General features: G+C 37.4%; 4 protein-coding genes across 6 annotated transcripts in view; 2 read left to right on the top strand and 2 right to left on the bottom strand.

Annotated features, from left to right (window-relative positions):
• si:ch211-14c7.2 overlaps window positions 1-3508 on the top strand; it is a 17233-nt gene extending 13725 nt beyond the window's left edge. Inside the window, exons 5-6 of the mRNA XM_038305294.1 lie at window positions 1621-1735; window positions 2665-3508. Of these exons, the coding sequence (XP_038161222.1) occupies window positions 1621-1735; window positions 2665-2787 (238 nt within the window). The 3' untranslated portion in view covers window positions 2788-3508. The remainder of the gene's footprint in view (window positions 1-1620; window positions 1736-2664) is intronic.
• A 9002-nt stretch (window positions 3509-12510) lies between these two features.
• On the top strand, window positions 12511-33387 carry kcnk6 (potassium channel, subfamily K, member 6). Its single transcript, XM_038305262.1, has 3 exons — window positions 12511-12902; window positions 24293-24685; window positions 32228-33387. The coding sequence occupies exons 1-3, from the start codon at window positions 12587-12589 to the stop codon at window positions 32464-32466; spliced, it is 948 nt and encodes a 315-aa protein (XP_038161190.1). The 5' UTR covers window positions 12511-12586; the 3' UTR covers window positions 32467-33387.
• A 1960-nt stretch (window positions 33388-35347) lies between these two features.
• On the bottom strand, window positions 35348-41957 carry sertad3 (SERTA domain containing 3). Of its 3 annotated transcripts, none has more exons than XM_038305292.1 (2): window positions 41803-41957; window positions 35348-37820 (listed from the first exon to the last, which is right to left on the bottom strand). In XM_038305292.1, the coding sequence occupies exon 2, from the start codon at window positions 37811-37813 to the stop codon at window positions 36818-36820; it is 996 nt and encodes a 331-aa protein (XP_038161220.1). In that variant the 5' UTR covers window positions 37814-37820; window positions 41803-41957; the 3' UTR covers window positions 35348-36817. The 3 variants fall into 3 exon arrangements, with proteins under 3 accessions (XP_038161220.1, XP_038161218.1, XP_038161219.1); XM_038305290.1 differs by lacking the exon at window positions 41803-41957 and adding an exon at window positions 41608-41769; XM_038305291.1 differs by lacking the exon at window positions 41803-41957 and adding an exon at window positions 41093-41470.
• A 1407-nt stretch (window positions 41958-43364) lies between these two features.
• blvrb (biliverdin reductase B) lies at window positions 43365-46946 on the bottom strand. Its single transcript, XM_038305269.1, has 5 exons — window positions 46772-46946; window positions 45072-45233; window positions 44113-44202; window positions 43702-43833; window positions 43365-43567 (listed from the first exon to the last, which is right to left on the bottom strand). Exons 1-5 carry the CDS (start codon window positions 46854-46856, stop codon window positions 43413-43415), a joined length of 624 nt encoding a protein of 207 aa, XP_038161197.1. The 5' UTR covers window positions 46857-46946; the 3' UTR covers window positions 43365-43412.
• Window positions 46947-54899: the final 7953 nt, after the last annotated feature.

Consider the following 54899-nt stretch of genomic DNA (forward strand, 5'->3'; position numbering starts at 1 on the left):
GCTGTTACTCTCCAGTATACTTATTCAGCAACGTCCCTGACGTTTCACAGGTAATGATTCAGTAATTTTCTGTAAAATAATTTTCTGGATATATACCTCGGTTACTTCTCTCCGGCTCCTTTGGAGATCTTCAAGCCTTTCCTCCTCTGCTCTCACCCCGCTGGCTCCCCTCTCTCGCCTGGCCCCAGCTGCACGCTCACCCCGGCCTCTCTGCCCTCTTCCTTTCCCTCTTCCTTGCCTTGTAACCCCCGTGCCACAAACAAGACTTGGACTCTGTAAACGGGGAATATATATTCTTCCAGCGAACACAATCTCGCTGTTAAACTAATGACTACAATTACTTCGTCTGTTTATATCACCATGCAAAGCAGCTCACCAAAACGTCACAACGACGTAGAAAAAATAACGGGTATATTTATTATCTTAAGTCTACATGAAATCTATACCCTACACAGACTAATGAAATACTATCTGTAAAATTATCTATGTAAACAAACCTCATCACTTGAGAAGGTAGGTGATGCGGACGTCGTGGAAGACATTTTGTCCCGTAACGCTCGCCGTACTGTTGGGGGGGAGAAGCGGTGGGGGGGAGACGTTCATGTTGCTGCAGTCTGCAGTCTGACCACTAGATGTCGCTGAAAATTACACACTGTAGCTTTAAAGTTGTTGGAAAGGAGGCAGAATGTAGCCCCCGTGTGGTGAATTAGGTGAACTGCAGGATTCTTTAGAAATGGTTAAGATCTTTTAGGCCACATTCACACTGCTCTTTGCAGGGACCCAAATCAGTTCCTTTTTTTTTTTTTTTTTTTTTTTATACGCTCCAGGCCACTTGGCTATGTGGTCCTCAATCTGAGACCTATCTGATCTTTTCAAATGCAGCCTGTGTGAACGCCCAGGTCACATTCATCCGTCCTGAGCATCAGCAGCACTCAGCAAAGGTCCCTTTTCTGCATCTTGATATGCAGAATCAAGAAGAAAAACAACCAATCCAGACAATAATGCAGAGAGCAGTCTTTCTTTTTATTCTTCTTGATTGTGAAAGATTGTGTTGTTAATCTACTGCCTCAGTTTGGAAATTGAAATTAAAGATTGCTAGTTGGGCTTCAGCACTACCATCCATGTTTACTTCCGTAAACAGAGAGCACGCTCGCTGCTAGTTGCGTCATTATGTCCTCTAATACATGCGGGACAGTAAAGCTGTTAGTTAGGCTAACATGAACGACCACGCAAAACAATCGATTTCACACAAAAAAATCTGAATTGATCATTAAGGCCTGCAGCATGAATGTAGCTTTAGTTTCCATCAGACAAAGTAACCTGATGCCATTAATAAACCCCTAATCTTGAAATAAATTGGCTGATAGATGTTTAATATGACCAATGGAGTGTTTTAAATATTACTTTTGGAGGTAAAATATTAATCTTTATTATTATTTGCATGCTATCCTAACAGAACTTTGTTCATTAAACAGTAATTATATTAAATCCAAAAGTACATTATTAATCCCTAAGGGATATTAAATAAACTTTTACAAGATAAATTTTAAAAAGTAAACTTTGTAGGTCTCTTCATCACTGTTCATTCTGTCGATTTCATCTGTGTGTTTTTCTCTGAAGGCTTTTGGACTCTTTCCATGACTTGAACAAAATGATTGGCCAAAGCAACAGGAGATCCAACAGTGCGTCTCAGAACCTGCTTCTCAAAACTTTGCAGCTGCAGCAGCCACTTCCTGTGAGTAAAGAGCTGCCACTGCTCACACCAGATATCTGTGAGATATCAAAACAACACAATGAGTTCTGCCTGCATGTTGCAGTGCTTACCCTGCATCAGCTGTTTTTCTGCCTTTGCTCCTTGTGAAAAAAATGAAATATGTACTTTTTTCTGAACAAACTGGGTATGGGGCTGCATGGATTCTATGAAACCTGCAGCACATTTAAAACACCAACACTGTAGATTAATTATTACAGAACAAATCAGAGGCTACAGCAGATCAGGCCATAAAGCCGAAGGCTTGCATTGAAATAAATGCTCTACAGTCCAAAATTACATTTTCTTTTTTTTTTTCAAAAAAAATTTTTTTGTGCGTTTGTTTTTGGCAATTCATTTTCTTATTTAAATTATTGTTTAAGTTTTCGTTAAGCTGACTTATTATTGTTTTTATTTATTTGATTTTTTTTTCTCTCATTTTTGCATTGGTATAAATATAATAATACCAATGCTTATTTATCATATGTTTATACATATCTATTAAATATATGTATTCAGAATTTTTTTTTTGTCAAACATCTACAGTTAATTGCTTAGAGGACATGCTGTGCATTTTTATTAAGTGTATTAAGGTTTTTTTTAAAGACTGAAATAAATTGATAACCAGACACCACCATAGCAGTTGGGAAACAGAAGTTTTATTTTCCTTTTAGATGGTGCCTCAATTACATTTTTGTTTATAATTTTGTTTTTCTTATTAAATGTTAAGGACTATGTAAATGGTTGCATTTTGCTAACGGTTAAGTGACCAGTAAAGAAAGGTTGCTTAGTATATAAAAAAAAAAATCTTTCCGTTTTTCAAATGAATTTAGTTTATTTTTTTCTATAAATGTGAAAAGAAGGATGGTCGCCCCTTTTGGTCGCCTTATTTCTTCTTGTCCCTGTCTTCACAGGAAAGCAGACCTACTTCCTGGACGAGCAGCCGGCGTCTGTCCCCTGGCCTATCCTCGGCCAATCAGCACTCTGCTGCAAAGCGACGACTCTCCTACGACTACAACAGAAACGTCGTGGAGTGAGGCGGCCTCTTGTGCTGAGGATGGACCGCTGGTTTCTGTGCTTAACCTGAAGGACGGCAGGTTCCTGTGGAGCGTTTGTTTGATCTATTATCTTCCTTTACTCTGGTTTATTCAAGCCCAGCAGATAAGGAAGACAGTGAATATAAAATGGAGCGGCTGGTGTCGCCTGTGTTTCGGGAAAGTCGATGTCGACAGGAGGCATGTTCTTGTTTCTCACCTCTCCCACCTTTTCCTTCATCACCTCCCATCCTGAACTGAACACAGCAGATCCAAGGTCCTCGCCACCATGTTGAAAATGACAAGCAGGAATAGTAGTCATTCTCTGCAGAAGAAAATCATATTAAAGCAAAGCTGCTTTTTACTGTAGTCAACTTCTTTCTTCATGTGATATTAAAGCATTGTTAACAAAACCACTTCCTAGCTGCTATTTCCACTAATTGTGTTTTTAGTTGTTTTTCCACCGTTTTGGGAGCCCTGCATGCTTTCTAATCTGCTAAACTCTGAAAAATGGATTTAATCTGTTATGGCTCAGCCAGACCTGTTATGGATCTTAAAATTTTTGGTTATAAGAAGTGATTAAAGATGGAACTCGGTTTTCAATTTATGTTCTGATCAATCTGTTTAGATTCATTCAGTTTGGGTCTCTAATCAGCATACGGTCAAAGCTCTTTGTATATCTGATCCTGACCACTGGCTTTTTGTAGCCTTCGGCTAGAAGTGGATATTTGTCCCCTATTAATCTTATTTTGGGAAATGTTCTTGTTTTTTTTGTTGTTTTTTTTTTTATAGATGAAATTATTTTTATGGATCCAGTTTGCAGAATATAACCTGCCACTGTTTAATGCTTTGGAGGTTAGAGCCACTCCAGCAGCTTCATGCTGGCTTCTTTGATCCCGTTTTGATGTTTGCCTTTAAAAAAAAACCCAACTGACCAGAAACTATTTTCAATCCATTAAAAAAATATATTTTATACTACAAATAGAAACAATCAGCTTCACATAAAAACTAACTAAAAGTTGACTGAAGACTTAGAAGCTTTAATATCATTCATCAGAGGATTCAGGTCAAAGAATGTTCTATTTTCACCCTCTGTTGATTCGACACAATCCACTTTTGATTAAAAGCAGTTAATTAGATTTCATCTCATTTTGAAAAGAGATTAAAGTTTTAATAAAACATTAAAATCATGAAGAGTGAAAGCAAACATCTTACTGCATTTCAACCCTGACAGAGTTTTTGAACATAAAAAAACACATACTACATCCCCACCGCCTAGGTCAACAAATTTTTACAACATTTCTTTAGGACTAATCGAAGGTTTCTGGGGCCTAAAGCATAATCTTATTTAATTATAAGGAAATTTTATGTTAATTAATATATCTGAAGCTGTCTATTCAATTTTAATAAAAGAAATGTATAATTCTCTGCGAACAAATTTTAAATCTATAGTTTGTGTTTATTTGAGGCGTTTGATGGTTTTTCACCTGCAGTGGAACGTAACCCTGCTCAAGCAGTAGCTTAGTTTTTTTATGATGGGCTTGGTTCTTTTCAAAGCAGGGAATATTCCAATACCACTAATGGGACCGAAAGGATTCAGTCTGTGTTGTTTTTGTTTACTTATATGGAAAGAAGTAGCTCCATACGGTTTAGTGTTTTTTTTTACAGTCTCTGTATTAACATGGTGGCTTGAGCCTTTCTGGAGGCTGGTATAACTTATGCAAAAATCCACTCCTTGGATTGTTAATCCCCCCCCCCCCCCCCCCCCCCTGTTCTTTATAGTTCTTTTAATGGAGCAGGAACCTGCAGGGGAACGTAACCCTGCTCATCTCCAACATCCTCTGCATTCGTGCACATGGAAGAGTCAAGTTTAGCATCATTTTGTGGCATTCAATGCTGTGTATGAAAACAATTCAGAAACTTTTTAAAGTCTTTTACCTGCAGATAATGATATCAAGGAATCTGGGGATGATTCTTGAAAGGAACAGGCTTGTCTTCCAGTTAGTGCCATCTGGACCACTAGTGAAAAGTGCCAATATTCACTAGGTTACACGGGCAAAGCAGACCCTTTCAGGAGGAGATGTTGGTTTTCTCTATAGCCCTGAAAGTGGCTCAAAAACAGCATGTTTCTCTGTCCTGTTGCCTTTTATTCTCCTTTCAGTTTATCACAGCTGAGTCCACATCCCATTTAAAGCTACAAACTACCTGCCAGTGGAAACTGAAACATCCACCTTGTTAATGACTCTTCATGAGTTTTTCAGTTTTGACATGCAGATCCTTTCTTCTCTCTGTTGTATACTCTTTAACAGCTCATTCATTTGTGATGAAACCTATGAACAATCATGCTTGTGTGTGCCATTTGTACAGCTTTGAAAGTTCTGAAAAAGACTTATTTTCAGATCTGTTTCAGTCAGGATGACTGATGTAATAAAAGGTCAGTAACACCCGAGGAGTAAGAAATCTGAGTCCTTTGTTCTAAGATTTCTTTTCAATAGAATGTAAACTAGATTTTGTCAAAATCAAGATCAAAATGCAACTTCAAACTTTTTTTATAACATCTCAAATGAAACAAATTGCATATTTCCTTTTAAAAACCTACTTACAGCATATTCCATGTTTACTGACACGGACCGATAACTTTTGTGTAAAATTCATTAAGTTGATGATTCTATGCACTCTAAATAGGTCCCTGAGCCATTTGGGGGTGGAAAGAAGCCCACAGTATCATGCAGCATTTACCATACCTAGCACAAATAAGTTTAAACTAGAACAACTTGCATTGTTTGCCAGGAAAAGGCTCAATCTTGCTGTGATCTTTGTCACCTAAACAAATAGTTGACACTTAAATGGTGCCCAGCCCGTGTTCTCTAACGCTGAGCTTTCCAACCTCCTCAATATTTGGGAATAGGATTAACATTGGTCCTGATTCAGCCTTGTTTGTCAAACTTTCAGCGGTTTCCAGCTGTTTCTTGCTGTTATGGGCTATTTTAGATGTTTCCTTGTAGCCGTTTCTTGACTAGAAGGATCAAAACATGTCTTCTTTAATCCCTCTAGTTTTTTTTATCATCTTTCCCATTTTGAACAGTGGGTTGAATACGTCAGAAACCACTGATTCAGAATTCCATACTAGGTAGATCAACCTGATGAAAATAAAGCATAAATTAAAATGCCCTCAGGTATCACGTGGCTATACATTTAAAAACACAGATTTTCTTAAAACTAAAAATAATTTTACTTTTTATTCCCTGGGGCAGTGGTTCCCAACCTTTTTTGACCTGTGTACCCCTTTGGGCATTTTGTCTTACCATGAGTAGCTCTCAGTCAAAAGTCTTGATGACTGTTCACAAGTGCAATGTACAATAGAATAGAAACAGAATAGAAAATTCCTTTATTGACTCACAATGGGGAAATTCTGGGGAAATAACCAATTATAAAATAAAAAGTATTTTATTTAATCTTTTTAACTTGAGCTTTTAATTCTTAGGTATTTTATTCTTTCCATATCATAAAAAAACAACATAAATATGTTGCCTGGAAGCTATTAAGCAGTCAAAATAAATCCAAATTAAACTCATACTATAAGTCTGCCTTTATAAAACTGGAGCACCTCTGAGTAAGTCTCCTATGATCAAATTTAAACTTGAGGAAAAGGGAACAAAAATTATAATCAGACTGACTCTATTTATTTTACATTGTTTTCATCATTTATCGTGACACTTGAACTTGCTTTGATGAGCTCAGGTGTGGGAAAACAGCTGATTCCAGGCTGTTCCTTTGATTGGTTTTGATGTGTGTCAAAGCTAATGGTGAACTCAAACATGTAAGAATAACTTACATTTTGGTTGAAAAAAGCTTGTTTTTCTTTTTCAGATGTGTCCTCAAAGAAAAACAAATCCCCACCCTTTTTTGTTAAAAATCAAGATTTAAAAAGTAAACATGTGGAAAACAGTTCATATTTAAGATTCATCTATCCATTTTCCGTCACGCTTTATCCCAGCTGAGGCTCTGAGGGGTTCTGGTGTCTATCTCCAGCTGTCTATGGGCGAGAGGTGGGGTACACCCTGGACAGGCCACCAGTCTATCTCAAGGCAACACAGAGACAAACAACCATTCATGCACACACTGACACCTAAGGACAATTTAAAGAAGCCAATTAACCTAAAAGTCTTGTTTTGGACTGTGGGAGGAAGCCAGAGTACCCGAAGAAAACCCACGCATGCGCAGGGAGAAGATGCAAACTCCATGCAGAAAGACCCCAGGTTAAAAATCGAACTACAAACCTTCTTGCTGTAAGGCAGCAGTGCTACTCATTGCTCCACTGAGCAGCAGTTTAATTTGGGTTCATAACCTATTTAAAAACGCTGTGCTTTAGGTGCACTATATAACACAAATCCCATATGGTTATTTTTACTTTATTCAAATAAATAACTAGTAACACTCTCCATTTTTAAACTAATTTAAGTTGAGTGAGAATTCAAATACCTACCCCAGCTGTAATGCATAATTTACTACCAGATCAAACAGGTTTGTGGATCAATGCACTAGACTATTCTGTCTGTGCATGGCAACTTTTAGCAAAGCACAGTCGGAACAAGGGAGAGCAATATAAAGATGGTGACAGCAGCTAGATTTAATCACATATGATTGTAGGTTTAGTTCGACCCAGATGGATGGAGTCACTGTGATCAAATAAAAGGGAACTTGAAAGGGAAATTGCATGGAGAGCTGGTCATGGAACAGGAAATCAAGCAAATAAAAAAAAAATGGTGCTTCTGACAATCTCACAGAACAATCCAGCAAAAAAAAAAGAAGAAATTAGCACTATAGGGAAGAATAGAGAATGAAAAGAAATTCACATGAGATATAGTAGGATTGTGAGGAGCAGCAGGGAATCTGAGGGAGGACCTAATTGAGACAACTGCTATTAAATTTGATTCAGTTCAGAAATACTTTATCAATCTCAAAGTCGAATTAAACAATGAAGCAACTCACCTGCCTTTTCTTCAGTGAGTTGCTGTGGATGCTGATAGCTGTCGGCAGCAAGGATCTTCTGTAGCGTCTTCTTGCACCAGATGTGGAGAAGCCTCTAATTGAAGTTATAAAGCTTTTTAAGTCATTTGCTCTGATGCTTTTACCCCAGCAGAAGATGGCAGAAGAGATCAAACTCTCCACAACCGATTTATAGAACATACGTATCATCTGCAAACGCCAAAGACGCTGCATATGGACTGTGAGGCCGTCCTTCTTCCTTTGGCGTCAATCATCATTGTTGTCCAGGTGAACACCAAAGTACTCCTCCACCACTTCCACTTCTTCTCCCATGATATCAATAGGGTTCAACTTGTTCCCTTTTCTACTGAAATCTACAAACATCAACCTTGTTTTGTTCATATTAAAGGTCAGATGATTGTTTACACATCATGTCACAAAGTAATAATAATAATACATTTAATTTATACTGCACTTTCAATCAAAAGATCTCAAAGTACTACAGGTAAAAAAAGAGGAAAGCATGAAATTACTATTCTTAGAAGATAGAAAAACATCTAAAGGGGACCTAAAGCTTTGCTAAAAAGAAATATTTTAAGGCCTTTTTTTTTTTTAAACAGTCAGTGGATTGAGGTGCCCTGAAGGTGTCAGGGAGGGCATCCCACAGATGTGGGGCAGCAATGTATTTCACCAGCTCACTGTACTCAGTCTCACCCAACGAGAGCAGATTCTTTGGAGCATTTCTGCAGATGAAAGGCGTCCGTCTTATACTGGAAGTCAGAGCTGTACAGAGTAAAAAGAAATGGTGAGAACCCTGTCCCCTGGTGCTCTTGTGCTGCCACTGTCCCAATTTGTCCCAATAAGGCCCTGGATCCTTGCTAGGGCTTGGAGTTCCTCTAACTTCTTTCTCACATTGCCTTTAACGATCGATGGAAGAGATGGCTTAAAATTACTGCTCCTCTTTCTGCTCCGTTTCCACTCAAACTATATACTATACTAAACTATTATTTCAAATTTAGAGATGTTAGTGAGCTACTCCGGGGTGTAAAAACACAACTTGCTGCGGTTGTTATAATATGCATCAGAAAAGATGTACAAAAAGGAAAAAAATATTAGCTAAACTATAAAATGGAGTTGCAAAGCATTCAACACCAGATGCAAAGAACATTGAATTAAATAAACTCTGATCCACAAACAGAGGGGCTAAACTTATCCCTCAAAAAAGCATCAGAATCAGCCTAAAAGAGACAAACCAACCTGCTGCCATCTTAAGAAGAGAAATTGGAACTGAACGCAAGGATACACTTAACTTAGAGGAAAAAAAGACTTACATTGATGGAATTAACTAAAATAAACAGAGAACAGAAAATTGTATATAGGAGCTACACTGAAAAAATTTAAATCTAGATAAGTCATTTTTTTCTTAAAATAAATGCATTTGTTCTTTCATTTAGGAGATAAACAGACACTTTGCCGATAGAACAGGTGAATTTTCATTTAAAATAAGGAAACACAATTGAATTCTCTTATTTTTAGTGCATATTAGCTAATTATCTTATTTTAAGAGTAAAAATACTCATTCCATTGGTAAACTATATGATTTATCCTACTTAAATTTAGGGTAAATACACTTAATTTAAGAGTTTTTTACTTACTTCTAGATCGTTTTTCCAGTGTATTTGTATGATCAATGTGCTAAAATCGCCTGAATACTGTAAACCTATTTTCCCATTGCAAATATACTGAAAATGAAATGTTTTTGGAAATTTGGAGTTTTCCTCTCTTAAAAAAAAATTGTTAAAATAGTCCCTGCTCTAGAAACTCCCTGGTCACAAGATTGCAGTTTAATCTTGCTAACAAACACCAGCCTGATTTTAAAAACCCTGGAGGTTAATAAATAAATGAAAAATATATAGTTGAGCACAGTGTGACATTTTTAACTGGGTCATCTTAGCTCTCCTAATATGTTGACACGGTTTTCACTTAAATCAGTTCCTGATTTTTTTTGTGCAGTCTGCAGTCAGACTAAAGCGACTCAAACTGATATATGCATCTGCAGTGTTTTGTCAGTAACATCTCTGAGTGCTGAGATCAATGAAGCGCTTTGTGTTCCGAGGGGAAGTTACAAAGTTGATGTGCTGAGTCAGAGCTGCCATCATGATAAAAGAGTCTTTGCATGCCTTGTAGAGAACAAGCCAACGGGCAGCAGACTGGCCTGACCTGACTATTTACACCACGAGTCATTCCACCTTTTGCACACGCACCAACCAACAGCAGAGTGATTTCTGGTAAAGAGTGGGATGGGAACATTATGTTTCGCTTAGCAACCTCTGTGCGAGAAAACAAGCTCATTTAGAGAACTGAGAATCTGTTTGAGAGGCCTATTTTTGATAGGTGAGTTTATTTTCAGTTAGCTAGATAGAGAAAATGTTCCTTCCGCTTGAATGCATACCTTCTTTCATTTTCAACTAATCTCAAAGGTCACAGGAAAGATGGAGGACAGCAGTGGGACAAAACTGATATTATGCTCCATAAAATTTCAAAATTCCCCAGAAAGGTATTGATATTCAAAGAAAATGTCATAGTGAAGCTGTACTTAATGAAAACGTTTTGTAATTCATTTGTAATTCAACTTTTTCAAACTAATTTCAGAATTTGGGTCCAGAGATTAAAAGCACAGAGATGCTTGGTGCTGGGAACAAAAAAGGTAGAGGTCTCTAAGGACAGTAAAGATTTATAGGGTTCATATTTGTCCAGCATCTTCAAGAGGTCCAAGCTTACTCAGTGCTTTAAAGAGCCAGTTGCTTAAAGGAATAGTACACCCAAAACATGATTAGCCTTCATTTTCTACTCACCCCCATGCTGAACAACACTCTGGAGTACTTTTTTGATATCTCAAATGCATCTGGAGATCTGGAAGGCTTGTTGCTGTCTGCTGACATTCAAATAATGGAGGTCTATGGCGCCCGAGGCAGAAAGGTCCATAAAAGTCCATAAAAAACGTGTCAATATTCCTCCATACTGCTCGTCCAATGTATTCCAAGTGTCCTGAGTGGGTAGCATCCAGAATTTACTCGAAACAAAGTCATTTAGAATGTTTTTAGAGCATAAACAGTAGTGTATAGGATTTCCTGAAAGCGCGCACATGCGCGTTCACGACGCTACGGAAGCCGGCAGACCAAACCAGCGCATTCAGCTCGGCAAAGAACTCATGCTCTTCCTCAACACTGAAGTCCTCAGACATTTTTCTTTCGTTGTTTCTTTCTTTGCACAGGTAAACAGCACATTTCTTCTTCTACGCTTGCATTATTGGCAGAGCAGACGATGAATGCGCACTTTCATCTGTTTTGGTCTGCCGGCTTCCGTAGCGTCGTGAACGTGCATGTGCGCGCTTTCAGGAAATCCTATACACTACTGTTTATGCTCTAAAAACATTCTAAATGACTTAGTTTCGAGTAAATTCTGAATGCTACCCACTCAGGACACTTGGAATACATTGGACGAGCAGTATGGAGGAATATTGACACGTTTTTTGTGGACTTTTATGGACCTTTCTGTCTCGGGCACCATAGACCTCCATTATTTGAATGTCAGCAGACAGCAAGAAGCCTCCCAGATCTCCAGATGCATTTGAGATATCAAAAAAGTACTCCAGAGTGTTGTTCAGCATGGGGGTGAGTAGAAAATGAAGGCTAATCATGTTTTGGGTGTACTATTCCTTTAATATTTATTCCTTTGACCAAGTGGGAGATTAAAGCAGAGATGTGATCCATTTTACATCTGCCGAGGCCGAATCAAGGAGACAGAAGCAGAGATACAAAAAGCGACTGTAAAAGGCGGCTCCGTCCAGGAAACAAAAAGCCAGGCAGACGAGCTCTAAGCCAGCTCCAATGACAGAGGATGAAGGGAGCACATTCAGTCAGTCACAGTCAGAGAAACAGGACTACACTGGAAAACAGGCTGATCTTCAACATCTATAAAGAAAGGTGTAGATGGCAGCAGCACAGCAGATATTTCTCTACAGGATGGAGTCACAGCCAAACAGGAACAGATGAGGCGAAGCTACTATGAAAAAAAGCAGAGAGAGCATAACTTTAGAGATTTAACTAACAGATTCTGCAGAGTCGGAGTGATGAATGGCGAAAAAGGGGTCTCCAGCAGTCTAAGCCTATAGCAGTATAACTTTAGAGATAGCTCAGGATAACCTGAGCCACTCTAACTATATGCTTAATCAAAAAGGAAAGTTTTAAGTCTACCCATAAAAGTAGACAGGGTAGTTGGATTTCACTCCACGGGAGAGGAGCCTTATAACTAAAAGATCTGCCTCCCATTCTACTTTTAGAAATACTAGCAACCATTAGTAAAGCTGCAGATTGAGAGAGAAGGTCTCTGTTAGGAACATAAGGAGCAATCAGATATCTGATATAAGATGAAGTTTGGCCATTTAAGACTTTATATGTGAGAAGGAGGATTTTAAATTCTATTTTTTATAATCAGAAGAAGCACCAGTTTATATATAAAGTCTTTTAACATCATCCACAGCTGTCTCAAAGTGCTGAACACCAAAAGTATTGAACATTTTCACAAGCTGAAAGGTAAAATAAAGGCTCTGAAAGTTATATTCCGCCAGAAGCAGCCGCCCTCCATCAGGAAGCAGGATGCACCTGCGCGCGTGACATCTGGACACACCCTCCTATTTCCACAGTGGGAGGAGGATGCAGGAGGAGGTGTTCAAGTTCCGTTAGCACAGCCCTTAGATGTTCTCCCTCACAGAGAGGAGCAGGAGGAGACAGACGCCGCCGGCTGGGCCGCCATGCATTCCGTCGGCAGGTCGTGGCTGCTGCTCACCGGGTTCATCCTCTTCTACATCATCTACCTGCTGTTCGGAGCGCTGGCGTTCTCCAGCATCGAGCGGCCGATGGAGGACAAACTGCGCCACGACATAGAGAGGCTGAAAGAAGAGTTTCTGAACCAGAGCTGCGTCAGCGCCGCTTCCCTCGAACTGTTCCTGAACAAAGTTTTGACGGCCAACAAGTACGGCGTTTCTGTGCTCCACAACTCCTCAGCGAGGTCCAACTGGGACCTGGCCTCCTCCATGTTCTTCGCAAACACTCTGGTCACGACTGTGGGTGAGTTTAACAGCTGCGCAAAACACAATAAACAAGGCTTTTTGTTGGCGCTTTTTGCGCACGACGCAAACCAAAAAACAGAAAGGAAGCTTGCAAAGTAAAACATATGGAAAGGTTTTAATTGAAGAACTACCTCATAAACGGTCTATTTATCTGAATTAAAATGTTTTTAATTGTATTCAGGCAGTAACATCACTTTTTCTTTCTGTTTTTGCAACGTGTCTTTATTTCTGAGGAAATAACAGCTGTTTAATTTCCAGGGGCGTAGCTAAAACTGTTTCTAAGGGCTGGCCTGATTGGGGGCTTTGACAATTATGATTCAAGACCAGTGTTGGGCACGTTATAGTTAGTAGTTACTTCTCCCAAAAAGTAACTGAGTTACTGAGTTGCTCCACAATAAAAGTAACTAGTTACTATTAAAAGTAACTATTGCGTTACTTTTGCGTTTCTCGCCCTCGTAACCCTCACCACCCAGCCCCCACCTTCTCGCCGTGTGTTTCAAAAGCCAGCTTAATAGAATGGACGACAAAGACAAGAACCTGCAGAGAGTTTTGCTTTTATTGCAACTCAACGTAAATGACATTGGGGGAACACTATCTAATGGGCTTTTAAACCCCATCAGATAGTTTTCCCCTCTTCTTAACATGGGGGGAACGGAATCTGATGCAGGGTAAATATCATCAGGCTGCATTATCTCTACTCATGTATGTGAAGTTTTTTAACAGGGCGTTCAGATCTGGTGAGTGTATGAAATTAATAACCTGGGATGTCTAATCTCACTATACCTCAACCAATCTCATCCTTCCCTCTCTCGTGACAAGGTGCGCACGAGTCCTATCATGAAAAAAAAGGTTAATTGTGCGACCTGAGTAATGTGCAGTAACGGGGTGTCGGCAATGGTAACTGCGTTATAGTTACAGTCAAAATAATTAGTTAGATTACTTGTTACTAAAAAAAAGGTAGCGCGATAGTAATGCTGTTACTTTTAACGCCGTTACTCTCATCACTGCTCAAGTTACAGGCGTAAATTTCTGAAGGACTGGTGGGGACATGTCCCCAACAATAATTTCCACATTTTTCCCTTTCTGCTTATTTACTTTAGCCAAGGGTAACAAAGTTGGGTGCATCTAAAGGCTGATTTATACTTCAAAACCAGGTCCTCTGCGTAGGTGTGGCAGTGAACAATAAGGCGTCCCCTCCGCAGACACTCTGCCGCACCTCTCCCAAACTGTAACTGACCGCAGACAGGAGGCCGACTTATTTTGTTTTTATGACCCAAATGGCGGAAAACAACTCGTGAAGTTGGACCAGCTAGGAGAGTGAGGTGCGCTGGGACCCTTTTTGCACCTGGATCCCCGCTATTTTTTGCCGTCATGTCCCTCTGTTGTCGGACAAAGTCGCACACACTTCCTCACCGCCTCAGCCTTATCTAGATCCATAGCGTATTTTGCAGACCACGCTTCAATGTTGAGCATAAATCAAAAATGCCTGCGTCAAGCTCACTGCAACACACTGCTGCAGGAGGATAACCAGCCCTTAACTGTGTTAGGAGCATTTTTAGTCTCTGTGTGACATCATTGGATCTGTCACTTTGAGACATCTGATTTGCGGTCGCATTTCACTGCATACAAAGTTGGTTGGTGGAGAGGTACACAGCAGCACTCAGAGAATATTAACCAGCAGCTACTTTGATCTTTAAGTAAAAGTTAGGAGATGGGTTGGTTAAAAAATTAGAGATCATACCACTGAAAAATCTCTTTGTTTGACATACAGTGCTTTTTCAGCTAAAAATGGCAACAAGTTGGAAGTTTATGCAAGTTAGTATTATAATGCAAGAAGCTTGAGAAAAGAGTTTGTTCTACTTTACTAGTTATAAAAAGCTGGGCTTCTCGGAGGACCATGACTATGACTCCCAGTTACAGGTTGAAATGAACATGTTTTCTTATTGTAAAGACAGAATCAGACTGCAGAGCTTCTACATCTCTTGAAATGTTGTTTCTGGCATCTTTATATTAGTAAAGAGGTTCATACTTTTTTTTTTTTAAACGGCACAGAGAGAAGTAGGGAGAGCTGCAGATTTAAAGGGGAAACAGATTTACTAGGATATGCAACACCCAATAAAATGTATCTCCAAGTTTACCAGAAAGTTTACAAGAAAAAAATATGCTATGCTATATTTAAAATGCATATTCATATTTTTCTGGATGGATAGAATTGAAAATGTACTTCTAGGATGCATGGTATGTCGATTTGGCTTCAGAATCGGCTGTTCTGTTATTTTTTTTTTAATACATTGTTTTTGGGCCCTATATATGTAATACACTAAAAGACATCCCTCTAACTATCTTTAAATATAAGTGTATTATAGTTATCTTGTGTTCTCAACAATAGGAAAGCATTCAATAAATATATGTTTGAGCTCATTTTTGGAAAATACAGAAACCTAATGAAAGCATTCGAGTTGAGTAGCTGTAGGTCCACCAGCTCCCCACCCCAGCGTCCCCACCAACTTTCATCACAAAGTTCCTTCTCTCAAGACACCAGACCTAAGGAGGACCACCTCTACCGTATTTAAAAATATATGCAGAAATGACTAAATGCTCAATATATAAGCATACAATTAATTGCCCCCAAAAATACAATAAACAAATAAAATACAAAGGAACAATAAAAGACAAAATATTAGAATTTTATATAAAATGCACATAAATAAATAGTTAAATAAAGAATGAATTAATAAATTTGAAGATTATGATGACAATGAATAAATAAGGTTAATATTACAAATACGAGTAAAGAAGCAAATTTTTATATATGTCTCACTGTATCATTTAATTTCTACCTACATTAATTCGTTTTTTCGGGGGGGCAATTTATTGTCTATTTATTTATTGAGCATTTTTTTTTTTTTCTGTATTTTTAAATATGGTAGAGCTGGTCCTCCATACAGAACCACAATCTTTAACTAAAAAAGTAATAGTCAGGGTATGGGTGATTTATGGTGCTTTACCAACTTAAAATTCTGCACATGTCTGCATTTATTGGTGCCCACAGCACCTGGTGGTTTGGTCATTGTATGGTTACCCAGGACGAGCCCAAATCGGATCATCTCTGTGGGCTGAGGGAAAATTAAGGAATAGTGCTCTTTATCAGACGATATTGTCCCAAAATTTACAAAAATTCTATTTAAAAAAAAACTCCTGTCCTAAAATCTGTTTGTTTGTTTTTTTCGTTATCTTATGCAGGCCGGTTAGTTATGTCAGCTTGTACGCCTAAATTCAGCCAATCATATATCAACGGTCATCTGTCAATCAAACCTACTGGCACTAAGTTGCTAACTTTTTAGCAACGATGCTTCCGACAAACTGGCCACAATCAAACTTGCTTGTAAACCTTCCGCCACAAAAATTCTTGATAAACGACCAATCAAATTCACTCTATTCACTCGTGTAAAGTCGTGCACCACTCGGGAGAATTCGGAAATGTAAAAGTTGGATCAGCCGCTTCCCTACGACCTTAAGAGGAAGTATAAAATTTTACATTTTATAAATTAGCTGGTTAACAAGAGTTCTGTCTGGATGAAATGGTCTGAACTTCTCTATAAATTGTAGTTCCTTTAACACCTAACTTTGTGTGAACATTAATTTTACAATGATTTTAACCAGTTTATAAATGATAAACCTAAAATCAATTATAATCTCAGGAAATTTCTATTCAAAGAGTTCGATTTTTACATCGAGCTTTCTGTTTAAAAGCGTAATGAAAACACATTTACATGCAACCAGTGTCCTATGCTTTAGGTTCTTATGTTGCAGTACTATTTTATTCACCTGATACTGACTGCAGTGCAGTGCTAGGCTCGGTGTATGAGCTGGAGGAAAAAGCAGAGCAACAGGAGGGTTCCCGACAGTTTATATCCTCGGCATTGTTTACTGAACCTCAGTTCCACTGCAATAGACTTGCAAGTAGTGATGTTTTAATTTTGTGATCAGAAGAACCGGTCAGAGGACCTAACCACGAAGTGAACTCAACGTAGCAGGTTTGCTCTCAGTCTGTCCAGTTAAAACAATCTACAACAAAGGTGTCAAACTGGTTCCAGAAAGGGCAGTGTGGCTGCAGGTTTCCTTTCCAACCAAACGATAGCATACCAGACTCCATATCATCAAGTCATCATGTTCACTTTGGACTCCCTTGATGAGATTAGTTGGAAAGTAAACCTGCAGCCACATGGCCCTTTCTGAAACCAGTTTGACACCCCTGATCTACAACAATTACAATCTGGATTAGCAGTACAATTAAGCTGGTTATCAATTCGCTAACTAAATCCAGCTGGAATTGATCATGAATCTGTGAATGAGCACGTATAAATAGGCAGGTACAAGGCAGCAGACCATTCACGATCGTGAGCACAGAAGACGACAGATTTTTTTCAAATCTGACGCAGGCCACTTGGCTATGCTGTCCTGAATCTGATACAAATCTGATCTTTTCAAATGCGACCTGTGTCTGAACAGCCAGGTCACATTCATCCGACCTGAATGCTATTAATACCCAACAAGACACTATTCTACGTCTTGATATGAAGAAGCCGCAAGAAAAACAACCATGGCGGACAATGATTCGGAAAGCAGTATTTGTGTTTAACAACATTGAAAAGATAGTGTTTATAAGGTTGGGAAAGATTGCTAGATGCACCCCAGCACTACCATCCATTAGAGATGTCCCGTTCCAGGTTTTTGCACTTCCAATCCGATACCGATATTGTTTTTGGACTTCCGATCCGATACCGATACTGTCTGATACCAGCCTATCCGAGCATCTATTTAAGTTTAAGTTAAAGTATTTAGCCTTAGTTGTAAGACTCATGTTGAAAAGGGTTTTAGTACTCTTGATAACATCTAGCCAGCTAAATTAGGTGAGATTGAATAAAACACAATGATTGGTAACAACAAACTTACCTGTTTATTAAGAGATAAACACAAACTGGACAAAATTACGAATAGCAATCTGAAATTGCACAGTGAGCAGTAAAACCGTAAACCGTTAAAGGTGCAAGTATTTCTGTAAGTTTTAATAAAAATGCAAAACAGGGGAACACTGGCGCAAAATAGTGGAATGGATCGTTTCAATCGGCGAAACTGGAAAATACGGACCGGATTTTTTTTAAAAACCTGGATTGGCAGTCTGGATCGGCATTTTACATGCTTTGCCGATACGCATTTTTTTGCCAATATCGGCGTCCCGATCCGATCCACGTATCGGCCTACCATCCATGTTTACTTCACGAAGCATGCTTGCTTGTGATGTCACTGCGTCCTCTAATACGCACATAGGACACTTAAGCTGTATGAATGCAGTTCTCACAGGAGATCACATCCAAGTCGCATATATTTGAAAATGTGAACGACAACGCAAAAAAAATCGTATTTCACAAAAAATCAGAATTAAGCATCAAGGCCTGCAGTGTGAATGAGCCAAAAACTAATCTTTCATAAATACTAAGAGGATAAGATTGTCTCCATGAAAAACATGGTGGCTGTGTAGGTACTGCTCGGGCGTTGAGCATGCCAGTGATGTTGCACTATATGATTTGCTGAACGTTGCAACATGACGTAAAACATAGTGGTTGCCCAGAAAACTATAATGATGCAGCGTCTAATCACTGAAGTTTTACCTGATGAATAACAAAGCTGAAAAAATTCTGTTTATGGTGAATAAAGTAACTGCAAGACCATGATATAAAAATGACCTGGATGACTCTATATAACAATTATACAAGAAACCTGTGGATGCCAGCATTATGAGGTTACTATGCATGGAAAAAATCAATGCAGAATAGTAAAAGTTTGGTATTTCAAAAAGGAGGTTAAAGAATATTAAATTCTGAAATTGAAAACTTTTCAATGTGTTAAGAACATACTTTGTTTGAATTGCTTTTTAGTTTTCAAGTTTCTTTATTGTGATGTTTCTAAGTTATTTTCCCCTCTCAATTAATTCCTGTTCCCAATGTAAGGGGACGTCATTGTTTCCTGAAGCCGATTGGCTGTTGGGCGAAGCGTTTCCTAGGAGTCGGATCAATCCTGAAAGCTAGCCTGCCCTGGAGCAGATTTACCGTTCAGAGTATGTTACCATGGTGACTAGCCTCGAATGAATCCAGCTTTATAGTACGAGAAAGTTAGGGTTAAAGCTGAAGTTGTCTGGTTAACCTAGTGTTCCTTTATTGTGGTACAGGTATCAGATCTCATGCTCCATTGTTCAATTAGTTGGTTTTATCAAAATAAACTGATACGGACCGCACTAAAATTAACAATGGATAAAGTTATGCTTAAAACTATTTACATGTGAGGTAGATCGAGATCAAGGTGCTTTTCATTCTATCCAGAATGTGTAGGTAGCTGTTAAAGAAATAAAGTAAGGGTAAGGATACTATAGAAAAGGCTCTGCCTGCAGAAGGTGCGCTATGGACTACAGAACAAATTCCCTTTACAACACCAGTGCAGCAGGTCAAAGGGGTAGTGTTAAATATTTCTTCTCTACGCTGTCCTTTGCATATTATAATGCTATTGTCCATGTCGTAGATAGCCAACTAGTTATTTCTTTAACTTTAAACCACGATCTCGAATGCTGCATCATAAATGGATAGTTGCATGCACACACACTGCTTCCCTATGCTGAAGGAATTAACACTTTTAAAGGTTTTTAAATTGGTCAACAGAACACTATCATTCGTAGGAAAGTAACTCCAGACTGCTGTGTTGAATCAGCCTTAGCCTTATAGACATTAATGGAATTGAAACGCACATGGATGATGCTTGTCCAAACTGAGACTACAGTCTTCTAAAAAATTAACTGCAAAAAAAAAGTTACACCAATGTAGCAAAACGCTGACGCTCTCTGTTACAAAACCACAAAACATGCAAAGGTGTGGACATTTGTACGTGTCACACAGAGTTCATGAGAGGAAATAATGCATTTCTGTTCAATTCAGTGAGCTGTGCTCTGCCTGTATGTTTTAGAGAAGCACACTCCATAGCAACTACTGACATACTCTTCAGTGCGTGTCAAATGTGTCATTTTGAAGAAGAATAAGGTATTTGGATGACAAATGCATTTACTTTGTTATATTTATCTTACGAGGCATACAGATTATTAATCAATCATTGAGTTGCGTTGCTCAAAACATCTCATCACAGCTTACAAAACCCTTAACTATAATTGTCAATCTGCTTTTTGGTTGTAAGTAGCTTTGATTATCCAATATTAAGATGAAATGGTTTTTTTGGGGAGGCAAAAGTGTAAAACTTTTAAGTAAGTTTTCAATAAGTTGACAATTTTAAATTCTGTTTTCTATTTTATTATGAGTAGATGTAACTGATTGGATGGATTAGAGAGTAATACAGCTGGAAAATGGCCAATGGTTTTGATGTTTTCAAAATGCAGTACTTTAGATTTTAAAGAATAAATTACTTTGCAGCTCCTTTGTTAGAAAATCAAATTTACCAGATGTACTTGAATGCACCATATTAGAGCATCAGTTAGGAAATCCCCTCTGGTCTGGATGTTTGTATTGTCCTATCAGATCTTAGGACTGGCTGAAACCTGCAGGCTGCTGGATTTGAACATCCTCCAAAATCAGTGATGTTTTCATTTGGATTTACCTTCTTCTAGGTGTTTTTAATTAACCTGCAGAAAAATGTATTGCTGTTGAAAAAAGCTGACAAATTCTGGTTCTGTCCATCTTTCTTCCTCCGTTTAGGTGCATGACAAACTGATTCCTAATAGTAGAGTTTAGTGAAAGCAGGGTGGCCTTTCTTTGTTGTGTTCTTAGTTCTGCACGAAACATGCTGAATGTGTTCAGCTGTGAAACAGGGAAGTATTTTGATGTTTCCTACTGATGGGGCTATGCTGTCCCAACCCTAGTAAAAATAACTAAAGTCTAGCTGGGTCAAAAAGATTCATTGTTTTTTTTTTTTTTTTTCTAATTGGAGCTACTAGGGGTTAACATAAAAACAGTTTAATGGAATAGTCCAACAGCCGAATATCTCATCCTGGACCTAAAGTTAATCTTTTTTTTTTTTTTTTTTTTATCTAGACTTTGGGTCCTGCAGTTTGACCCTATTTTAACATGTAGACAGATTTATCTCACGTTTTGCCGACTGCATATGTGATGTGACCTTCTCACAGATTTAAAGTTTGTTCATGAAGGTTCAAGTGTGCAAATTAAACTTCCTATTTGACTTTTGAATATCTGTGAAAGTTTCCTGAGCAGACATGGATTTAGAGACATGGGTTTTTTTTTTTTTTTATTGCATTGTTCCACCGGAGCACTAAACTTAATGTCAGACCTTCCTTTTTGCTTCATAAACCAGTCATTAAATACATTAAGATTTAGAAAATTTGCCTGTTTTTGTTTAATTTTTTTTATACATTTTTTTGCAGGAAATTGAGGCAGAACTGGTGCTGCTGATAAGATGGGCTGCAAAAATAGTCTGTATTGTAACTTAAGAATGAGCTGCTCAGTGCCTGCCAACTGTAGAAACATTGGAAATGGGAAAGGAATCGACTCCAAATATTTAAGGGTTCAGCTTTGTACTAAACTGAAGGTATAAACCTTAAACTAAATATATAGAGTTAAGTGGCTGTATTATCTATAGATCTGGAAAAATAAATGCATACGAGTAGATTTTTTTTGCTTTGAGGATAATTTAAAGATCCACAACCTGACAGAAACTTTTCAAATATTCCTGGGGAACTGATGGGCCTCCATAACCAGTATCCATATTTTTATTTTCCTTCCATTTTTGACAAACTGTTTTAGTAAGTCTTATTAGAAGAAAATAAACACTATCTCTCAATATTGTTACTTTTTCAAGATTTTTCCTTTGATTATAAGTTGCTGTGGATTTATTTATTTGTCTTTTTTGCATGATTAATGTCTTGTGACATTAATGGTCGAAACAGTTTTAAAACTACTTATGGTCTCAACTTGGCATAACATTTGTATTTTACACATAGCCCTTTACTATAATTTTAGCTGATTTATTGAGTAGCTTCTTTTCTTGACACACAACATAAGCAGAAGTTAAAACCTTCTGTCCGGATTCTAAACTGAAAATCACTGTTTTTGAAACTTTAAAGAAAGCTACTCTAACAGATGTATTTCTATCTTCTTTGCAAGCTTCTCTTGATCAGCTGCTGCTAAGATAGACCCTGTCTGAGACGTGCTGTAAAACATCCACGTCCCATTGGGGAAATGCAAATTCCGGCATGAAACAGAACAAAGATAATCTGTGTTTCTGCGATACTTTGCTGCCCAGTTTGGAGCATCCATTTTATTTTGTCTTTGAAAGGAAAGTAGCAAAAAAAAACAGTCTGTCTTGGTTATAGAGATCCAAAAGGATTACACAGACAGCAGCGCGTGACTAGGTCTTTTAGTTTGGATTCTTGTACATCTACGGGTTTGTTTTTAGCGCTTTGAAGACAAATATCTGTAGGAGAAAGTATGCAACCTCTTTGCATTAATGTGCGAGACTCATCTCATAATGCTTTGGCCTTCTGATCAACCAAACAGCTGACAACCAAAGTATGAGGGGAATACCCTTTAGTAGTCGCCTCAGTGACCTGCAGAGCAGTCAGATGTTGGGTCAGTGAAACTAATTATTGTCTAAATGACTCCGCTGAATTCATATGCTTGGAATTTCACACAAATGGGTAGAAGAGAGGAGGGTTTTTAACATGCAGTCCTAATAAAAAATCATATCCTACCACTCTTCCTTGCATCTTGATATCCTATAGCTGTAGGGACCGTTGACTTTAGTCTGGAAGCCAACCTATGTCTACAATAGTTAGAGGTTTGCAACTTTCAATAGTGAAAACGATTGCAGAGGATTGTCTTCCTGTTTTGTCTATGCAATAGTCTACTGAATAAATTGCATATTTATTTTTGCTAGGGCTGCACCAACTGTTTGGACAGAGTTGGTGAGACATTAGAATTGGTGCCAAGTCTTCACAATCTACGTAGCAGTAATGTATTTGGCTAGGTTGGTAGATTATAAAAGCTCTTAATGCCAATGTCCAATATGTTTTCAGTGGCTGAAACACTAAATCTCTTGTATGGTCAGTTGTTCTGTGATTAATGGCACAATGCATATTTTTGCATGCTGCACCCCTAATCTTTGCATATCAATCAGCAGCACTATGAAGCATGCAGAAATTGGGTGCCTGCAAACCTTTTTTTTTTTCTTTTCTTTTTTTTCTTTCCTTCCTGTTGACGGCCTCACAATGGCTTCAACGGTTTGAGTGGTCTGTCAGTGTGTCATGTTTTAACATGGCCACCCATTTGTTTGTGATATAAAAAAAAACAGAGCAGTGGAGTAACATCTGAAAGCATTTTTTTTTCTTTTGACATTAGCACCTGTATGACTGAACAGAACCACAATACCCACATGTGTGGCGAAATGTTACACAAGTTGGAAGAATTTCTTGTAAGTAGGGTTTAAAAGGCCAATCAGGTTGGTTTTAGGTTGTATGTCAGAATATTGCTTCACTTTGATTCCTGTATGTTAGCAGATTAGTCTTTGTTATATTATTCATCAGAAGAAAGCGCTTGGATGAGATATGATTGGATCTCTGGGTTCTGAAACATTTCACCACCTTAACCTTCTGTATTTACCTGTCATTGATTGGTTTACAGACTTTAATTCAATAGTTGTAAAATAACATTAAGGCCTTCCAAAACAACCCTTGCATCGGTTTAAGCAATCATCCTGTATGTCATATCAAAAACTCTAAAGTAATTTCACTAGAAATGCAAATGTGAATTAAGAGGGAGAAGATTCTGGTAAGAATATGCAGCATGATGTCTCAGATTGTGCAGAATTCATCTGGAAATGGAAGAGCTGATGACATTTAAAAGGCAAAAGTCAACCATGAATGCTGTTTATATTGATGCAATCATAGTGAATAGGGAATCTGTCTGGTATTTTTATTTAAACTTCTGTGTTGAATTTGAATTGATAAAATGATCGCTAGGCTCAGTTTGTTTTTTTGTAGAAGCCAGTGTTACCTGTGCACTGTGGTACCATTGTTTCAGGTTTTGTGGGTTTGCTTAAATTGTGTATTTTAGGAATATTCAATAGTAGATGGTTTTTTTATTTTGTTTTTTTGGAAATACTAGACCCCCTAATGTTGCTCCTATTGCTTCTTAAAGCAATAGAGGATTTGCTGTTAGCATCATAACATGTTACACTTTATAGAATGCATATCCCTTAAGTTGCAAAACGTAGACGGCCAATATAAACTTGGATGCAAAGAAAATCACTGGTTAGAAGGTACCAACAGCAATGGATGAAGTATTTTAATTCTAAATCCCATATTTTGTGTTCTTGCAGGCTATGGTCACCCCACTCCTCTATCTGATGCTGGGAAAGCCTTCTCCATCGTCTATGCTCTGATAGGAGTTCCCTTCACCATGCTGGTGCTCACCGCCTGTGTGCAGAGGTGCATGCAACCTTTGGTCCTCGCTCCCGTCAACCTCCTGCAGCGCTCGGGCTTGAAGCCCCGCCCAGCTACCGTCTTGCATTTCATCCTTCTCCTGATCGTAGTGGTTCTGTGCTTCTTCTTGGCGCCTGCAGCTGTTTTCAACGTGGTGGAGGCGTCATGGTCGTTTTTAGATGGCGTCTACTTCTGCTTCATCTCCCTGTGCACCATCGGACTCGGGGATTTCGTTCCAGCCGCCCAACCTGGGCAGCAGTACAGAGCGCTGTACCAGCTTGCTGTCATGGGTGAGTAACTCTTACATTACTTACTTTTCTTTTATGCAATTAATAATTTTTTATAAAGTCTTTGTATCAGCTGTACGGTTTTTATATAAATCTACATTATTGGCTGAACTCTTATCAACTTCGACAGCTACATTCTTCCCTATTCCGACTGCATTTTATATTTAATAAAAAGGTGTCTTACTTTCATCTAAAAGGAGTCACTCATATGAACAGCACTTACTGAGCTCAAGTCTGACAAATTTACAAGTTCTGGTGTCGGCCTGCTGCTGAATGCAAACAGAAATGGTGAAAAACCCTTTAGAAATGCATTCAAATGTTTTACTTTTGTGTCTCCATTATTTTTAAATCCTGGTGCGCCCTGCTGGCTCTATTTTATGGGGATTTAAGTAATTTTTAAGGTATTGATTGTAGAAAGTTTGACATCTCAGCATTGGGAAGCTCAACCAAGTAAACTGATCTGACATGCTTCCTAAGAAATGCTTGTGACTGTAGCTGCGTCTCCATTACAAATGTGTTCAAAATGATCTGCTGTTTTCAAAATACAAAGTTTTGCAACCGCAGTATTTCAATTAAATAACAAATACCGTTAAAACTGCACATGACTGTTTGTTTAAGAGATGACTGAAAACATGCCAGCAACAGATGTATTCAGATTTCAGCCTCTAGTGGGCTCCATGGTCCTCCAGTTGCAAGTCAATTGCACTTTTTTTTTACACAATTACAATGTCATGATAACTGGAAACTTACTTAACTGTCTATGTGGAAGGAAAACCAAATGGGAAGAGAAAATGCAGCATAAATGTTATTAAAATTGAGGAAACTGAGCAAACCACTGCGGTTATAAGGTTGGAGACCTTTCTCTCTGTTTACTTCCCTCTTGGCTAACTGTAAGCTAATAACATATTGGCACTAAACCCATCCATGACATAAAAATAAAGGGAAGTACATTAGATTAAAGCTCCTGGTCTTTAGGAGCTCATAAAGGTTGTTATTTCTATTAACTCAGCTAGGATGCGGTACTGAGACAGAATGAGTTCAGTGCAGGAACCAGTTTGGTGGAAAATCCCCAGAGGAAAAAGGTGCTGGGATTGTAAAGATTCAACTTTGGGACAGAGAAGCTATGTTTAGCAGGTTTTTATTGTTTTGTGTGTCAGTGTAAAACTGATCTGCATTCTTACCTGAGCTGTGAGAAGTAGCACCTCACTGGTTTCCCTTTTTAAATCAGATAAACATCAGGGCTCATAGGACAGTGTTCAATTAAACAATGTTCACTCTTCCTACAAATGCTGAATATAGATTGTTTGAAGAGTAGTTAGAGACAATAAAAAGGATGTGATGCCACAATGAAAACTTTTCAGATCAGAATTTTGGGTTAGATGATTCTATCCAATTAATTTTCAAATGTCAAAAAATGCTAGTAGCCCAATAATCACAATTTATTCCTGTATTTAAAATATCTACTTGGTGTGATTGTGATTAACTTGTTCTTGTAAGTCCTTTATTTTTCTTTGTCCTGATAAATATTCATAGTCCAATGTTCATCACACAACTCACATAGATTCCTTAGATATTACAATGTTTTAAGTCTTTATTTCTTGTCATGTTATCTTTGACTTATAGATGAATAAACCCACAGATTTACTGTCTCAGAAATTGAATAGATAAGGTTATAGAATATTCATAGAAAGTTAAGTGGAGGGAAAAAGTGTGGAAGGAAGAGTGGTATTAGGTACAGACCCGGCAGCATGGGCGGGCATTGTGGGGCCGTGCCCGCCCACGGAGGCGCCCGTGCCTGCCCTGGACTGGCAGCCGTCTTTTTTTTTTTTTTCCTTTAACTCAGCGTAGCCAGCTTTCTATTATTCGTCTCTCATTCTGTCAATCATACAATTCAACCAATCAAACCAATGACTAAAGACAACATCCAATCGGGACACTGAGTCAAACATACTTAACGTTCGTACATGCTTTAAATCCGTCTGGTCACCAGCCAGTGCGCGTCGGTATGGATATTCGGGCTTATTTTCAAAGCAATAGAAGGACAAGTACTGAAAACAGAGCAAATGAGAGTGGCCAGGGAGCAGTTTCTGCTGGAAATGTAAGCAAGACAGTCAGCACTGAAGTAAAAAAAATGCTTTTCCAATCAGTTTATTTTTAAATAAATCAAATGATGACAATACAGTTTCAGGTGCAATATAGTCATTCCAGCATATATGTGATCTAGTTTCTGAATGATTGTAAAAAATCTTGTTTCTACCAGCAGCTGGGGGAGACATTAGAACATGGTTCAGAAAACCTGTCAGGACACATTTTTTTCTAACACTAAAAATCAAACAAATGCTGATTTCTAATTCAGCAAATTATTCTTAAAAGATTTTAAAATAATTTTAATAAATGTTTTAATAAAGATTTGAGATTTCTTTTACTGAATGAATGGTCACAAAGCTAGTGTTAAGCTTAAAGTAAATCAAATATTTGCTGAAAAAGTGTGCCCTCCCAAAAAAATGGATTGCCCCCCCATAATTTATTTCTGCAGCCGGGTCTGATTAGGTATCATGGGTTAGTACGGCCTCCAGAGGATTGTCAAGCAAAATCTATTCAAGAACTTAGATACTTGACAAACATTGAGCTGAGGCTGGAGTCAGAGCATCAGGAGTTGCTACACACAGACTGATCCCACACATGAGATAAAGATGGCTGATGTTCTTCATCATGATGCTCCTGGACCACTGGGTTTGCTGAAGTACAGTCAATGCAGCCATTTAGTTTAAAGCTCTTCACTCTTTTCTTTTGATGACCAGGTTTTATGAAGTTATTTCTTGCCTTTTAGCAGCACTGCTTAAGATAAAGCTGGTCCATTGATGGTGTTCCTGTGCTTGACTGTCCTACCAACTGGGCCAACAATGCAGAGGATTGAGATTAAAGCACATGTTTCCATGACACCTCAGCAGGACCACTGTCTGCATTGATGTAGTAATTTATGCAGCTGCTCCAACCAAGTTTTGTTTTGAAAGGAACAATCAGACTCTTCAGAAGTCTGAGATTTGTTTCATTTTTTTTTCTTATTGATCATATGCTATATAATTTTCTGACGATAATCTCAGGGTTTTCATTAGAATTATAAGTATTAAAGAAAAAAATAACATGGCTAAAAATAGTTTCTATAAACCAAAGTTTATCCAAAATCAGAGTTCAAAATTCGGCCTCAAACTTGTGTGTGAAAACGTACTTTTTAGATGCAGGTTTATTTAAAGAATTGTAGAAAAACATAATTTAAAACCCTTCATCTGTGGATGAATTAGCTACTCAGGGACCATTTTTTTACCTCATCCAGTGTTTCACACAGAACTGCTCTGTCGTTTCCCACAGTCAGACTGGATTATGTAGTAACAGTCAGATTAATTTCAGAGTCCCTGCAGGTTTTTAGAGGATCAGAACGCATCGCTCTCACTGCATGATGGTGTGACATCATTGAAGTCCATGGCGGTTTCCTGCAGCTAAAGTTGAGTTTGTTAAAACTGTTAATATGGAAACAAACCCTTTATTACCACATTCACAGCTGCAGTGGTTTTTAATTTATATCTTCAGCTGATCAAACCTAATGGGGTCTACTAAAATGTATTTATATGTCTTGCTGAATTACAACCATGCCCCTGGTTTTTAGCTGATTATGAATTTTTGGAGAAACTTTGCTTAAATCAATGGACTGTTTAAAAAACATTAACTCCTGTTTCAGGTTCACTGCAGGGTAAATATGTTTGGGAAGGTGTTCTGGAGTTTGAACAGTCAAAGTCCTGAAAACTCACCAGCTGCACTTTTTGTGTGTTTTTAACCCTTTATTGGAAACTCTGCTTGTACCAAAGTTGTCTCCAACTGCAATTGATCTTGACCAAATGTCCCAATTCAGCCAAATAAACTATAAAAGCTTAGAGGAAATCACTCAGCAGCTAAGTTCCTCCTCCTGCTGCCTTGATGTTCTACCCACAGCTTTCTTTAAGAAAGTTTTGCCTGTCATAGCATCTGATTTGACTCAGATAATATACACGTCCCTTCTGTCAGGTGTTTTCCCGCAGTCCCTAAAAACAGCAAATATCAAACCACTGCTGAAAAAGAACGGTTTAGACAAACTACTACTCCAGAACTACAGGCCCATATCAAACCTCCCCTTTATCAGTAAGATTATTGAAAAAGCAGTGTTTCAACAGTTAAGCACTTTCTTAGATATGACCAGCCGCTTTGACGTGTTCCAGTCAGGTTTCCGTGCTCACCACAGTACAGAGACCGCCCTTATCAAGGTGTTTAATGACATCTGTATAAATACAGACTGCGGAAGAACCACAGTGCTCGTACTATTGGACCTCAGTGCAGCATTCGATACTGTCGATCACTCCATCCTGTAAGAGCGCCTGGAAAACTGGGTCGGCCTCTCTGGTGCAGCTCTCAACTGGTTTAAATCCTACTTAAAGGACAGGGACTTTTTTGTATCAGTAGGCAACTTTACATCAGAGATGACAAAAATCACATGTGGGGTTCCCCAAGGGTCGATCCTCGGCCCCCTCCTATTCAATATCTACATGCTCCCTCTTTCTCAGTTAATAAAAAACAACATCAGCTACCCTAACTATGCAGACGACACACAGCTTTACATCACCATGTCACCAGGTGATTATAAACCAGTTCAAGCACTGAGGAAATACTTAGAAGAAATCAATGCCTGGATGTGCCATAGTTTTCTTCAACTGAATAAAAACAAAACTGAAGTAATAATCTTTGGACCAATAGAGGAGAGATCTAAAGTTAGCACACAACTTCAGTCGCTTCAGCTAGTAACCACTGATCAGGCCCGAAGTCTAGGTGTAGTGCTGGATTCCGACTTGAACCTCCAAAAGCATTTAAAGACAATTACAAGGTCGGCTTTCTATCACCTGAAGAACATTTCCAGGATTAAAGGACTAATGTAGCAGCATGATCTGGAAAAACGAATCCATGCGTTTATTTTTAGTCGAATTGATTACTGCAACGGTGTTTTCACAGGTCTGCCTAAAAAGGGGATCAGACAGCTGCAGCTGATCCAGAACGCTGCTGCCCGTGTCCTCACTAAGACTAAGAAAGTAGAGCACATCACCCCAGTTCTAAAGTCCTTACACTGGCTCCCTGTATCTCAGAGAATAGACTTTAAAATACTTCTGTTAGTCTATAAATCTCTGAATGGCTTAGCACCTAAATACATCACAGACTTGCTATCATTGTATCAACCCTCCAGACCACTCAGGTCTTCTGGCTCCTGCCTGCTCTGCAGACCTAGAACCAGAACTAAACATGGAGAAGCAGCATTTAGTTCCTATGCTCCACTTATCTGGAACAAACTTCCAGAAAACTGTAAAAGTGCGGAAAGCCTGAGTTCCTTTAAATCAAGACTAAAAACACATTTGTTTAGGATTGCCTTCGACTGTTCTAGTTAAACAATTCTTTAATCCAACTGTTTTTAATATTCTTTTTTTGTTTCTGCATTTTTTATTTTATTTTATTTGTTTTTTATTTTTTCCTACTTGATTTGATTCTGTTTTATCTTCCTGTATTTTAATCATGTAAAGCACTTTGCTTTGTCTTTGTACTGAATTGTGCTATACAAATAAATTTGCCTTGCCTTGCCTTAAATTTTTAATATATATTTAAGCAATTCGCACAGTGTAAATCAAAGTTAATGTAATGACAAATGGTCACTTGCACTGATGTTTAAAAAAAAGTTTTTCATGAATTTCTTGAAGTTATTTTGTTGAAAAAACTATAGAAAATTAATTCTGATGGAGGGAGTTAATTTTTTTTTTTTATTATTTATAACTGAACTTTTTTGATCTTGATTTAAAGTAGGTAACATATCATCCAAGGGCTCATCTAATTGGTCAGATATAAATCTTGTGCTTCTAGAGCTCAATGACTGATGGGAAATTATCTAACTTTTGGGACAATATAGTCTGATAAAGAGTACATTTATATACATTTTTAATCCAGAAAGATTTGAAATTTAAATGTGATTTCCTAACAACTTTAAATAATAAATAGAATATTTTTCCATTTTAAAATTCTGAAGTGTTTTTTTTTTTGAAGTGGAGAACAACAATCGACAATTGTTCCTGATACAAATATTTTATAAAACACCTGAACTTAGTGGGTTTTTTTTCTTTTATACGTCTTAATGAGAGCAGTGGGCTTTAGGCTGCCCTGCAAGGCTTTAAACCTGGGTTTGAATGGAGACAAAGCCATTCTAAAGCGCATATCAAGGTGCTCATTTGGAGCCTGGATCCATATTTATTTCTGATTCTGTTCATGGTGGAGAATCCTGCTCCACAGCAGCAGGTTGAGCCAAACATACTCTAAATGTGCAGGGTCATCTTTGAGAATGCCATTTCACTTTTCTTTTACAAGTTCACAGCAGTTCTTCCAGCAGTCCACACTTTCTTTGCTTTTTTCCTCATCGTCTTCTCCTTCTTTCCCATCACCCGGCTTGCCATAGGTTTGCCTGCTGTGTCTAAAAGTAGCAGCAGCAGCAACCCAGACTGACAGCAGCTCATTGGCTGATTTTTATCACGTGAAGCCTGGTCCTGGAAACTCTGGAGGGCTTTACCGTACAAACAGGAGAAGAGGTGCAAGCGAAATTAGACAAAGTCGTTGGACAACATGCAGTAATTTATAAATGTTTTAAATCAGGTTGAGTCCGGATTAGCCAGCAGGTGTGTCTAGATCTGGACCCTGATCCGCTAATCTGTGACCTCTGCTGTAGAGGTTCATAAAGAGGAAGTTTATGGGTAATAACGGAGTTCAAAGTGGAAATTAAGTCCACACACGGCATTCTGAGGTAGATGGTGTCAGAGCAGTAGGGCAGCTGTTAATACAGTTCCCTCTGCTGAACTATTTGCTCTTCCTGCTTATCACCACCAACATTAATTCACTGAGCAGGAGGGTGAGGCGTTCAAAACACGATGGGCGCGGGGGGGTAAAGGTAACCAGGCCATCTGTGGCCTTACATCCAGAATGTCTTTCCATCACCCACTAATCTTTGTCATAGCAACGGAGTCATAGCAGCCGGCACTTTAGCTCTGTATCTGAGCCTCTTCAATGCACTCATGTGATGGTAAGATAAAAAAACATGTGATTTGATTTTTTTTTTTTTTCCCCCTTTTTTGTTTTTTTTTAAGAGAGAAGCAAAAATCAGGATAAGAAAAAAAAAGTTCAATTGTTTTTTTTTACACTTTTTCATCGTAAAGCTTTTTAGAAGGTTTTTGTTTCACTTGTAATCAATGTTTTTCAGTAAGATAAAATGGAATATTGAAGGCATCTTGTGATCTTATGACAAAGGTGTCAAAAAACAAACAAAAAAAACGGTTTTGGTCAAAATCTCCATTCCAGGCTCTTGAAGATCTCTATTTATTGATTAGACAGAAAACTAGTTAGTCCACCCCTAAATTAGTCCAAGATTTTCAGCTTCAATAGGAAATACTTTCCTCAAACTAGTTAAAACTTTTTTTTATGTTTGCCTTTTTCCAGTTTACCTATTTGTGGGTCTGATGATGATGTACCTCCTACTGCGGACCTTCCACAAGATGGCCGACGTGCACGGCCTGACCACCCTCCTCCAGCTGCCGCGCTGCGAGGAGTCCGTCCTGGAAGAGGACACGGAGCCCATCGTCAACAACGGCCCATCTCCTCGTCTAAAAGACAAGCCAGCCTCCAAACCTCTGGATCCGGGATCCCAGCCGTCATACAACTCCATCAACAAAGGCTGAGCCAACGCAGGAAGGAGCGAGAAAGCGTTCACCTCTAGAGATCTTTCAGGATCGATGGGCTGTACCTGAAATCTCTTAATTTGTCATAAAGCACAAAAAAAACGCAAGGGATTAAAGAATTGAGGTGAGGCTTAAGATTCTGCCTTTGTTGGAGGATATGAAGTTTTCAAGCTGAACTCTGAACAGAAAAACTCTGCAGAAGGCTGCACCGGTTAAAATGCACAGAATGTTGTTTTTACCTCAACACTGACATGAATCTGGTTTGTTTACGGTCTTTAAAACAGAAACACGGGGGGTTTAGTCAACAGTTTTTTGTTTGTTTTTTTAATCTCTTTGGTCTATTGTGCATTATCCTTATTGTTTGGGCCACAGGTTTCTAATACTCAATGTTTTTTTTTTTTAACAGAATAGCAGTTTGCTGACCACATAGATTCTCTCATTGCCAGTAGTTGTCATCCTTTGGCTTTTGAAGTTTTTGAATAAATGTCAAAGCCCTGACTCTAAGGTTGGGGAAATAACTGTTACTGGATCACATTTCCTGACAAATCGGTTCTTTGGAAGAGTGCATAAAACCCCAGGAGGGCACTGTTGGTGTCTGGTCGTTTGCTGCCCTCTAGTGGCTTAAAATGATAATGGATGTGTAGTGTATATATCCTCTAACAATGGGCCACACGGTTTCATTATAGTAAATTTTAAATTGAGTGTTGGTCATAAGACTTAATAGTAGATGTCAAACACAGCCTTGACTGGACCTGTGAGATTCAATTAGGAGGAATACTTGAAATAAACTAATTGGGAAAGGTTATAGTTGTAGGGTGGAAATTATGACCATGTTGCTTTGTGTGTGTTTGTGCTGTACTTTGTAACAATAATTTCATTTGATTGTCTTGCTTAAATAAAAGTTTTTGCTTGTGAAGTTGCCCCCCTGTCCTGTCATCTACATTTTAACATGAAACCAGCCAAGTTGGAATACAGAACCATTAAAAGAATAATGGATAGATGATGCATCTTTAAATGTGAAGATTTTTTTTCTTGTTTTTTCCCCCCACAAACATCCCATAGTGGAAAAAAAAAAAATGTAATCCGCCTTTTACAGAAGTACTTTTGCTGATGACTTATTCCCCCATAGTAGACAATGAAAAAAATAAGTTTTTCATCATAATTTGGACTACATTTTCTTTTTTTTTATATAAAAAAAAAAAATGGAATCTTCCTTGGAAAGATAAATTGCTGAATTGAGATATGGGGTCCAGCAAAACAAATTTTTTAAAATGTTATGAATTAAAAAAAATAAATGATAAATCTGCATCTGCCCTGGTTCTTTATCTGCTCGTACCATATCTATTGCTGGCATCATGTGACTAGTGCAGATGGGTCCGAAACTTGTAGTGCCATTCCCTGATTTGCCTCTCATAGAGCCGCAGCTTCTGCCTGAGACTTGGCCTGCTTCAGCAAATCCAAACATTTTCAATCCGTTTTTGAGCCGTTGCTATTTTTGTAAATTCAAAATAAATTGGCAACCATTATAACAGTACATACTCTGCAATTTCATTGATTTCTTAGCTGGACTCAAGTTTTATTAAATGCAGGTGGCATTCAGCAGACACTTAAGAGATTCACCGTAACATAGTTGGTTGCAATCCCTTTAATCTTCAGCCCTTATTTTCACATGGAGGAAGACCTAAATTACAAGATACAAAATCTAAAAGTGTTTAGTTTATTTGAATGCGACAAACTTGTCGTTAGATTAGTCACTCATTAAAAACCAAAATGCAGTTGAATGTCAGACTATGTATACAGTGAGTTAGTAAAATATTCTATATTTGTTTGTTCTTTAATGTTCTCAAACCTAAAGTCCTCAATAGCTGAATTTATACTGGGATACTAAGACATTCTCTACACTACAGAGTACTTTTCCTTCTAGGGTTAACACTATAGACTCTACAATGTTAACCCTTGAAGGACAGGCACTTTATTTGGGGTATCAGAGCAAAGACTGCCTGATGCAAATGACTTATTTCAGGTTTTTATTAAAGAAACTTAAAGCTTTCATAATTATCATTCTGGTTAATAATTATGAAGCTACAAATTAGGCTTTATAAACATTTGATATGAATACTTTTCATATCAATTTTCATAAAATTCAAGGCAATACGTTGATGGTGAGGATTCTCAGTAAGGATTCTCAATTTAAAAAAAAAATTTTAATTGAGAAAGCTTCCTGGATGTGAAACATCTTTAAATTTGGAAAACCAAGTCCAGTGGTTTAACTTTTTAACCTTTTTTGGAACAATATATTGATGGTTGTGGTTCTATTGCAGGTCTGATATAGAATCTTCACAAAATTGTTAATTTCTACATCTAATTGAAATTCTCATCTCGGAGAAATTTACCTCTGCATTTAACCCATCCTCCTGGGGAGCAGTGGGCTGTCATCATGGCGCCCCAGGGAAGCAATCAGGGTTTAACGCTCAGAGCCAGAGTGGACGTCTGTGGGAGTGGGGTTCAAACTCAGAACCTCAGGATTCTAAGCTCTATGCCCTAATCACTAGGCCGCACTCCTAGTCAATAAGACTATTACAATAATGTAATAATCCTTTACAAAATATTAACCTTTCTTAACCTGCTGCAAAAGCATGACTCAAGATCAGCAGACTGATGGAGGCAAAGCAGGACTAGATATTTGGTCGGCTCCATCACAGAGGTCACACTAGTCCTAAGAGTAAATGTTTCATTATAAAATAATCTAAATTAAAAAGTGCATCATCAAGCCATAAAATGTATGTTACAAGCTTCTTTTAAATCGACCCTTTTCGAAGCACCTGTAATAAAGAATACCCTTATTTAGTCGCTTCCAACTGCAGCATATTTCAAAACCACATGATTTCCATTCTCCTTTTTTATTGAGACGATCCACACAGGTTAACATTCATTTCTACAGCTAACGGGATAAATGCACAGTATTAAAAACAAAGTAAATAAAACTACTGCCATGGCACTTCATTGATACATTAGTGATTTGTCTATATGGTTCAACATTAAATAAAACTTGTTTACATTACAAACTGATTATAAATAGTTTGAGGCTGCAGGGCAGCAAATTACAAAGAACCTCTGCATAGAAGCAACGTTAATCCATAAACGGGATACAGGTTACAAAAAAAATAAAATAAAAAGACGCATCAGAAGTTAATCAAGTGCATCCTCAAACGATTTACCTTGACAATGCATGATTAAATGCTAAATAAAGTTAAAATAAAACGGAAGGCATGAAAAGTTTTACAATAGAAAAAAAATAAAACTGCAATTGAATGGACCTTTTGTTATTTTGTCTTTTGACTAATACAAATACTAACATGGTAGAGGCAAATACAGTCACTGAAAAAGTGCAAAAGTTTTTGTTTTGTTCCAGGAAACCATATAAAAGCATACGTTAAAACCAACAAACAGTTGTCAGGAGGGAAGGTAGCACCACTGGGATAGGGAGAGCCAATATGGCCGAAACCTTCGATGTTAAACACCGACCGATCAGTCCAAGACGAGCTGCTGCAACAGCCAGGCTACTGAGGAAATCCTGTATAAAATAACAGTGCAGCAATTATTTTTTTTCTGTACAAGTGTTTAAAAAAAAAAAAAAAAAAAAAGGAACATGTGCATAGAGCTCTTCAGAACAACCTGCAACTTCCTTCACACACTCAAAAGAAATCAAGTAGAACTTCATCACCAAGAGTAACATTTGACATGTTTTTCATTTAACAGCTGACCAACATACTCTGCCAAAAAAACAAAAACAATCCAAAGCACCACTTCCTGACTTTACATGAGTCATCATGATGTAAACTGGTTTCTTCACAGAAGATCTGACCCATAATGATGTTAGTGTTTCTGCCATTTCACATGACCAGAACTGACATGACCTTGGTTGAATAAACCTTCCCTAATGTTCCTAAGTAACAGGCGCCATCTTCTGGTCTAGTCGCAGTACTGCTTAATAAACGTTCCCTTTGACTGTCGGCACCAAGTTCCAGTCTTGCTTTAAAGCATAATGCAACCTATTGGTTCATGATTCACTGCTTAGCAATGAGATAAATGACCCATTCTTTACTGCTATAAACACAGTTTTGACTGCCAAGGTTTCCTGCTGGCCTTCCTAATGATTCATTTCTGTCTTGGACATCCACCCTTTCTATTTCAAGAGCATCCTTACTACTTTCTAAATATTACAATGCACTATTCTTTGAGTTAATATATAAAAGTAAAGAAAAATACTAATATGCCTTCTGAGTTAAGTTCACTAAGTTAGAGATACTTTATTGATGATGGAAATGTTTTTTTATTTTCAATAAACTTGTCAGGACTCCACCAGAATCTCCATGAGATGCTCCAACTCAAATCCTTCTCTAGCTTGGTTCTGAGTGGAGAAGGATGTAGATTCTGGCGAGGGGGGGGGAGGTAGTGGACTAAAGGATGAGAATGAAGGTAAACACTTCAAATTTGAGTTGAGAGAAAGTGAGAAAGGGTGGGGAGATGAAGGAGAAAAAGGTGGCAAATAGCAAATCAGTTCCTCTTCAGCTGGGTATCCAACTCGGCTGCTACGGATCCCCGTCCCTCCCATTTCCCTCTCCAGCAGAGATGCCTCCACATCCTGGAACAGATCTTCCATGGTGACATCGTTCAGGTAGCTGGACTTTGCTGCCTCTGCGCTGTTTTCCTGCGCCTTTTCCTCTCCCTGCTGCTCCCAGCTCGCACCCCCAGCTCTGGTTCCTTGTTTTAACCCGGCTGAACCTCTCTCAGAGGAACCCGAGATGTTCTCCAAGGACCTGAGGGGTGTCCGTTGCGCTGCCTGAGTGCTACCATCAATGGTAGAGTCCAATGCAGTCAGAATGGAGGAAATGGCCGCTGAAAGGGAGAAGTCAGAATCTGTAGACATGGATCCCCAGTCCTCATCGTCGGTTCCTGCTGCCGTAGTAACGCCTGATTCGCCTGAATGGCGGCAGTCTAAAGAAGCCATAGGCTCACAGGCCATTAATGCAGCGTTAGGCTTTGACCGAGAGAAAATACTTTCTCGCTCTATTGCCACCAGTCTACTCGAAGGGTCGGAGGAGGGCCGCTCCTCGTCCCTGTCCTCACAGGCCAACCCGCTTTTCTCCAGGGTGATCTGCCGCAGCGTGTTTGCTATCAGAACAGACCGACGCAGGCTGGGCTCAGGCAGCTCCTGGCCGCGTTGATACTTGTTCAGAGACACGGAGAAGACAAACTGTCGCTGGCTCTCCCACATGGGGCTCCTCGGGTCCGACACCTCCACATCCTCTAGATCGAGTTTCCGTTTCTGCCCTTTCAAAATCATCTTCCAGCTGTGGAGGAGAGCAGGATATATGTTAATTTGTGAACTTTGAAAACAATTTTACATTTGAAATCTGAACAAAGCAGTGTTCTGTGGCGTCTTTTCAGTTGGATTGAAACAAATAGACATAAAATCTAAAAGCATAACCTGAACGAGAGTCTTCTACACTGATCGCAGCAGGGTTGTTTAAATATAGTCATTAGTGCAGAACCCTGGCATATTTTAGATTAAGGGTGAACCCAGGTTTCTATAGTTTAACAAATAGGCCTGAATGATTTTGCAAAAATAAATAAGAATTTTGATTATTTTTAACCAATATTGCAATTTTATTTCATTTCTTATTTGCACCAACCCCAAGCTTGTAGATGTTTCAGCCCAAGCTTTCAGTTTTGGAAACATTGCGCTTACAAGGAGTCTAGGGCAGGACTTTAAAATAACCTTTGTGGGAAAAGGTGTTTACTTCTACTTGCATGCATGGATCTGCAGGTAAGCTGCAACTCTGTGTTTAAAAGTTTACCACAACCTAAAAAGCTGGAGGGAGAACTTTAGTGTCTTACTCCCTTTAAATAAAATGCACCTAACATTGAAAGTCTCTGCAATTCAAAGGTACTTATTAGTGTCTTTCACCAAGAAATAATTGAAATATTCATGGTGTCTTATGATCTTATAACAAGTGACAGTATCAGTTATAAAATATACATATATTTTGGTCAGTCGGCATTAGGGATGGGAATCGAAAACCGGTTCCTGTTAAGAACCGGTTCCGTATTTTCCGATTCCATGGCATCGTTTGGCAGCTCGCTGAACAATTCTTTTTTCAATTCCCGCAGCACCAGAGCTTAGAGCGCTGGCTCTGGGGAGCACGACTTGCGTCACGTTTTTTACGCAAGTTAGAAGAACTATTCGAGGAGGAAGACAACGAGCTGCGGTCACTTTGTGAATCAAAGCCCCGTCTTTCCTTAGCCCAGAGGGTAGATCAGGAAATCCAGCTCTGTAAAAGCTTGCCCTCCGTCCCCTGCAGGGATAGCGCCACACTGTGGTGGTGGAACAAGCAAGATACGCTGCCCTTGCTATCTGGACTGGCTGAAAACTACCTCTGTGTGCAGGCTTCCTCCACCCCATCTGAGAGGGTATTTTCCACGGCTGGAGACACCATAAGCGCTGAAAGATCCCGTATCCTTCCAGAAAAAGCAGATATGCTCATCTTTCTGCAAAAGAACTGTTAATTTTCCCTACTACTGTTTTAGAATTATTATTTTTTGTTATTTAAAATAGGTTATTATCCCATCATTTGTTATTAGACATTGTTGGTTATTAAGTTTGTTCTTGTATTCATTTTTCATTTAAACACAGATGTTACTCCAGTTTCACATTTCCTGTGGACATCTTGATCTTGTTGAGTTTGTAAGATTGTGCAATAGTTAAGTAAACAAAGTTGATTCTGATAATCAAACTGTTTGTTCTCCCTTTTCCCCCAAATTGGAATCGAAAAAAGAATCGATAAAGAATCGAATCGTTTCATAGAATCGAAAAGGGAATCGGAATCGTGAAAATCTTTTCAATTCCCAACCCTAGTCGGCATGAGAGGCTTTTTGAAGATGGGGAAATCAGCCAGAGACCTGCAATCATCCATCCATTTTCAGACAGGCTTAATCCCAAGTGGGGTCACGAGGGGTGCTGGTGTCTATCTCCAACTGTCTACGGGCGAGAGGCGGGGTACACCCTGGACAGGTCGTCAGTCCGTCGCAGGGCGACCTGCAATCAGTGCACCCCTATTTTAGATGCGTCCCTGCTCTGATCACACTGATTCACAAGCCTGAATTAGTTGTGCAGGAGTGCAATAATATGTCTGAGGCAGGTGTATTTAACCAGGAAAACACATGAACCCAGCTTCTTTTAACATTGTACATTTACAGGTGTCTGCTTCTTTCTCCCCTTCGAAAGAAAATGGTTTGAAATACATAAAACCCTTATTCCAATGTTGAAAAAACTGAGTGGGTCTCATTTTCCTTAAAATATAAAAAATACCTTAAATTTATTGTTACAGCATAAATTGTAGCAAATTTACCTAGTTTGTAAGCCTTAATATTTCCAGAGTGTTCCTTTATATTTTTGTTTTGGATACTTCAGACATTTGAAGAAATATTTCCACCTAGTTGTTCTTTATCATGTTTTCCCCTCCAAAAACCAGTAACCAACAGAGCTAATATCCAGATTCTGCAATGTGGCTTTTTTTGTGTGTGTTAATGGAATCAATCAATATATTAAAGGAACCAGACAGGGGATAAACAGAGACTGTGTAAATCACTGAAATCAGTAACACTTTAAGACAATATTACTGAAAATATAGAGATTTTGCAGATATTTAACCGTTAGTATTAGGGCTGGACATTTATCATATTACTTATTTTAAAAATGGAAGAATTTAGAATCATCAAAACATGAAGATTGCTCACTCCTAGAACAAGCAGAATTACAAAACTATTTTTCTCTACTGGTTTCAAGAACCTAGAGCTATTCTATGTTATTAGATTAAAAAAAACAAAGTAAGTAAATTTTATTAGTATTTTTATAACAAAAACCTGTGATGGTGGTAGATTAATGACAAAATAAAATCTTAACTAAGCTGGAAAAACACTAAAATGAACGTTATCTTAATATAAATAAAAGCAAAACCTGTTATTTTATTACAATGGTCTTTTGGAAACTTCAGTTCCTTTCAGTTTTTATAAGGACTTGGAAATAAATTTCAATAAGTTTAAAGACAAAGTAAAAAACCCTGTTGTGACAAGAAAAAACAGGCTGGTCCCAACTCAGATAAACAGACTAAAATAGTAGAAAAAGTTTTTAAAAAACTATAGTTAACTATCGTGTTTAATTTCGTCCAGTACCCCAATCATCATTCTTAGAAAGTTAGTACTGATTTCAACGAAGTTTTAACCCAACTAGACTTGAACGTTACGGGAAAAAGTACCAAGTAAATTAAAAACATTTTAATAACTTTGATTAAAAGAGTAAAAAGATGAAATGAACCGTTGCCAGGCAGAGGCGCCTCTGACCGGAGGGTTGGTTTTTAAACAGAGGATGGGGGGTTGCTGCTCTAACGTTTAGTTTCATCGAGTGGGAGGGAAAAAAAAAAAAACGACCGATACAGAGCAAAAGCTAGAAAATAACCGGTCAAACTAAAATAAACCCAGCAGTCCTGAAATTTTTATCTTTTTAACTAGCCAGAAAAGCACATATTGTAACGTTAGCTTTTTTTAAAAGACAGTTTAAACCGACCTGTTAAGTTGTTCACTCCTCCTCGGCGAGTTTCGTCGCAGTCTTTTAAGTTGAAATCCTCACTTCACCAATAATACAAACAAACCTTTAAACTTTCTTGAACCGATATAACCAGAAGTTAATAAAAGAGAATAAATGGCGTATTCGGTAACATCAGAGGGAGCTCGCGGTAAGGTGGCTAACGATAAGCTCCCGCCAGTGATTTGAGTTTCACGCCAGTCGCTTTACGTTCAGAGGCGAGAGGTCGAACGGCATTCTGGGTAATGGAGTCCACTTGCGCAACATTCCATCACACGGCTCTTCCATTGCGAAACACACGAATAGAACAAGCTGTATGTAACTTTGAGAATATCATCATATGAGCAAATTAAAATATGAAGTAAAAACGCGTCCGTTCTAATTAAAACAGTAGGTATTATATAATTTGCATAGCACTAATTCCTGAATGATTACATCACCTCACAAACCAGACATTTCCGTTTGAGTTCAGTATAAAACACCAAAGAAAGCATTACCTTATGTGGTTAGTTAACATAAGCACAAAAATATCCATACAAAAAACAAAGGTTAAAAATAAATAAATAAGTTGTATAGTTTTAGGTTTTTGTTTTTTGAAAAAGTAAAAGCGGAGTTGTCCACGTCCACAGTAAAGATCATTTTAAATGAAGGGCAGTTGTATAAAGCGGTAGTTGAATAGAAGTAGAAGTTACCCGAAAGCTGTGGCCCATACGTAGAAAAACGGAGAGGAAAAACAGCATGAATCTCACAGGAGCGATGTGTCAGAGTTTCTAGTTTCAGTTTTATTCGCTTAGACATCCAGCTGAAAGAAGCTCCAGTGAGTTAAAAAAAAAAAACAGGGCTCCTCCTCCGTACTACAAAGCCTATAGATTGGCCCATACAGGAAAATAATGAATTTATCAGCAAATTTACTTCCGGTTTAACTCTTTCAAAATAAAGCATTGCATAAATAAGTCCCTGTTTCAGTAAAATGCCTGAGTTGCTGTATTTAATCGCTTTGCAATCGCATAGGTGGTGATTTTAAACGTTTTAATAAATCATTGAACTCAAACTCCCTAGTAGAAATTATAAATAAATATTCTTAGCGATAAATATCAGCCTTAAACGTTAAACTTAAGTATTTTTTTCCCTAAGGATAAAATACGGATGGGAAATCTGAATAAACCTGTAAAATCGAGTAACTGTCTCTCTGAAATCAAAGACAAATTCAATTATTTTTAGAACACTTTTATTTTGAAACTGGCTCTTATTGTGAAAATAACTCCTGAAGTTTTTTTTTTTCCTATATATTTTTTTGCGTGAATATATAGAGGCAAAAAATTTCAAAGTTTTCCAACATTTTAATGTGAATTAAGTTTGATAAAATAGTAACATTATAATTAAGTGACATATTTAAACAAACACCTAAAAAAAAACGTAGAAAGCAAAACACAGGAAATATTCAATAATTATTCAAGGGTTTAGAAGATTTAAAAGGGATAAGTCAATATCACACAAGTAAAAATAAAAAGTTCCAATATTTCTGAGAAGCTTTAGAATAATCTGAATGTAAAGCTCAATGTACATAGAATTGTTTAAAAGTATAAAAAGATGGTTATAACTAAACTATCATTATTAGTTCTAACCTTTAACATTATTGTACTGCTGTATTAAGACAATAGTTTTAGTATTTCCCTTTATGTGTAGTAAATATGTATATATATTGAGTTTCCTTTCTCTGAAATTAGTGAAAAAAAAATATATGATGTTTTTTCCACAGCGTTCAATTTCTTTAGATGTAGCTGAATAATTTTGATTTGTGTGAATTGAAATAAAGATAAAACTAGATGAAAACTATCACTTAATTCTTTCCAATCAGTCCATCTCTAAAATGCAAAAGCATGCCAATAATGCCCTTTTTGAGTGGATGTAAACATTTTATTGCAGCTGTATGTATATTCACTGTAATAGATACAAAATAGAGTAAAGATGTTTATTATTCACCAGCTATAAACTTGATCCAGACCAGGAAAAACAGGAAAAAGTATTGCATGTAATAAAGTTTGGATATGAGATAAAATCCGAAAAAACTATCAAAGGAGAAGACAAAATAATTACTTCTTTATAAATGCCCTGCAAATAAAAGAAAGAAAGAGAATAGAATAGAACAAAAGAAAATAAAGACTTCAAGAATTTTCTTGTAATTCACCAAAAAATTATTTATTAGTTTGAAATAGAACCCAAAATGTCCCTTCATTCATGTGTCGATGTTCCCTTTTCTTTTTGGTTATACATAGACATAAAATAAATGGAAGCATCTTCATTATTTGTACTCTCCACAGACTCCCACAGTCTTTCCATCCCACTCTGATGTGGACAGACACTTGACAAAGAAGTGTCCCAGATCGTGCTTGGAGATGGCTCGTCCTTTCAGCATATTTTCTGTCACCACGTAGCGCTCAGTCAGAGGAAGGTCACCTGCAGAAAGAAAAACCCGAACAGCAAATTACATTCGGAAAAATCTGAGCAAGTTTCATCTCAGTCATTATGAAAAAAAAAGCTTCCCTCCCTGAAAGAAAACTTTGTTATGGATCAGTAGTTTTTCCACTGACCAGCAATGTGAGGAGGCATAACAGCCACATAGTCGAGCCCAGATGTTTTCAGCACTGTGTACATACGATCGTGATCCTCCGTCACTGGAATCAGACGAGGCGGGACTTTGGAGCGATCCCACAGGAGGAAAGCTGGAGGGATAATGAATAAATCAAGGTGATGAGAAATTAACCATAGACTGTTAAAATGTTTGCTTTAAAAAAAGAACAAAATATGTATTTTTTTTTCTTCTCTGTTTCTATTCTTTTTAAATGTGAATGGGAAAGTAAGTCCACACACTGCTACACCAGTAAAAGAAACATGAAGACAGATCATTACTAAAAAGTGAGATCCACCTCATAATCTAGTTTTTATTTAAATTCACCCACATCAACAGGATAATTGCCTCGTTATGTCCCATGCTGTGATACCTGACATGCAGCCAATCACTTTACGGATCCCTCGTGCCTTCATTGCATCCACGATGTTCTTGGTGCCTTCAGACATCATGGTGGTTGGGCCTAATGAGCAAAAACAGTATTTTTTTAATAACAAAAGAGAAAAAAAGTTGCAAAAACATATATTATTGCAGTTTTAAGGTATAATGACTATAAATAATAACTTGTTTTGTTTATTTAAGGTCAGACTGACAACTATTTAGAACTTTAAGATTAGATAATTTTTATGTTGTAACACGTAAAACATCTATAAATGAATTAAGGTGAAGCTTATTGTATTTAAAACTTAAAAATAATAAATGAAAACTAATAAAAACAGAGTATAGAGTCATTTTTAGACCAAATATGTCTGTGAAGAAATCACGTATTTCACCTCGGAATGATTTTGGTAGTATAAAAAAAATGACAACGCTGACCCCTAGTGAGTAAATAGCGGTATTACACCATAAACTGTCTTCCAGTGGAGTGGGATTGTGTTTCAGACACAGAGCTAGGGGAGGAAATAGAATAATATGAACGATCATTGCACACCGTCAATCTTAATAGGAAAATTAGGATTCAGCAGGAAGTGTTTAAGCTGAATAATCAGATAATCAAAAACCTCTAATCACATTATTTTATCATTTTTTGTGAAAAGCGATCTCTGATTTTCTTGCCATATTTTGTGTTTTCCTTTTGTCTTCTGAAACATTTTCTATTTTGAGGCTTCTCGAATTTCTCGAAAAAAAAAAACTCAAAAATCACAGTAGGTCAAAAAAGAATAAGTCACAGAAAAATAGGTCTAGGAACCAAATGCCAAAATAATCCAAATTGATTAAGCCGTTTCTCTTTCAAAAAATGTTTTTGCTAAAGTAAAAATAGATTTTCCATGCTGTTTTCTCATTTAAGGATTAGAATTTTTAGGATTTATTATAACAGGAATGAAACCTTACTGAGGTCACTCCTGGTTCCCAGGATGATGATGACGGCGTCCTGGCCTTCCAGAGTCTTCTTCACGTCGTCTTTATTTAGGACATCACCCACCACCACTCTGGCAGCCTTGTGGTCAGCAGGTAACTTAGAGGCATCCCTCACCAACACAGTCACGTTGTATCCTGTAGAAAGACAAAGAAAAGTAAGAGCTTAAACCAGAAACTGGGATAAAGTAAAACTAAACACAGAGATTAAGCAATACAATCAGACAGGTGAGTCTGCAGAGATGCACCTCCAAGCATGACACCTTATAGCCAGAGCTACAACAGGGTAGTTAAAATAAGATAATGTTTATGTGTTGGGGTGGCCTAGTCAAAGTCCATACCTAAATTATTTGAGGGTCATAGCAAGACTTAAATATTGATCTTGACAGATGCTCCTGATCCAGTCTGTCTCAGTTTGAGCTGGATGTTTAAAACTTCATTTACCTAACTTGAACTGGTACGTAACTGACCTGCAAAAACTCAAGTTTTATCAGTAACATCCCAGCAATCCCACCCTTAGTGTGCAGCCCAGATAGACAACAGCTTACAACCATGACTCAGCAAATCCCTGGTCTGTAACGGCTAAAATGACTCAACAGATTTCTTTTTGAGCAGAAGGAAATGAAAAAGCTGCTGAATAGCACAGCTCACATGACTCATGTTTGTGATTTTACAGCATCCTGTAAAATGCTTTTAGACCTTAGAAACTGATTTAACACCTAATCACAATAAAAAAAAAACAGGAGTGAGTTTATAAGATATTAAGTTATTTTTAGACAAATTATTTAATCAAATCATTGCATGGCATCAGGTATAATACATATTTATACATATATATGAAAGGGTTCTGTTTACATAGAACTAAAATTGAAGTGTGAGCCAGATGTCATTTTTTCCCATTATTTTTTATCATTATTTATTTCTGTAATGTAATTTTTCAAAAACTGGGCACTGTAATTTTAAGTGATAAACATTTTAACATGCATTTTTACATGATTAACATGCACCTTTTTCTTCCTTTGGCAGTCTTTTTTTTAACTATTTGAGCTGATGCAACAAGTAAATTTCTCCACTGTGTCAATCAATCAATCAATCAATCAATCAATCAATCAATCAATCAATCAATCAATCAATCAATCAATTTAACTAGTGAAAGTACTGCAGGAACCTGAAGATTGTAATTGTACAAAAAGTGGCAATATCAATGGTGTGTAGCGGACAATCAGGGATATACAAAGCGGTTGATCTGCATATTCAGTGTAATTAAAATGAAAAAAAAAAAAACTAGCATTTTGTTTTTGTTTAGGGAACAATTCTTCATATATTGTCAAGTGAGGTAAAAAAAAAAAAGATGCAGACATTTCAGATCAAGAATCTATAGTCATAATCTAATTTTAGACCTAAATAAAACTTTTAGTACATGTTGCAGACTCTAGTTGCATAGAAAATAAGCAAATAGAAGTAAAAAATCTTAGTGAAAATATAATAACCCGCAGAAGACCTCATTAGAAAATATTAAAATATAAAATATGAAACGAGATTTCTTTTAACGCAGGGTTACTACCTACTCTAAAGTAAAATAAATTAAAACAAATGCATTTAATTGGAGAAATACACTAAAATCCCTTCAGTCTGTTAAATAAACATCCTTACGTCACACCTGCGTCGCTGCTCACCTGCAGCCACCGCTATGGGCAGCGTGGCCAGCCCGGTCATTCCCGTTGCTCCAAATATCGCGATGTTCTTGATGGACTCCGACATGATTAGAACTGGACGAGAACCACTGTATTTGCTGCAGTCTGATCTCTGGAAGTGTGTCAAAGTATCAGCGGACAGTCGAAGAAACGCATTTTATAGAAGCTTCCGCAGCGCTGACTCCTCCTCCCATCAGATTTAAAGGAACCCTGCTCCTTTTACTTTATTATAAAGGTATAATCATGTTATAGCAGTTGGCTGACCTGGTGGCCCTCTGTGCAATGGTCCTCTGCATGAGTAATATTTCTGATATCTGTTTCAATGAAGCTGCTCTAGCGAGGCCCCAAAACCTTTATAAATACTTTGCTTTTACCTCGCATCTAATTTCTAAAATTACTTGTTTATTTAGAAAGTAGATACGATTTGTCATACACTCTTGGTTAAAAGTTAGTCTGTGCACATCTGCTTTGAGTTTGGCTTTAAACACAGACCTAAAAAATTATAATGAAAATTATAATCCTAATTGCAATACATAAGTTACTTAGTCCGTTGTAATGACTTACTTATTTCATTAATAGGAGATTTGTTTTTCTACCTTTTGCAACGGGACACTTGTTGTCTTCAGAGGTGTACTTAAGTACACTTTTTAGGTATATATACTTTACTCCATTACTTATTTTTCTTCCTAAATATAATTTCTACTTATTACATTTTCACACAAGTATCTGTACTTTCTATTCCTTACATTTTTAAAACAAACGTTGCTCGTTACTCTTGGCTTCTTTTTAATGTTTATAAATATTTATTTCACATCATGTGCTCCATCCAATGCAGATCATTGGTGCCATCCACATCTAGTGAAAACTAGTGTAATTGGATGTGTCATATAACGCAAACACTCATTGGTTAGCTAAAGGAAATCATCAGAAGCAAGCAGGTGTTCTTCAAACTACAAACATGAATTGTCTATGCCGCATGCTACAATGCTGGATTCAGAAAAAGATGCTGTAATGTCTGAAAGGTCGGACACAGGCGAGAGCGTATCAGGAGATGGAGACAAACTAGACCTCCCTGATCCTTGGCCCTATCTTGAAGAATTTTTCAAATAGTTGAAAATTTTAGCTTTCAATTCATATAGTGGCATCTGGCTGCTTTTTTTAAAGGTTACTTTATACTTTTATACATTAAGTAGTTTTGGAGCACATATTTTTTCACTTTTACTTGAGTAAAGAGGTCAAGTTGATACTTCAACCTTTACCAGGGTGTTTTTAAACTGCAGTATCTATACTTCTACTTACTCGTAAGTAACAAAATGTGTGTACTTTTGACACCACTGTTTGTCCTATTCAAAAAAATAAGATATCAGTTATCTGACTAACTTTTTTCTTTTCTGAAATAAATGTGTCTTTACATAAAACATTGGCAAAGGTGTTTATTATGTTATATCATGTTATAGTTATTTAGTTCAGTCAGTTATTTACCCCAATTTGAGTTTTTCTTTCATTCTCCAGGATAATAAGTTGGTGATCTTGTTTTGTCAGCTTTGTGAAATGTTGATCTCTAACAAAATTTTAAACTTTTTAGATAATTTTCCTTAGCTTTAACTATATATCAAAGTAATAGTTATTTTTTTCCCTCACTATTTAAAACGTATTGTGTGAAAGAAATTGTACTGTATCCATCACAACGATCTTATATTGACTTACAGTCATTTATCTATTGTGATGGTATGTAAATATTATCCCGAGAAACAAGTAAGTCATTTATGTCTTTATGATAGAAGGAAATCTTAAATAGAATTGATTATATTGTCATTTGTTTATCAAATGAAAAACTGATTATTTTTGTAGTTTTTGTCTACAGCCAGAAAAGTTTATTTATAAAGCAATTTTCAGTGGCAAGTGCTGTGCATGAAAAAAAAAGAAAAGTGCATTGCATTTGTATAGAGGGGGCACAAAATAATTATAGAGAATAAAAGTGAATCATTAAAATTAGACAATTATATATAGAAAAGAATATACAATTATAATGTTTAGATAGCACAGCCAAAGCCCTCACTAAACAAATGTTTTTTTCTTGACTTAAAGCAACTGAGGGTTTAACAAAAACCCCTTTTGTGCTTTTACAGTTTCCTGGGAGTTTATTTCATATTAGTGGAGCATAAGAAGTAAATATCTTCTGCTCCTTGTTTGGTTCTGCAGAGTAGATTTGAGACAGAAGACCTCTAAGGTGTGGGTGGTAAATCCACTGACAGCAGGTCATCTCTGTATTTTAGAGCTAACCCATTCACTGTTTCAAAGGCCAACAGAAGCATTTTAAAGTCTATTCTCTAAGAGACAGGGAGCTAGAAGGGACATTTCCATCAGCTTTCTTTTTGTTATAGCAAGTTTTGCATCAGAAAATCTAAAGTTGAAAATAACTCCCTCAAATTCACGAAAAAGTTTTTATGCTGAATTGAGGGGGTTTTGGCTATTGCAAAAAAGGGTTGAAGCGCCTCAGTTCTGACATAGCAAACTTTTTCCTCACATGACTTACAGACTGTTTCCACTGTCTGTGTCTTCCCGGATGTTTCTGTTGTGCACTTAAACATTTCAGGTGCTCAAACATGGCTGAAAGCAGCATGGCCACTACTAAACGACATTTTAACATGAGAACAATTTGCCTGATAGCAAAGCATTCATTATAACTTTTCTCCATTACCTATCTGTGGTCCATGCTGGATCATAGCTTCTGCTTCCTGTCCTTACAGCCATTCTTGATGATGTAATGTGGACTGCAGCAAATTATGGTATTATTGTTTGTGTCACTTTGTTGATTAGCTTCAAACCAAATGGAAACACCGCAAATTTGTATTTCCCTTTTTGTTCAAACTTTTATTAATTTGCTTAAAATTCACAATTCATTTTGTTGGAAACATGACTGATGTAATGACTTTAAAAATGGGGTGATGAGCTCAACTTCACTGTTTCCCAATTTTTTTCTCCTCTACCACTTTGAACATTTTTTCATCCCATTAGTACCCCTCTAATCAACAACATTGATGATTGTCCGACAGTGGTCATACAATACCTACCGGTAGTTACAAAATAAAACCTATTTTACTTAATCTTTTAATTTGAACATTTCATTCTTTGGCATTTTATGCTTTACATCTCAAATAAAAAAAGAATATTAGTATGTTACCTGGAAGTTAGTAAGGAATTCAAATAAATACAAATTATAATCATATAAACCTGTATTTACAAAACTGGAGCTCCTCTGAGTAACTCCCTTATAATCACATTTAAAGTTGATGATAAGTTAATTATAGTCGGCTTGACTTAATTAGATTTACTTTGTTTTCATCAAGACACCTGAGCGGCTTTGATGAAATCCGATAGCTCAGCGTGAAAAACAGCTGATCCCAGGCTGTTCTTGTCAAGATTTGGTTGTGGTTGTTGACCCAAATGCAGAGGCAGGAAGACAGAGGTGATTTTCTTGTGGGTTTAATTAAAGATTAACTGAACACTGAAGCAGGAAATCCAATAATTCAAACATGAAAACAAAGTCGAAACAAACCGGAAACCAGGAATTCAAAATCCAAAAATCAAAACATGAAAACAAAGCCAAAACAAATTGGGACCAGGTGTGAACAGGGCAGAATCAGGAAAGGAGATAGGGAAAAAGGAGAACACAAGAGGGAAGCAGAGGGCAATAAACAAAAACCTGAAGACTGAAAAATAACCAGAAAACACAACAAAATAAGAACCAAACCACTAAGACTTCCTCTGCTTGGTTTAGATGTGTGTCACAGCTATAAGTGAACTCAAACATATAACAAAAATTTAGTTTTTGGTTGATAAAAGGTTGTTGAATTTAAATTTAGTCCCTAGAGAGCAAAACAGATCCCAGCCTCATTATATTTTACTACCTAATAAGTAAAATATTTTCATGTACCCCTTGCAATGCATTCACGGACCACTAGGGATACGAGTACCCCCGGTTGGGAATCACTGCTTAAAAGGTTGTCTTTGTTACTATCTCTTATGAGCCTCTGAAATTTCAGGTCTGAGTCATTACTGCAACCAGATTGACAGTGTTGTGATTTGATATTCAATACCCATCCAGGTTGGATGCCATATTAATGTTGTGGATATCTGTTATATTCTATTCCCAGCCAGCTGGGAATTTATATCTCTGATACTTTAATATGTTCATTGCCCTCGCCAGTAGGGGGGGTAAATATTTTATTGAATCAGATTTTATTTAGGCTGTTATATATTGTTTATGAACAAAAGCCCTACTAGCTGTGTGTTAGAACAACAAATGAAAGAGCGATTCGAGCAACAACCATGGTCAAACAGTTAATTCTGCACATACATGGAATGAATTTTTCTGTTCAAAAAATAAGAGTTTATTAACAAAAATCATTCAGCTCCGAGTCAAACATATTTCTGTTTAAAACTCTTAACAAAAACTAGTGAAACTCAACTAAACTAAACTACTATGTACAAAGAGGAAGGGGAAACATGGTTGAAAACCATATTACAGTTTAAGACCGATTTTGTGTTTGGAAACCAAAGTTTATCTGGAAGAATTTGGGATATGATCAAATTAGCTTTTCACTAATTCAGAGAAAATAGAATGTTTTCGGACAAATTCACAATGCAAATCCATGAGGGGAATACAACATTATTTGGCCAAATAATATTTTATTAACTGATTTGCTTAAACAGGAACCAATAACCTTTAGTTAAATAATTATTTAGCCTCTTTGATATAGCTTGCAGGGTTGGGGGGTTGCAGAGATCTTACAGCTGCTTATGAGTCAAAATTAGAGTCCTGCATGGGTCGAATTTTACCAACCCGCACCCGCCCGATCCCTTTAGGATGACTACCGAACCCGACCCGTCACCAGCGGATATCTTCAATTCAAATCCGAACCCGACCCGACCCGTTGATATTTAACCCGCAACCCGACCCGTTAACACATCAAGTAATAGGCTATAGTACGCTGCGCTGCAGAGCAGCGCCATTACCACTGCAGCAGACGTGTATGCAGGGCCGGCGATTGCTACAGGCGAGCTAGGCAATTGCCTAGGGCGACAAATGTGTTGGGGGCGCCCTCTAGCGTCGCCCTTAGGCTTACTTCCCATTAATCATAGAATTAGAAAAAAAAGCGAATTAAACCGGTTATGAAGCGTTCGTCAGTTTGACTTAACCTTACGTATATATAAATAGCAAAATATGAACAAATAAATATACCACCGTTTTTTTTTTTTTTTTTTCACATTTAAGAGAAAATCGCAAAAGATTCTGATCACTTTTCAAGCGCCCTCCAACCCGGAAGTCGTGACGTCAATCACTGCAGCATGTACACCAATATTTTGGAATGAAATTGTAAGCAAACAGATATTAAAAGTAAAACAAGTGAGGTCTGGCAGTTAACTTAGCTCGCGACTCGAGAATGGCTGAACGGAAAAGACTCCTCCTCCTGCCGCACCACAGTCGGGCCCGTCTTCATCATCCACTCAGAGTACCACTGGTGAGCGCACACAGACTTTGTAGCTTGTCCGATCAGTTAAAAATATTAATTGTGAAATCCGTGTTGTAATCGGAAGCATACAAGCTAGTTAGCTTGAAAAGTAAATAAAGTTTCAGACGTGCTGCGTAATGATGCGTTCAGATTGGCTCAGTAAAACAACAATTAGGTTATCATGATGCGTTCAAGTGTAACGTAAAGAAAACGGGAAATTTTGTTTTTGGCGAGAAACATGAGTAATACAGTTGTATATTGCTCTATATATAATTAAACTACTGATGCCAACATTTATTAAAAATTACATTTAATTTAAAATACAATTATTTATTTGTTAAATATTTTCCTAATCACTAAAAACATGATGAAAAGTGACAGTAGACAATACATTAACCAACAATTGTGAAAATATATTCTAGTTAGTTTTATGTCATTTCGAAGTGGCCTATTACTTTAGCCATGTTTATTGAAGGCTAGAAACGTTTTTGTTATGCTCACTTGTTAAGCAATAGAAGCAATACCAGTTCTGTTAAAAAAAATTTGTTGCATCGTCTTTCCACCAAATAACAGAAAAGTATCGATAGTGGTATCGATAAAGATTCGGATCGATAAGGAGTATCGATAAAGGTATTGATATCATTAAATATTAACGATCCCCATCCCTAATGTTGACATCATTTTTTTCTCAGTATATATGCAGCAGAATTATGTGCTATATTATTAGCTTGAGAATGGGTAGAAGATACTAATATAAATAAAATATTTTGTAGTGATTATCTGCATTGAGTATTCAAAAGGGATGTACAAATAATCATCAAAATATATGAAGTTATGGCTGTTCATCATAGAATATGTGAACAAAAAAAAAAAAACAACAACTTCAAACTTAATTTTGTAATGGTATTCATAAAAGCACTTTTGTTTGTAGAGGGTTAATCCTTTCTCTAATCACTAATCAATGTCAGAAATCAGGGTAAATATACCTGATATATTTTATTTAGAGGAAAATTTTGTTTATCTCATTTCTATTTATGTTCAAATGATTTAATTGAACTGGAACAGAAAATTTAATTTAATGTTTATCAATTACTTTTTTATGTAGTCCTTGGTTGAAGGATTTCTTAAATTTATTATTTTTTATTGTTATTTGGTAATTTCTGAAATTGATTTATTTAATATTTTTTTAATGTGTGTTAAATTTGTTAATTGTCTGAAATAAATTCATTCAATGATTCAATCCAGTTTTTTAGTTATACTTTACCTAAGTGTCCTTACAGATGGTTAAAAGTGTTTTTGCACAGTCCTAACTTTGAGTGTGTAATAAATTATTTAAAATAATAAAAAAGAAAAGGTACTGAAACCTATTCTGGTATTTGTCTATGCATCACTCCATGCTAAGTTACAGTTTTTTCTGAATGCTTAAACACAACCTTGATTCTTATAGCACAATTTCTAAAACTATTAATACTTATAGCAAATCCACTCACTGAGTTCACAAAACTAAAAGAACACTGCTTTGCACTCAATTTGCAATTTTGTAACACACACTTTGCACAACTGTAGGCACAATTCACCGCACAGCACTCTTTGTGGAACTGTAAACACAACTCAATGAAGCACTAAACAGATGCTGAAAACAGTACTGGTATTTTGCACGGCAAAAGTGAGGGGGGGGGCGCAAAACTCAATCTCGCCTAGGGCAACCAAAGGGCTAGAACCGGCCCTGCGTGTATGCACTGACTGTGGCTTATTTATGTATTTTTCACCCACAAAAGAGCATTTTAGCGGGGGACCCTGCGGGTACCCGACCCGTTGCAGGACTCTAGTCAAAATTGCATCTTCCTATCTGGTCATTATGTCAAGATGAAATATGGGCACTGGTTCCCAATGTCCAAAAACCATGATCACGGCATATGGCACAATAATAGCCTGATTGGTGGTTTCCAGCTGTATTAAATGAAGGTGTGCTAACTATTGAACACTCTTTCTTTGGTCCAAAAACTTTTACTTTAGTTTTGTCTTCATTGAGCAGAATAGAATTTTAGCATATCTATGCGTTGGTTTCTTTTATTTACGCATCGCTTAAATAGGTTCATAGTCATCTGGCGACATTGTGTGTCGTCTATATAGTTATGGTTACTTTCGTTATTTTTTTTAAGATCTGAGTGAAGTGACGGGGAGCATGTAGATATTAAACAGGAGGGACTCTAAAATTGACCCTAGGGGAACACAGCATGTTATTTTTTGATTTCTGATTTAAAGTAACCTTTTGATGCAATAAAGCACCTGCCCGTCAAGTAGGGTTTAGACCAGTCCAGTGCTGTGTCAAAAAGGCCAACCCAGTTTTCCAGATGCTTTAATAAAATCTAGTGATCAATGGTGTCTAAAGCTGAATTGAGATCCCATAATACCAGCACTAAGGTTCTTCCGGAATCTGCATTTCAGATGTCATTGAACACCTTGTCAAGGGTAGTGTCTGTGCTGTGGTGAATACGTGAACCTGACTGGAAGACACTGAAGCAGCTGGTCATTGTTCGGAAAGTGTTCAGCTGTTGAAACACAACTTTTTCGATAATCTTACTGAGGAAGGG

The sequence above is a fragment of the Cyprinodon tularosa genome, unplaced genomic scaffold, assembly GCF_016077235.1.
Source record: "Cyprinodon tularosa strain WSP-4 unplaced genomic scaffold, ASM1607723v1 ctg554, whole genome shotgun sequence".
Lineage (NCBI taxonomy): Eukaryota > Metazoa > Chordata > Actinopteri > Cyprinodontiformes > Cyprinodontidae > Cyprinodon > Cyprinodon tularosa.

Coding starts and splice junctions, on each gene's coding strand:
- kcnk6 (XM_038305262.1), top strand. CDS start 12,587: ATGCATTCCGTCGGCAGGTCGTGGCTGCTGCTCACCGGGTTCATCCTC. Junction 12,903..24,292: donor CACTCTGGTCACGACTGTGG/GTGAGTTTAACA, acceptor GTGTTCTTGCAG/GCTATGGTCACCCCACTCCT. Junction 24,686..32,227: donor GTACCAGCTTGCTGTCATGG/GTGAGTAACTCT, acceptor GCCTTTTTCCAG/TTTACCTATTTGTGGGTCTG.
- sertad3 (XM_038305290.1), bottom strand. CDS start 41,645: ATGGATATTTTTGTGCTTATGTTAACTAACCACATAAG. Junction 37,821..41,607: donor ATGTTAACTAACCACATAAG/GTAATGCTTTCT, acceptor TCTCCTCCACAG/CTGGAAGATGATTTTGAAAG.
- blvrb (XM_038305269.1), bottom strand. CDS start 46,856: ATGTCGGAGTCCATCAAGAACATCGCGATATTTGGAGCAACGGGAATG. Junction 45,234..46,771: donor GCCCATAGCGGTGGCTGCAG/GTGAGCAGCGAC, acceptor GTCTTTCTACAG/GATACAACGTGACTGTGTTG. Junction 43,834..44,112: donor AGTGATTGGCTGCATGTCAG/GTATCACAGCAT, acceptor TTATCCCTCCAG/CTTTCCTCCTGTGGGATCGC.